The following is a 60,948-nucleotide window of genomic DNA, read 5'->3' on the forward strand; positions in this document are numbered from 1 at the left end:
ACAAACCCAGCAGTGCTATGGCTGGATCAAAGGGTAGACATTCTTTTATCGCCCTTTGTGCATAGTTCCAAATTGCCCTCCAGAATGGCTGGATCAGTTCACAACTCCACCAGCAATGAATTAATGTCCCTACTTTGCCACATCCCCTCCAGCATTCATTATTTTCCATAACTGTCATGTTAGCCAATCTGCTAGGTGTGAGGTGATACCTCAGAGTTGTTTTGATTTGCATCTCTCTGATTATAAGAGATGTGGAGCACTTCTTCATGTGCTTGGCTTGATTTTTTGTACAATTGATTTAGCTCTTTATAAATTTGAGTAATTAAACCTTTGTCAGAGGTTTCTATGAAGATTTTTTCCCAATTTGTTGTTTCCCTTCTGATTTTAGTTATATTGGTTTTGTTTGTACAAAAGCTTTTTAATTTGATGTAGTCAAAATTATTTATTTTACATTTTGTGATTCTTTCTATGTCTTGCTTAGTTTTAAAGTCTTTGCCCTCCCAAAGGTCTGACATGTATACTATTCTGTGTTTACCCAATTTACTTATGGTTTCCTTCTTTATGTTTAAGTCATTCACCCATTTTGAATTTATCTTGGTGTAGGGTGTGAGGTGTTGATCTATTCCTAGTCTCTCCCACACTGTCTTCCAATTTTCCCAGCAGTTTTTATCGAATAGTGGATTTTTGTCCCCAAAGCTGGGATCTTTGGGTTTATCGTATACTGTCTTGCTGAGGTCACTTTCCCCCAGTCTATTCCACTGATCTTCCTTTCTGTCTCTTAGCCAGTACCAAATTGTTTTGATGACTGCTGCTTTGTAATATAGTTTAAGGTCTGGGACTGCAAGGCCCCCATCATATGTGTTTTTTTTTTTTCATTATTTCCCTGGATATCCTTGATTTTTTGTTATTCCAGATGAATCTTGTTATGGTTTTTTCTAAATCAGTAAAGAAATATTTTGGGAGTTCAATGGGTATGGCACTAAATAGATAAATAAGTTTGGGTAGGATGGTCATTTTTATTATATTAGCTCATCCTATCCATGAGCAGTTAATGTTTTTCCAATTGCTCAAGTCTAGTTTTAGTTGTGTGGCGAGTGTTTTGTAGTTGTGTTCATATAGTTCCTGTGTTTGTCTCGGGAGGTAGATTCCTAGGTATTTTATTTTGTCTAAGGTGATTTTGAATGGGATTTCTCTTTCTAGTTCTTGCTGCTGAGCTGTGTTGGAGATATATGGAAAAGCTGATGATTTATGTGGGTTTATTTTGTATCCTGCAACTTTGCTAAAGTTTTTGATTATTTCAATTAGCTTTTTGGTTGAATCTCTAGGATTCTTTAAGTAGACCATCATGTCATCTGCAAAGAGCAATAACTTGGCCTCCTCCTTGCCTATTTTGATGCCTTCAATTTCTTTTTCTTCTCTAATTGCTACTGCTAGTGTTTCTAGTACAATGTCAAATAGTAGAGGTGATAATGAGCATCCTTGTTTCACTCCTGATCTTATTGGGAATGCATCTAGTTTATCCCCATTGCAGATGATATTAGCTGATGGTTTTAGATATATACTGTTTATTATTTTTAGGAACGACCCCTCTATTCCTTTGCTTTCTAGTGTTTTTAGTAGGAATGGGTGTTGTATTTTATCAAAGGCTTTTTCTGCGTCTATTGAGATAATCATGTGGTTCTTGTTGGTTTGCTTGTTGATGTGGTCAATTATGTGGATGGTTTTCCTAATGTTGAACCAGCCCTGCATCCCTGGTATAAATCCTACTTGATCATGGTGGATGACCCTTCTGATCACTTGCTGGAGTCTTTTTGCTAGTATCCTATTTAAGATTTTTGCATCTATATTCATTAGGGAGATTGGCCTATAGTTTTCTTTCTCTGTTTTTGACCTGCCTGGTTTTGGAATCAGTGCCATGTTTGTGTCATAAAAGGAGTTTGGTAGAACTCCCTCTTTGCTTATTATGTCAAATAGTTTGTATAGTATTGGGATTAACTGTTCTCTGAATATTTGATATAATTCACTGGTGAATCCATCAGGCCCTGGGGATTTTTTCTTAGGAAGTTATTTGATGGCTTGTTGGATTTCATTTTCTGATATGGGATTATTTAAGAATTCTATTTCTTCTTCTGTTAGTCTAGGCAGTTTGTATTTTTGTATATATTCATCCATATCACTTAAATTGGTGTATTTATTGCCATATAATTGGGCAAATAAATTTTTAATGATTGCCTTAATTTCCTCTTCATCAGAGGTGATGTTCCCCTTTTCATCTTTGATGCTGTTAATTTGCTTTTCTTCCTTCCTTTTTTAAATTAGATTGACCAGTACTTTGTCTATTTTGTTTGTTTTTTCAAAGTACTAGCTTCTTGTCTTATTTATTAAATCAATAGTTCTATCACTTTCAATTTTATTAATTTCTCCCTTAATTTTTAGGATTTCAATAGTCTTCTTAATAGTAAACCTAGCCTGTGTTCCTGGTATAATCTCACCTGGACATAGTGTATAATCTTTTTTTTGGGGGGGGGTTGTCAAATGTTTTATTGAGTGTAGACATCTGGAGTACTGTAAAATGTGCATTATCTGTAGATTCAAAAAGGAGCAAGCCACATTGTCCTCACTGTCAAATGTGCCAGGCTTGGCATACGTGATGGAGATTAATTAAGTATCACGAGAGTAATATGGTTCCTGAAAAGAACCTACAATTTGGAAGATGGTTTTAATCATTTGAAAAGCAAAGCTGTTCACATTTAGTGAACTTGCACATTCACTGGAGGTATCATATTTTAATTTTAAACAAATGAGAGTGATTTCATTTGCTGAAAGATTTTTTTTTCCTCCCTGGTGAATTTGTCTTTTTACAGTTATTTTTACCAAAATAAAAATTCATATGACTCTTTGAAATAGCATTGTTTATTTCTGAGCAATGAGCAATATTTAAAATGCATTTCTTCTTAGGTTGCTGAGGTATATTAAATTTAAAGAAGATAATATTTCCATCTTCAATTTTGTAATTTCTACCTTGTTGTCTGTATTTCCCAGCAGCCTTGACAGCATTTTCTGAACCTTCCTCTTTAAAATCTTCATATTTCATTACTTAAGCCATAATGAATCCCTTTTCAAAACTGGTGTGAATCTTTCCTGCTGCCTGAGGAGCCTTCGTCACTTTGCTGATGGGTTATGCACGTTCTTCATCTGGGTCTGCAGTGAAAAAGTATTCTAGTTGGAGTGCTGCATAGCCAGCCTTGATGATCTTTGGTAAAGCACTTTGTGCCATGTTCTCTTCCAGATACTTCTGTTTCTCCTCAGCACTCATTTCTTGCAACTTGAGTTCCAAGGCCCCACTAAAAGGAATGGCCAAGGCCCCTGGGTCATGCTTGTCTACCTACTCTTTAATTTTTATCAACCATTTCTTTTTCTTTCTAATGTAGTCCTTTTCTGAAAGGATAAATGAGTAGATCATTGGTTTTGAAGTCAAAAGCAAGTGTTTATTCAACATTTCAATCTCTTTGTCATTGCAGTCGTGATAGAAGTGTACAGGTTTCTTTTCATCTATAACCCAAGTTTTAATTTTGCACATTATGTCATATTCAGGTTTTAATTTCTTGTCTCCTCCTCTCATAGCCACCTTTTCTAGTTTATCTAGTATGGGCATGATCATTTCCTCATCTTTAAGTAGAAGCTCTTCAGGTATTATTTCAATGTCTCGAACAGGATCTACACTTCCTTCAATGTGAGTGATATCATCATCTTCACATGATTGCTTTAAATGAAAGAGGCATTTCCTAGTCCCTGTGCAGCATGAGCTCCTTTCACAAGGCCAGCAATATCAACTACATTCAAAAAGGCTGGAATTTGGCTTGGAGGTTTATGATATTGGCACAAAAAGTCAAATCTGTCATCAGGAACAGGACTTTCATTAGGATTAATAGTGCAGAATGGGAAGTTTTCTGCTGCCACCTGGCTCTTTGTTAGGACATTGAAGAATGTAGACCAACACTTGGTAATCAAACAATTCCAATTTTCAGCCAAGTCCCAAATCTTCCAATGATTGGATGTGGTTTAATTCCATCAACTCCCTTTTTTGGGGGCATCTTGCTGAGGGGGTGGCTATGACACAGAGATTCCCAGTGGGCAGGGAGACCAAGGCTGATGGCAGCAGGAATAGGGGAGAAAGCTGTATGATCTTTATGATATATTGCTGTCATCTCCTTGCTTGTAGTTTACTTAAGGTTTTGGCATTAACATTCATTAAGGAAATTAGTATATAATTTTTTCTTTGTTTTTGCTCCCCCTGGTTTAGGTATCAACATTATATTTATGTCATAAAAGGAAATTGTTAGGAATCCTTCTTTACCTATTTTTTCAAATAGATATATAGTATTGGTATTAAGTGTTCTTTAAATGTTTGGTAGGATTTGCTGGTAAATCCATCTGGTCCTGGAGATTTTTTTCTTAGAAAGCTCATTGATAGCATTTTCTTTTTCTTTTTTTAAGATAGGGTTGTTTAAATATTCTATTTCCTTGTCTGTTTTTCTGGGAAGTTGTAAATATTTATCCACTTTGCTTAGATTGTCAGAATTATTGGCATATAATTGGGCAAAACAATTCCTAGTAAGTGTTTTAATTTAATCTTCATTAGTGGTGCCCTCACTTCATTTTTGATACTGGTAATTTTTTTTAATTAAATTCAACTAACCAATTATTTAGCTTTTTTTCCCCATAAAAGCAGACCCTAGTTTTATTTATTATTTTATGTTTTCTTTCAACTTCATGAGTCTCTCCTTTGTTTTTAAGGATTTCAATTTTGGTGTTTAATTGGAGATTTTTTATTTGTTCTTTTTCTACTATTTTAAGTTGCACACCCAATCTATCTAATTGTTCTTTCTCCCTTTTAATAATGTACACATTTACATATATAAATTTTCCTCTAAATATTGCTTTGGCTGCATCCCACAAATTTTGGTATGTTGTTTCATTACTATCATTCTTTCTAATGAAATTATTGACTGTTTCTATGATCTGTTCTTTGACCCACTGATTCTTTAGAATTACATTATTTACTTTCCAATTAATTTTTAAAATTGCTTCCATGCCCCTTTATTAAATGTAATTTTATTGTATTATGATCTGAAAGAGGCATTTAATATTTCTGCATTTGACTGTAAAAGTTTTATGCCCTAATATGTGTTCCATTTTTGTGAAGGTGACATTTACACCTGAGAAAAAGGCAGACTCATTTCCATTCCATTCAGTTTTCGCTAGAGGGCTGCCATACCTAACTTTTCTATGAGTCTTTTCATCTCCTTAACTTCTTTTTTATTTATTTTTAATTAGGCTTATCTAACTCTGAGAGAGGAAAGTTGGGGTTCCCCACTAGTATAGTTTTACAGTCTATTTCCTCCTATAATTCAGTTACATTTTCCTTTAGGAATTTAGATGCTATGTCATTTGGTTCGTCTATGTTTACTATTGCTATGACTTCATAGTTTATGATGACTTTGATTAATTAATTAATTTTTAAAACCCTTAACTTCTGTCTTGGAGTCACTACTGTGTATTGGCTCCAAGGCAGAAGAATGGTAAGGGCTAGGCAATGGGAGTTAAGTGACTTGCCCAAGGTCACACAGCTGGGAAGTGTCTGAGGTCAGATTTGAACCTAGGACCTTCCATCTCTAGGCCTGACTCTCAATCCACTGAGCTACCCAGCTGCCTCCTATGATGCCTTTTAGCAAGATGTGGTTTCCCCAGTTATCTCTTTTAATTATGTCTACTTTTGCTTTTGCTTCATCTGAGATCATGATTGCTTTTCGTTGTTGTTCAGTTGTTCAGTCATGTCCAATACTCTGTGATTCCATAGACCATAGCATTCCAGGCCCATCGATTCTCCACTATCTCCTAAAATCTGCCAAACTCATGTTCATTGTCTCTATGACACTATTTATCTAGCTCATCTTCTGCTGCCCTCTCTTCTCTTTTTGCCTTCAATCTTTTTGAACGTTAGGATCTTTTCCAATGAGTCCTGTCTTCTCATTGTGTGGCCAAACTATTTAAGCTTCAGTTTCAGGATTTGACCTTCCAATGTACAGTCTGAATTAATTTTTTAAAATATTTTTTGATTGGACTTCCTTGCACTGCAATTTGGAAACTCCTTTTATATGACATTTAGCTTTCCTTATAGTTCAATTTCCACAGCCATACATTGGTACTGGAAAAAAAAAACAGGTTTTGACAATATGGATCTTTGTAGGCAAAGTGCTGTCTTGGGTTTTTAGTATGCTGTCTAGATTTGCCATAGCTTTTCTTTCTAGGAGCAAGCATCTTTTAATTTCATGACTACAGTCACCATCTGCATTGCTTTGTGAGCCAAAGAATATAAAATGTGACACTGGTTCAATTTCTTTTCCCTCTATTTTCTAGGAAATGACAAGAACAGTTACCACAATTTTTTTTAATGTTGTGCTTCAAGTCAACTTTTATACACTCCTCTTTCACTCTCATCAAGAGGCTTTTTAATTCTTCCACTCTTTCTGCCATCAGAGTGGTATTGTCTGCATATCAGAGATCAATGATATTTTTCCCAGTCACCTAAATTCTGGCTTTTTCAGGTTGGCATTTCACATGATGTACTCTGTATATAAGTTAAATAAAAAAAGGTGACTATATAGTTTTATCACCCACATTTTATGGTCTTAAAACTGGCCAGTTATTTCATTCTCAGTTCTAACTGTTGCTTCTGGACCCATATCCAAATTCCTTGGAGATAAGCAATCTGATCTGGTAGTCCCATCCCTTTGAGGACTTGCCACATGTTGTTGTGATCCATACTGTCAAAGGCTTTTGTGTAGTCAGTGAAGCAGAATAGATATTTTTTTTTCTTCTGGAACTCTCTTGATTTCTCTATAATCTAGCAAATGTTGGCAGTTTTGTCTCTAGTTCCTCTGCCTCTATGAAAACTAGCCTTCTGGGATGGAGCCAAGATGGTGGAGAAGGTATAGGGAGGAACTCATCTGATTTTTTATCAAATTATCCTCCAAAAAGCAATGATGTAATGACTCAAACTGAATTCTGGAGCATCATAATCCACAAAAAGACAAGGTGAAGTAATATTCCAGCCTAAACAAATTAGAAGGTCAGCATGAGGGATCTAATATACCAGGATGGAGGAGGAGGGCAGCAGGCCAAGGAAGGCCCCACTAAGGCAACAGAATTTCAATGCACCAACCAAGGCTTCTTGAACTCAGAGTCACTGATGGTAAGGGAAGTTGGATGACTATTCAAGAGGAGATTATAGGGGTCCTTTTGCTGGCTCTGGATGTAAAACTCTTGTTGTATTGTCCTTACACAGAGTCAAGTTGCCATCCTGGGTTGCAGTCACAGGGTGAGGAGGAGCACCAGGATACATCAGTACATGCAGCCACAGGGGATCCTGATTACTGTTCTAAGGGGTAAAAGAGAGTTTGCATTTACTTACAAACTAGAGCACAGACCCAGAGAGTATTCAACACTCCTCTTCTTGCCTCATATAACCTTGGAAGAACTGAAAGCCGATAGATGCCCAGTGCTAACTCTGAAGGCAGCTGCATAAAGAAATTGAAGCTTGGAAGCTCTCTTCACCAGAGTCATTGAACCCTACTTTAACAGTTTTTAAAACTAAAATAAAAGAAGAAGGCAGGAAGAGAACAGACAATAACAACAAGAAAAAGAAATTCATCATAGAAAGTTATTTTGGTGACAGAATAGACTCAAACTCAGAAGAAGACAACAAAGTCAATACTGCTGTATCCAAAGCCTCTTCAAAAAATATAAATTGACCTCAAGGCCAAAAAGAATTAATGGAGGAATAAAAAAAGGATTTTAAAAACCAAGTAAGAGAGGTAGAAGAAAAAGCAAGAAAAGAAATGAGAATGATACAGGATAATATGGGGGGGTGGGGAGGAAGAGTCAACAACTTGGTAAAGGAGGCACAAAAAAGTACTGAAGAAATTAATATCTGAAAAAATAGAATAGGCCAATTGGTAAAAGAGGAACAAAAATCCAAAGAGAAGAACTTCTTTAAAAAGCAGAATTGGCCAAATGGAAAAAGGCATACAAAAATGCACTAAAGAGAAAAATTTCTTGAAAGACAGAATTGGCCCTTTGGAAAAAGAGGTACAAAATTCACTGAGGAAAAGAACTCTCTACAAAGTACAATTGGCCAAATGGAAATGGAGGTTCAAAAGGTCATTCAAGAAAATCATGCCTAAAAAATTAGAATTATGCAAGAGGAAGCTGACTCCATGAGACATCAAGAAACAATTAAAGAAAGTCAAAAGAATGAAGAAAATAAAAGAAACTGAAATATATCTTAGGAAAAATCACTAACCTGGAAAATTAATTCATCAGAATTATTGGACTAACTGAAAGCCATGATAAAAAAATGAGTTTAGACATGCTTTTTCTTTCTTTTTAAAAATTCAGACATATTATTTTCACAATTACATGTAATAATAATTTTCAATATATATTTCCCAAAATTATAAGATCCAAACTGACTTCTTCCCATGCTGGGAGATGACATTCAATTTGATCTGGCCCATACATGTATTATTATGCAAAACACACTTCCATATTAGTCATTGTTGTAAAAGTGCACATACAAACCAAAACCTTCAACTAAAACCATAAATATACTGATGTGAAGGATAGTATGCTTTGATCCAAATCTATCTGATTCCAACACTTCTTTCTCTGGAAGTGGATAGCATTCACCATCATAAGTCCTTCAGAATTGTCCCAGATCATTGGATTACTGAGAATAGTCAAGTTTTCACAGTTTATCATTATAAAATATTGCTGTTAATATGTACAATGTTCTCCCAGTTCTGCTTATTTCACTCTTTATCAATCCATGTAAATCTTTCCAGCTTTTTTTCTGAAATTATCCTGCTCATCATTTCCTCTAGTACAATTATATTCCATCACTAATATATTCCACAATTTGTTCAGCCATTCTCCAATTGATGGACATCTCTTCAATTCCAATCCTTTGCCACACAAAAAGAGCTACTATAAATATTTTTGTACAAGTAGTAGACATTATCTTTCAAGAATTCACCAAGGAAAACTGTCATGATGTTGTAGAAGCAGAGGATAAAATAGAAATGAAAAGAATCCATAAACCATCTTCTGAAAGAGATCCCAAAGGATAACTCCCAGGTATTCAATATTATAGCCAAATTCCCAAACTCCCAGATCAAGAAGAAACTACTGCAAGCAGCCAAAAGAAAACAATTCAAATACCATGGAGCCACAGTCAGGATAACAAAAGTCTTAGCAGTTTCTACATTAAAGGATTGGAGGGCCTGAAATATAATTTTTCAGAGGGCAAAAAAGCTAAGACTTCAACTAAGAATTAATCATAATCCTTCAAGGGAAAAATGGGCATTCAATGAAATAGAGGACTTTCAAACACTCCTGATGAGAAAACCAGAACTGAATGGAAAATTTGACTCTAGTACAAGACTAAAGAAAATCATGTAAAGGTAAACAGAAAGGAGAAGCAAAAAGCATTTAATAAGATTAAATAGTGTATATCTCTGTATGGAGAAATTATTCTTGTAACACCAAAGAACTTTTTCATTATTAGGGCACCGACAGGGGATAAGGATGTGAGTTGAATATGATAAGCTCATATAAAAATTAAATTAAATTAAGGTATGAGAAAGATGAATGCATTGGGATGGGGGAAAGGGAAAACAGAATGGGATAAATTATTACACATAAAAGAGGCATGTAAGAGCATTTATAGTGGAAAGGAAGATGGAAGAGGTGGGGAGGAGAGCATGTGAACCTTAGTCTTATCAGAACTGGCTCAACAAGGGAAGAACATACACAATCAATTGAGTATAGAAAATTATCTTACCCTATTGGAAAATAGGGAGAGAGAGGGAATAAGAGAAGAGGTTAAATTGGGGGAAGTGGAAGTCAGACACAAAATAGAAGTAAATAGGATGAAAAGTAATACACAGTAGACATAATGGTACAATTTTGGGGGCAGCTGGGTGGCTTAGTGGATTGAGAGTCAGGCCTAGAGATGGGAGGTCCTAGGTTCAAATCAGTCCTCAGACACTTCTCAGTGTGTGACCCTGGGCAAGTCACTTAACCCCCATTGCCTAGCCCTTACCACTCTTCTGCCTTGGAGCCAATACCCAGTATTGACTCCAAGATGGAAGGTAAGGGTTTAAAATTAAAAAAAAAAATAATGGTGCAATTTTTTTACAAGTCTCTCTAATAAAGACCTCATTTCTCATATACATAAAGAAATGAGTTGAATATATAAGAACATAAGGTCCATTTGATAAATGGTCAAAGGATATGAAGAGGCAGTTCTCAGACAAAATAAAACTCTATAGTCATGCAAAAAAATGCTCTGATCACTATTAATTAAAGAAGTGCAAATTAAAACAATTCTGAGGTATGACCCCACACCTCTCAGATTGTCTATTGTGACAGAAAAGGAAAATGACAAAACTGGAGGTGACATGGGAAATCTGGGACATGAATGCATTATTGGAAGAGTGGAAATTCAATCATTCAAGAGAGCAACTTGGACCTATGCCCAAAGGACTATAAAACAGTGTATACCTTTGAACCAGTAATGCCATTGCTAGGTTTGTGTCCCAAAAAGATAAAAGAAAAAAGAGAAGGCAGAGGACCTATTTGTACAAAAATATTTAAAGCTCCTCTTTTTTGGGGGGAGGGGGAAGAGATTTGGAAAGTGAAGGGATACCCATCAATTGGGGAATGGCTTAGTAAGGGATAGCATATGATTGTAATGGAACACTATGATGTTATAAAAAATGACAGGCAGGAGGAACTCAGAAAAATCTGGAAAGACTTGCATGAATTGAAGCAGAGTGAAATAAGTAGAACCAGGAGAATATTGTATAGTGATAGGAATACTTTACAATGAACAACTGCAAATAATGGCTATTATCATCAACATAATTATCCAAAACTATCCCAAAGGATAAAATGAGAAAAACAATTTAATCTACTTAACAGAAAAAAGAACTATCTGAATCCAAACTAAAGCAAACTTTTTTCACTTTCTTAATTTTTTCTATTTGAGTTTTCTTGCACAAAAAGATGAATATGGGAAAATGTTTTACATGATTGCACATGTAAAATCTATGTGAGATTGTTTAACATTTCAAGGAGGATAGGGGGTTGAAGGGTAGGGAGGGAGAGAATTAGAGACTCAATATTCTTTGAAAAATGTCGAAAACTTTTTTATATATACTGTAATTGAGGGGAGGGAATAAAAGAAAATGAAAATGAAAATAGTCTATTCTGATAATTCTTGGTTTGCATATTATTGAAGCCCTGCTTGTAAAATCATAATAATCTTGCTGGCATATTAAATAAATGCACTTGTTTGGTAATTTGAATATTCTTCCAAGTTGACCTTTTTAAAATAATTAATTAATTATGAATATTTTCCCATAGTTACATGAATCATGTTTCTTCCCTCCCCTCTCCAGGAGCTGACAAGCAATACCACTGGGTTTTACATGTATAATTGTTCAAAACTTGTTTCCATATTATTACTATTTGCAATAGAGTGATCATTTAAAGTCAGCATCCCCAATCCTATCACCACCTAACTATGTGATCAATCATATTTTTCTTCTGCGTTTCTACTCCCACAGTTCTCTTTCTGGATGTGGGTAGCATTCTTCTTCTTAAGTCTTTCAGAATTGTCCTGCTTCTAGTAGAGAAACAAATTACATTCAATTGTGTCACAGTGTATTGGTCTCTGTGTACAATGTTCTCCTGGTTCTGTTCCTTTTGCTCTGTATCTTGAAGATATTTATTGTCTTTCCCATTTCCCCCTTCTATTCCTTTGTAATGCTCATTTAAGAAAACCTTCTTATGTCTCTTTGCTATTCTCTGGAATTTGGCATTCTTTGGGGTTTGAGTTTCCCTTCTTTTCCTTTCTTTTCCCTTCTTTCCTCAGTTTCCTCAGACATATATGGATTGGTGGTCTTCCCTACTTTTTTCAGTTTAAGTCTGGATTTTACAATAAGAAGTTCATGATCTGAGCCATATTCAGCTCCACAGCTTATTTTAATTGACTGTATATAGCTTCTCTACATTTGCCTACAAAGTATAGCATCAACTTGGTTTTAATATTGACCATCTGGTGGGTCACATTTTGGATTGTTGAGAAAAATGAGTTTGCTATGCCAGTGAGTTATTTTGATAAAAGCTTATTAGTCCTGTTTTGATTTGTTTTGTATTCCAAGGTCAAACTTGCCTGGTATTCCAATTATCTTTTAATTTTATTACTTTAGTATTCCTAACCCCAGGATGAATGTGATGTCTTAAAAAAGACATCAATAAACAGTATTATTTCTAGAAGATATTATAGGTCTTTATAGAACTGATCAACTTTGGCCTATTTGGCATCAGTGGTTGAGGAATAGACTCGGGTCCCATGATAATAAATGGTTTGCATTGAATTCAAACAGATATAATTCTGTAATTTTTTGAAATAATGCCCTGGAACAACTTTTTCTCACCCTTTATTGACAGAGGGTTATTCTACTTCTTCCAAGGGATTATTGTCCACATTAGTATATATAGTGATCACCTGATTTAAATTCACCCATTTACTGCTACCCAAGATGCCAATGTTTAATCTTTCCATCTTTTGTTTGATTCCATCCAACTTACTTTGGTTCATAAATCTTACAATCTAGGTTCCTGTATAATATTGATCTTTGCAGCCTTGGATTTTCCTTTCATCCCCAGACACATTCACAAATGAGTTTCTTTTTGATTTCGACCCAGTCACTTCATTCTTCTGGAGCCAATTGCAGTTTTCTTTTGGTCTTCCCTAATAACGTGTTGGATACTCCCCAACTTGAAGGGCTCGTCTTTTGGGGCCATATATTTTAACATGTTAATACTCTCTGTGGGTTTTGGGGCAATGATAATGGAGTAGTTTACCATTTTCTTCTTCAGTGGATCATCTTTTGTCTGAACTCTCCACTATGACCCGTCCATCTTGGGTAACCCTGCACAGCATAGTTCATTGTTTCATTGCACTATACAAGCCCCTCCCCCTTGACAAGGCAGTGATCCAGGAAGGATAATGGTTACTACCCCTGCCTTTTTAAAAAACATCACCTGAAGTATAACTCTGCTCCAGCCCTTTATTTTAACTCTCCATGTGTCTCTCTGTTTCAAGTATGTTTCTTGTAAATATCATATTATTAGATTCTGGTCTCTAATCCATTTGGTATCTCCTGTTTTATGGATGAGTTAATTCCATTTACATTCACAGTTATGACTACACACTGTGCATTTACCTTCATCCTGTTTTCTTCTGTTTATCCTTCTCTCTCTTTTCATCCTGTCCCTCCTCTAAAGTCCATTTTGCTTCTGTCCACTGACTTCTTTTACTTGCCATCCCTTTTATTACCCCCTGCTTTCCCTCACTCTCCTCACCTCCTACTTCCCTGTTGGGTAATATAGATTTCTATTATTAATTGATTATATATGTATATATGTATATGTATATATATATATATATATATATATTTCTCCCTTTTGAACCAACTTAGAGGTGAGTGAGATTCAAATTACTTGACCCACTCTCAATTTTCCCTCTCAGGAGAAGAGCTTTTCTCTATGCTCCTCTTTTATATGAGATAATTTTTCCCATTCTTCCTCTCCCTTCCCCGTTCTCCCAGGGCATCTCTCTTTTTTTACTTATTAATTTATTTTACATAATTCCATCACAATCAACCCATTTCCTCTCTCTCTTTCTTTGTAGAATCATTCTAACTGCCTTAATAATGATAGTTCTTAGAAGTTACATGTATCATCCTCCAGTACAGAAAGGTAAACAGTTTTACCTTGTTGGGTCCCTTATAATTTCTCTTTCATGTTTACCATTTGGTTTCTTTTGCATCTTGCATTTGAAAGTCAAATTTTCTATTCAGCAATGATGTTTTCATCAGGAATGCTTGCAAAGTTTTCTAGTTCATTATATATATATGTGTGTGTGTGTGTGTGTATGTGAGTGTGTGTGTGTGTGTGTGTGTATTATTGAAGGATTATATTCAGTTTGTTTGGATAGGTTACTCTTGGTTGTAGTCCCAGTTTGTCTTCTGGAATATCATGTTCCAGATCCTCCAAACCTTTAATGTAGAAACTGCTAAACCTTGTGTTATCCTAACTGTGAATCCATAATATTAAAATTGTTTCTTTCTGTCTGCTTAAATTATTTTCTCTTTGATCTGGGAGCTTTGAAATTTGGGTATAATATTTCCTGGGGATTTTCATTTTGGGATCTCTTTCAAGAGGTGATTGGTGAATTCTTGCATTTCTATTTTACTCTCTTGTTCTAGAAGAGTTGCCACAGGTGCTACTGCCTTTGTCACCCCCACCCAGTCCCACCACTGGTATTTCATACACATGGGCTCCAGTTCAGTCTTAAAGTTTTCCTTGATAATTCATGAAATATGATGTCATGGCTCTTTCTTTGATCATTGCTCAAGGATCAAGGTTCAATAATTTTTAAATTCTTTCTATTGGATCTATTTTCCAGATTGTTTTTCCAATGAGATATTTCACATTTTCTTTTCTTCCCCCCCCCCTCCAACTTTGTTTGATTGTTCTTAATATTTCATAGAATCGTTAGTTTCCACTTAGCCAATTTGAATTTTTGTGGAATTATTTTATTCATTGGGTTTTTGTATTTCTTTTTCTATTTGGTCAAGTTTGCCTTTTAATAATTTATTTTATCAGTAATTTTTATTCTTCTTTTTTCATTTGGCCACTTTTGTTTTTTAAATTGTTATTTTATTCAGTATTTCCTCTTTTATGAAGTTGTTAATTATATTTTCATAACTTTAATCCTTTGCTCTCATTCCTTTCCCTAATTTTTCTTTTACCACTCATTTGATTTTTGAAATAATTTTTAGTTCTTCCAGAAATTCTCATTGGCCTTGTGTCCAATTTTATTTTCATTTTTCTTTTGAAGCTTTGCTTGTAGCTATTTTGACTCCAGAATCTTCTTTTGAGTTTATACTTGTGGTCCTTTAGTGTGGAAGCTGCCATATCCTGTGTAGAGTTCTTAGGAGTTGTCTTTTGGGGACTTAATGAACCAGGGGGTAATCTATGGATTCTTTCATTGTCTATTTTTCCTTCTTGTTCAAGAATATCAGGGCAGTTTTCTTGGATAATTTCTTATAATATGATGTCTAGGATTTTTTTTTTGTTCTAGGCAGTCCAATAATTCTCAATCGTCTCTCCTAGATCTGATTTCCCAGTCAGTTGTCTTTTCAATGAGATATTTCATTTTTTCCTTCTATCATTTCATTCTTTTGATTTTGCTTTATTATTTCTTGCTCTCTCATGAGATCATTAGCTTCTACTTGCAAAATTCTAGTCTTTAAAGACTGATTTTCAGCTATGATCTTTTGATTTCCCTTTTTGGTTTGATCTATTCTGCTTTTCAAAACTTCCAGCAGGTCAAATATGGTCTCTAATTTGTTTATTACTTCATTTGATTTATGTGCCTCTTTTTCAATTTGGGCAATTCTGTCTTTTAAGTTATTTTCTATTTGTATTACTTTCATTTCTTTTTCTCACTTTTCTTCCCATTTTTTCCTATCTTTCTTACTTGGTTCATGAACTCCATTTTGAGTTACTCTAGAGCTTGTGACCAATTTCTATTTTGAGGGGGAGGAGTTTGCATGTGTTTGTTTGTTTCTCACTCTCTTCCATTGCTTCTATATTTTGCTCTTTTTCTCCACAGAAATTTTCTAGGGTCAAGAGCTTTTCTTGGTATTGTTTACTCCTTTTCCCACTTGAGGATTGGGATTCCTGCATGTTGGTGGTCATTGTTATCTTGGTTTCTGTCTCATAGGACTATGCCTAGGGACTATCTTCCCTTCCCTTTCAGAGGTCTGAGTAAAGGAAGGTAGATCTAGGTGTCTTTTTGTGTAGTGTAGTGTTTTGTCCTAAGCCTATCTTCCTCAACTGCTGCTGCTGCTACAGTTCTGAGCCCCATTTCCTCTGGCTGGTATTTTCAAAGGTGGGTCTGTAGTATAGCACACTACACTTCTGTGTTTTGCCCTGAGGCTATCTCCCTCAGCTATTGCTGACTGCTGCTGTTGTGTGGGAGCAAACTTCCTGCTATTCCCCTCAGTGCCCAGGTTTGGCACAGGTGAGTTTGTGGTGCTTTCAGCCAGCCCCCAAGAATTTGGAGACTTCCCTAGCCCTGGTTCTAACCCACATGGTGAGTGGGGGGAGGAGTGGCCCTTGTACAGTTTTGCCCCCTTATAGTGTGGGAATTCCCTCTATCTGTCTATCTTACACATTGTGTCCAGTGGAAGAGACCCTTTACTCATCCTGTTTTGACCTCTGTCCTTTTGAGATGCTTTGTAATGATCGGGTTGGAAGAAATTTCTGAGCAGCTCCAAGTTTTTCCTGCTATTGAGCTGCCATCTTTGACAATACAGATTTCTATTCTATTCTGTATGAAATGATGAGGACAAAGTATTTCATGATGTCTGAAAGGAAAGACAATTAACTAATTCCTGAAGAACAGCATTTGAATTGGATTTTAAAGAATTGATTGAAATTTAACCAAAGAAAACGGTAAGGGGAAACTTCAAATATTACATTTGGTTTCAATGCAATAAAAGTAATAATTAGTAAGGGTACATGGAGAGATGAATCAAAAATTAATTGGAAATTAAACAATATGATTCTCCAAAACCAGCTAGTTAAAGAACAAATCATAGAAACAAATAATAACTTCATTGAAGAAAATGACAATGGTGAGACATCCTTTCAAAACATATGGGATGCAGCAAAAGCAGTACTCAGGGGGAAATTTATATCCTTGAGTTCATATATAAACAAATTAAGAAGGGCAGCGGTCAATGAATTGGGCATGCAAATTAAAAAAACTAGAAAGTGAACAAACTAAAAACCCTCAGATGAAGACTAAATTAGAGATCCTAAAAATCAAAGGAGAAATTAATAAAATTGAAAGTCAAAGAACTATTGATTTAATAAATAAGACTAGAAGCTGGTACTTTGAAAAAACAAATAAAATTGACAAAGTACTAGTCAGTCTAATTAAAAAAAGGAAAGAAAAAAACCAAATTGACAGTATCCAAGATGAAAAGGGAGACCTCACCTCTAATGAAGAGGAAATCAAGGCAATCATTAAAAACTACTATGCCCAATTATATGGCAATAAATATGGCAATCTAAGTGATATGGATGAATACTTACAAAAATATAAATTGCCTAGACTAAAAGAAGAAGAAATAAATGACCGAAACAACCCCATATCAGAAAAAGAAATTGAACAAGCCATCAAAGAACTCCCTAAGAAAAAATCCCCAGGTCCAGATGGATTCATAAATGAATTCTATCAAACATTCAAAGAACAGCTAATCCCAATACTATACAAACTATTTGACAGAATAAGCCAAGAAAGGGTTCTACCAAATTCTTTTTATGACACAAACATGGTACTGATCCCAAAGCCAGGCAGGTTAAAAACAGAGAAAGAAAACTATAGGCCAATCTCCCTAATGAATATAGATGCAAAAATCTTAAATAGGATACTGGCAAAAAGACTCCAGCAAGTCATTACAAGGGTTATCCACTAGGATCAGGTAGGATTCATACCAGGAATGCAAGAATGGTTCAATAGTAGGAAAAGCATCCACATAATTGACTATATAAACAAGCAAACCAACAAAAATCACATGATTATATCAATAGATGCAGAAAAAGCCTTTGATAAAATACAACACCCATTCCTATTGAAAACACTAGAAAGTATAAGAATAGAAGGGCCTTTCCTAAAAATAATAAACAGTATATACTTAAAACCATCAGCAAACATCATCTGCAATGGGGAAAAACTCAAAGCCTTCCCAATAAGATCAGGAGTAAAACAAGGATGCCCATTATCACCTTTATTATTTAATATTGTACTAGAAACACTAGCAGTAGCAATTAGAGAAGAAAAAGAAATTGAAGGTATTAAAATAGGCAATGAGGAGACCAAGCTGTCACTCTTTGCGGATGATATGATGATTTACTTAAAGAATCCTAGGGGATCAACCAAAAAGCTAATCGAAATAATCAACAACTTTAGCAAAGTTGCAGGATACAAAATAAACCCACATAAGTCATCAACATTTCTATATATCCCCAACCCAGTTCAGCAGCAAGAATTAGAAAGAGAAATTCCATTTAAAGTCACCCTAGACAATATAAAATACTTAGGAATCTATCTGCCGAGACAAACACAGGAACTATATGAACACAACTACAAAATACTCTCCACAAAATTAAAACTAGATCTAAACAATTGGAAAAACATTGATTGCTCATGGGTGGGACAAGCTACCATAATAAAAATGACCATCCTACCCAAACTTATATATCTATTTAGTGCCATACCCATTGAACTACCAAAAAACTATTTTGCTGAATTAGAGAAAACCATAACAAAGTTAATTTGGAAGAATAAAGGATCAAGGATATCCAGGGAAATAATGAAAAAAATACAAAGGAAGGTGGCCTTGCAGTCCCAGATCTCAAACTATATTACAAAGCAGCGGTCATCAAAACAATTTGGTACTGGCTAAGAGACAGAAAGGAGGATCAGTGGAATAGACTTGGGGTAAATGACCTCAGTAAGACAGTCTTTGACAAACCCAAAGACCCCAGCTTTTGGGACAAAAATCCAGTATTTGATAAAAACTGCTGGGAAAATTGGAAGACAGTGTGGTAGAGATTAGGTTTGGATCAACACCTCACACCCTACACCAAGATAAACTCAGAATGGGCGAATGACTTGAATATAAAGAAGGAAACTATAAATTAGGTGAACACAGAATAGTATACATGTCAGACCTTTGGGAAGTGAAAGATTTTAAAACCAAGCAAGACTTAGAAAGAGTCACAAAATGTAAAATAAATAATTTTAACTACATCAAATTAAAAAGTTTTTGTACAAACAAAACCAATGTAACTAAAATTAGAAGGAAAGCAACAAATTGGGAAACAATCTTCATAACAAAAACCTCTGACAAAGGTCTAATTACTCAAATCTATAAAGAGCTAAAGCAGTTGTATAAAAAATCAAGCCATTCTCCAATTGAAAAATGGGCAAGGGACATGAATAGGCAATTTTCAGTTAAAGAAATCAAGACTATTAATAAGCACATGAAAAAGTGTTCTAAATCTCTTATAATCAGAGAGATGCAAATCAAAACAACTCTGAGGTATTATCTCACACCTAGAAGATTGTTCAACATGACAGCAAAGGAAAGTAATAAATGCTGGAGGGGATGTGGCAAAGTCCGGACATTAATGCATTGCTGGTGGAGTTGTAAATTGATCCAACCATTCAGGAGGGCAATTTGGAACTATGCCCAAAGGGCGATAAAAGACTGTCTGCCCTTTGATCCAGCCATAGCACTGCTGGGTTTGTACCCCAAAGAGATAATAAGGAAAAAGACTTGTACAAGAATATTCATAGCTGCACTCTTTGTGGTGGCCAAAAATTGGAAAATGAGGGGATGCCCATCAATTGGGGAATGGCTGAACAATTTGTAGTATCTGTTGGTGATGGAATACTATTGTGCTCAAAGGAATAATAAAGTGGAGGAATTCCATGGAGACTGGAACAACCTCCAGGAACTGATGCAGAGTGAGAGGAGCAGAACCAGGAGAACATTGTACAGAGAGACTGACACATTGTGGTACAAGAGAAAAAATGGACTTCTCCAGTCATGGCTTTACAATGTCCCTGAACAAGCTGTAGCAATCTACAAGTAAAAAAAAAAAAAACATCCTCAATCAGAGGACAAACTGAAGGAGTAAAAACACCGATGAAAAGCAACTGCTTGACTACAGAGGTTGAGGGGACATGATCGAGGAGAGACGCTAAATGAGCACCCTAATGCAAATACCAACAATAAGGAAATGGGTTCAGAGCAAAGACACATGTGATACCCAGACTAATCACGCCTCGGCTAGGGAAGGGGTGGTGGGGGGTGGGGGGAGGGAGGAAAAGAAAATTATCTGTTTCCAATGAACAATGTATGAAAATGATCAAATAAAATAATGTTTTAAAAACTAAATTATATATATATATATATATATATATATTACATTTGGGGAAGATGTGGAGGCAGCAGGGTAAATGGCACAGATACAGAATGGAGAAAAGCCTAGTTTGGTTAGAGTATAAATTACATGGAAGAAAATAATTTGAGATAACACTGGAAAGATAGAAAGTTTAAAATAAAAAGAAAAAAGAAAACTAAGCTGCTCTCTGATTCTGAAAGGCCCTGAGCTCTCCCCTATTTACTGCTTGTCTTCCTAGACCATTTAGGCACTTTTCTATGGGAAGAAAGAAGGATGATAGACTCTGGATGGTACAGATGAATTTACTTGTCTTGGCTGTGGCTTTTCATTTGAGGAAAAATTTGTGGTTCCCCAAATTGACTTCACTTTTTATTAAATCGCCTCCTTTTTTCTTTCCATTGACTAGTTTGCTGGGGTTAAGTAATGGTGTCTGATCCTTTGTTGACAGGAAGAGGCCTGAGTTTTGACTTCCTAATACCATACAGCTGTGGATAATTCAGGATGTATGACTCCTGCACTTATTTTGCCATCCAATATGGAAGATCACATTTCTTCCTGTTTGAGGTCAAGATTTTTTTTTAAGTTGATGGAATGAGATAAAGGAGTTTTAAAAAGAAACAATATGCTTCAACAAATTGTCCTTTGTTAAACTTTATATGTTCTCCATTGGTGGATGAAACACTTGCATTTCTATAATGATGTTAAGATTTATAAAATATTTTCCTCACAATATCCATGTGAGGTAGAGAGCTTGGAAACTCATTTTACAGAAGAGGAAATTCAGAGAGGCAAGGGGACCAACTCAGGGTGACACAATAAGCATTTGAGCTATGATTCCAATCATAATTTCCCAACTTTAAGTCCTCGTCATTTCCCACTAGGATTTAAAATTTGACAAATTTGATGAATGTTTCTTTCAATGTGCTTTGACATTTCTTTCAACTATGTGGATATGTTGGTATTATGGGAAAACTAGAGTTACTTATGTGAAAATTCATACATTAATTACACAAATTTCTATATCAACTTTATGTATGATGGTTTAGTTTCTATGCCACATGAAGAAGATTCATTTGAGTTTTGTAAAAATGTCTCAAAATGGCAACAGGATCCAGATGAGATGCAGTGACCAGCCTTGGTTTCAGATGACTGATGAAAAAACTCACTTCCATTTTGGTTACAGAGAGGGGATGGGGGTGGTTCTAGGTAAGGAATGTTCCATCTGCTTTCAGTCATCATCTCTGGACCAGAGATAGCTTAATTTTTTTGTTACTGATGTAAGAGAGGATGATATAGTGTATATTGTGCTTATTCTGGGAAGTGATTATGGTTAATATTAAATGTTAAAATGTTAAAAGTAGAAAATAAAATTGAATTAAACTTTTTTTTAATGCAGCAATAATAAATTTAAAAACTTTGGCTAGGACCTTCAAATGAATTTTAAAAACTGTCATAATGAGTTCTTTTCACAAAATACTGTTCTCCAAGTTGAAAGTGCATTTTTTTGAAATGTGTTAATTTTCATGTGAGTCATACTATATCTATGGAAAAATACATGCCCATTTTAAAGGGTATCCTATCTAAAATACTTCTTTTTTTCTTCTGATAATGTGCTCTTTATTATTAAAATTACAAAGGATCTCTGGTTTTAAATATATATGTACTTTCCAATACCCCCCCCCCAAAAGAACCCTAATGGGGTAAGGTCCTTAAATTTGAGCCTGGCTCTGAATAAACACCTTTAGTGCTAAAATATTTCTATATATCTCAAAATGTTTAATGCTGAGATCTTTTGGCCATTTAAAAATAAAGTAAAAACATACAAGTTAATTTGACTAGGTTAAAAGACAATAGAATAATATGACATGACTGGAGCATAGCGCCCCCTTGTGGGTACCTCTTGGGTGACCCTCATTCAGCATTCCAGTGGTTCCTTGGAACCCCATCCCTACCCCAGTTTCAGAGCATGCACCAATGTCCTCTGATGGCTTTCCATTGGCCATGATGGCTCAGGAGTTGGTACTGTGTTATGATGACAAGGCTTTGGATTGGCTACTGAGCTAGAACCCCATGGCTATTTGGAACACAAGGAAGGATAGAATGGGTCTAGACTGTCTAGTGGGGAGGGTGGCCCCTTTCTGATTCCCCACCATGCCCCAAGGCGCAAGCACCCCTATTGCGTTGGCAAATTGATGCATGGAGTTATGGGGCTCTCTCCCTTCTGTGTCTTTTTTTTCCATTGAAGAGAACCTCAAAAGTCAACTGACATCTTTCCCACATGCAAAGCACCCCAAAGCCAGTAGGAGAGAGGGAGCCCTAAAGGCTGAGCAGGAGTAGGTCAGCATCTTCTATTATGGGGAAGCCTTTCCATGTAGTTGTGGTGTCCAGAGCAGAGGAACCAAAAGGGCCACAGAGGGAGTCACCAACAAGGGGTGACATTATTTGACTGAACAAAGCTAGAGCAAAGGCAAAATGTCAGACAGCTAATTAGCAACCTTGCAAAGATGGCCCGTGTTCCAAGGAGGCTTAACTATTAGTCTTTTAGCTGACTCTCCAAGAAGGGATAAGTTAGGTTGCTAAATCAGATAGCAGTGGGGTACTTATCTGGTGTGAGGGCTCCCAAAAAATGCTGCTTGGAGAGAATTACTTCAAGCTTTATCTTTGCCTCTTTTCTACCTCTGCCCGACTCACACTTGTGCCCACTATAAGGTCCAATGGGAGGCTCTGGGGATACACAGACAACTAAAAAAAAGGCAGAGCCCTCAAAAAGCTTATATACTGGTGGGGAATGAGATGCGGCCAAACTTTTCCAACCATGAAGAGATGTCACAAAAATGGAATGGGTAAAAAAGTGGGTTGGGGCACCTGCTTTCCCCTCTTTGGAGATCTGTTGACAGAGGCTGGATGAGTCCTTGTTGGGTCTGTTTACTGGTGACTCCTGATCCCAAAGGGGCTGAACTAGCTAACCTCTGAGGTCAATTTTCATGACTGAGATTCTGGAAGAGATGATGAATATATTTGATGTTTCAGGCCTCTCACGTTGTCCACATTTATCAGATCCTAAATGAATCTGAGTGGAAGATCCCTCCTTAGATTTTCCTCCTCCCACACACATTCTGGAACATTGGCCTCCAAGCTACATTATCAGGGCATTACATAAGCTGGGAAGAATGCACCTCGCTGGGCCCCAGCTTCATCATCTATGAAATGAAAACCAGTCTCAACGATTTAGTTTTAAATTCTATTTGACTCCCAGTTTTTAGTCATTTGGGGGGACTTGTGTCACTGATGTGTAGACCAGGTTGATCAGTTCAATTTAAAATATTTACTGGAGGCTTTTATTTTTTTTTTTTACCAAGATCTGAGCCCAAGCCAAACTCCTTGGCTCCCCTGGATCCCTTGGGTGTCCCTCATCTTGTTTAGGGATTTTCTGACCCTTTCCTTAACCTCTCAGTGGTTCTCTACCCCCATCATCTCTCTTTGTGATCATATCCCCTCTCCCTTCTCTGGCTTCATACTAGCTTTCCAAATCTCAGTGCCTTTGTATCAGAAAGGTCTTAGAAATGCAGGGGGGCATATGGCCCTCTGAGTTGATGATTTCTCTGCCTTCAATGCTTCCTTCATAGAGATAGCCAAAAAGTAAAGATGCGGTAATTAGAATAATTCAATTATTCGAGTTAATATGGTGCTGAAGCTAAACCTCAATCACTGTATGAAGGAGTAACAGTTAGATTTCATAAGTGGTGAAGACCAGTCACCCTGACAGCCCTGCAGTTTGCTTCCTTGCTCTGGCTCTAAGAGGTCACACTATTATTGCTAGAGGCAGAAGCAATCTAGCTGTAGTTCACCCTGAAGGCTTGCTTGGCACCTGATTACCTCCAGGACAGTGGGCAATAATAATAAGACCTCTCGTTTATTAGGTGCCTTCTATGTACCAGGCACGTAGAAGCTAAGCTAAGCTCTTTAACAATTATTATCTCATTTCATCCTCAAAACAATGACACGAACATGGGATGTTTAAGAGGTAATACTATGAAGTGAGTCTGGAAAGGTGGGCAGGAGCCAAATCCTAAACTTGTAAGTAAACTTTGGAGTTGTCCTCAGGGAGTCTTCAAAGCTTCTTGAGCATAGCAGTGGCCATGGGTGGACCTGAGTAAAGGAAGATTATTTTGGCAACTGCAGAGACTTTGCTGGGTTCTTCTGCCTGTTCTAGTAGTAGTGGTAGTCTCTCGGTGATCGAGAATGACTATTGTCTTTGTGCAGTTTCATCTACGGTGTACCCTCATGTGGCTTTGGAGTCCAAAGGCTGAGGCGCACAGTTTGAGGCACATGGGGCCTGGGACGCCAGTTGTTACGGGAGGTGTGGTTGTGGCCTGGCGTCGGCGTTCACGCACAGCGGCAAGACGTCGACGTCGTTCATCTTCAAAGGTGGCAGCTGCATGGTGAATGTGGGTTCGCCAGCTGCTTCTGTCAGAGGCAGCGAGTTCTAGTTGCTTTGGTGTGATGCCAGCCCACTCTAAGTTGGACTTTAGCTGATCCTTGAATCTTTTCTTTGGTCAGCCTTGTTTCCTGAGCTGACAGTTCGCCATAGAATACCTGTCTTGGTATTCGCTGTGGGTCCATGCGGATGACGTGTCCAGACCATCGTAGCTGGGTTTTGAGGACCAGGACTTCGATGCTGGTGGAGTTGGCTCTGTCGAGGACTTCCTGGTTGGTGATTCGGTCCTGCCATCGGATCCTCATGATTGACCTGAGGGAGCGTTGGTGGAATTGCTCCAGCTGCTTCATGTGCTTCCAGTACAGTGTCCATGTCTCACAACCGTACAGGAGCGAGCTGAGGACCCTGCGTTGTACACTTTGAGCTTCGTCGCAGTGCTTACACCGCTGTGTTGGAGGACTTTGCAGCGTAGCCGCCCGAGTGCCTGGCTGGCCTTTTGGATCCTGGCATTGATCTCGTGGTCTAGGGACCCATTGTTGGCGATGGTGCTGCCCAGGTACTTGAAAGTGTTGACGTTAGAAAGCTGCATGCCATCGATTGTAATGCACGGCTGGTTCGTTGGTCTGCCTGGTGCAGGTTGGTACAGCACCTCTGTTTTGCTGAGGCTGATAGTCAGACCAAACAGTTTTGTTGCGGTGGAGAACCTGTCCACAATGGTTTGGAGGTGATTTTCTTGGTGGGCCATGAGAGCACAGTCATCTGCGAAGAGAGCTTCCAGGATGAGTCTCTCTGTTGTCTTTGCTTTTGCAGTCAGGCGGGGAAGGTCGAATAGTGAGCCATCCAGTCGGTATTTGATGTAGACACCCAGGTCTAGATCCATCACAGCATGTCCTAATACTTGGGTGAAAATAGGTTGAATAGTACCGGAGTGAGGACATAGTCTTGTTTCATGCCATTGGAGATGTTGAAGTGATCGGAAGTCTCTCCACCAGATAGGACTTCCCCTGTCATGTCGACATGAAAGAGCTGGATTAGTTTGATGAATTTTGCTGGGCAACCGAGCTTGCTGAGGATCACCCACAATGCATCCCTGTTCACTGTGTCAAACGCCTTTGTCAGGTCTATGAAGACAATGTAGAGACTCAGGTTCTGCTCAAGGCATTTTTCCTGCATTTGCCTCACCGTGAAGACCATGTTGATGGTGCTGCGATCTGGTCGGAAGCCACATAGTGATTCAGGCAGGTTCTGCTCTGAAACAGATGACAGGAGTCTGTTGAGTATAACACGGGTGAGGATCTTTCCAGCAGTGGAGAGTAGTGAGATGCCTCTGTAGTTGTCACAGGCTGCTTGTGAGCCTTTGTTCTTGTATAGGGCTACGATGGAGGCATCTCTGAGTTCTGGGGGCATGTCTTCCTCTTCCCATATGCTGGTCACCACTATGTGGAATGCCTGGAGCGCCTTTCCATTTAAGGCCTTGTACACCTCGGTTGGGATCCCATCTTTACCAGTGCTTGTTCTAACTACAGTCATTTCCATCCTTCTTTTTCTTGAAAATAAAAGATGCTTTTGAGTTGCCGATCAGTCATTTCAGAATCTCCCTTTCCCACAACTCTTCTAATAAATATTTAGAAGAAAGATGAAAGAAAAACAATTCAATAAAGCCAAGCATTTGACAGTGCATACAATACCTCCCATCCAGGGTTTCTCACTTCTATAAAACAAGGAGAAGTACATTTTATCAATTCCTCATCTTGTTCCTTTTAGTTTCTTTAAATTGTTTCATGTTATTGTTCCTTTTGTTAACGTTGTTGTAGTCATTGTGTATATGGTTTCTCTGGTTGTGCTTCTTTTATACCTATGTTGACTCCAATTATTTACACCCAAAAGAAGAGTTGCCAAGGATATTTTGGTATATAAATGGGACCTTTCCATCTGTCTCCTAGGGCAGTATGGGATGAATATAGTTCTATCCCTGAATCAAAAGGTATGGGTATTTTAGTCCCTTTTCAAAAAAGCAAAATTCCAGACTTCATTCCAGAAAGTTTGGACAAAATCCTAGAATGTATTAGTCGTGTATTAGCATGCCAGCTTTCCTATAATGTCTCCAGCCGTAACTTTTCTGTCTTTTCTTATCTTTGCCAATTTGATGAAACTTTCACTTGTGTTCACTTGCATTTATTATTGTGAGGAATTTGAAATAATCTTTAATATGGCTTTCAGTTCTTTTGTATTCATTTATATCCTTTCTTCAATTAGAAGTTGAAGGATGACTATCTTCATTATTTCTATTAATTTCCTGTGGGTCTCAGATATCAGAATATTTGATGCAAGGTTTATTTTCCCTCAATGGATAGTTTCTCTTATAATCCCATTTATATTAATTTTTGTCTAAGTTTTATAATTTCATGTAACCAAAATAATCTCCTTTGTCTCTTGGGATCTCCTCTAGCCCTAGTCTGCTTAAGAATTTTCCTTCAGCTATGCTTGTGAAAGGTCCATATGCAATGGAAAAACTAACCAGTGAGGTCCTAGACCTTAGTGATGCTCAGACTTTCCCTTCCTGGTTATGCGTACATTGCATGTGCAAGCTTCCTTGCTTGGTTCCTACTAGCATAAGGAATTTGAGTAGCTAGTTTCCATCCATGAATGACTGAGGTACTATGTTATTATGAGGAATTTTCTAATGAATTTGAGAGCTGGGAAGACTAATGATGCAGTTGAGCTGAACCCACAAAGAAGCCATTATGTTTCTTTTCCAATCCTTTTCTGGGGGTGGGTGTTATCATGCTTCTTGATGATCATTGACAAGGAATGAGCAAAGGACAGGAGTCCCATGTCCCACTTGACTACCATGTGACCATTAATTCATGGCACTTTTTTTCCTTTTGTCTCTAGTATTTCTTCTTTTTAATCTTAAGATAATAAATATTTTGAAATGGGAGTGCCCCAGTGAACATTAAGCCTGGGAAATCCATTAAAGTCATCCCTTGTTCCACTGAGAACTGGAGTTCCAGAACTAGAGGCAGTAGTAGCTAAGGCCAATGAGGAGCCAGGCCCAAGGACTATCTGACACATCCAAGCATTAAATTGTAAGTAAGTAGCTGAGCCCCGAAAGTTCTGTAAAGAGCTAGCCCAGCTGAGAAAGAGAACAACTCATTCATTGACTATGCCACATTCAGAAATAAACTTTGTGAAGCTTTCACAAGGGAGAAAAGCAGTCCCAAGTCTAGGAGGAATCCCTTGGCCACTTATGTTCTCTATATGAGTTTTGTGCTTCCCATTGGAGGCAATGAGTATGTGAATTGAAGAGTGTTCATCCCCAGTTTTGCAGGTTTTTGAAAAAAAAAACACCTTTTCCCCATGTTATATCTTCTTAGTAATTATTCCTCAGCAAAAGTCAATTAATATCAGCTAGTTAATCAATATTAGGGGAGCAAACTAGAAGGAAGTTTATAAACAATAATTCCAGGAATCCCAGTCACTCCAGGTTACCCTATACCTCAGCAGTGAGGAATATCTGGCTCTGAGGGTGCAATCTTCTAGTCCAATGGGAATTGATAACATGAGTCCTCAATTATGAAATGAGGTGAAGGAATAAATGGCAAAGTATTCCAGTATCTTTACCAAGGAAATTGCAAATGGGATCATCAGACTTGACAGAAATCAATGAACACCAACAGCAGCATGAGCCCAGAGGCAAATTGGCACATATATCCATTTTCTTCCATTAAAAACCTCTTTTAGGGGGCAGAGTCATGATGGCAGCATAGAAATAGTGAATGTTCAGACCTCTGAAAACCTTCCTTACCAATTAAAAACCAAATGCTCCTAGGGAACTGAAAACCAAACCTAACAACAGGATAGAGCCAAGGAACCCTCCTGTCGGACTCAACTTAAAAGGTATGCCCCCAAAAATCCTTAATTTGAGAACACTCGGGTTCAAGGGGGAGGAAGAAGGAAGGTCCCAGGACTCCTCCCTCACTTACAATACTGAGCCTCCAGCAGTGGCTGGAATCTCTGGGCGGGCAAAGGTACTATCCTGGAGGGAGTACATTGCAGGCAAAGCTGTGCCAGGCTCAGGGCTCCAAACACAGGTGGCTGGGAGGCAGCTCAAGGAGAAGCACAGAGGAGGCAGCTTAGTCACAGCAGTGGAGACACTTCATATTGCACCCCCCTCCCAAGATTTTGCCCTCAGGGCATATCCAGATCTGCAAGTTCAACTCAGCTGGGCTTAATCTCATCAAGTCTTCAGAGGGAAGGGAAGCTCAAGCTCCAACAACCCTCCCCCACAGGCTGCTCCGAGTGCCTCGCAGTAAGTTCCAAGGGTGAAGGCTGACAGAAAAGTCCAAACCCACAGATCCAGCACACAACGAGTGCAGGCAACTTCAGGGAGAATAGAAGGGGGGAAATGTGAACAAACAATATAAAAAGAAAAAAGAAATTACAGTTGACGGCTTCTATCCAGGCAATGAACAAAGAGGAAATGTAACAGAGGAAGATCAAGGAACAGCAAGCAAAAACACAGAAACTCCAGCAAATTGGATACAGGCTATGGAAGAACTCAAAATACAATTCAAAAGAGAGACTGAAGAAAACTGGGAAAAGAACTTAAAAAGCAAGATAAGTCATCTGGAAACAGAAAATAGTGTCTTGAAAGCCAAAATAAATCAGCTTGAAAATGAGGCAAAGTGCAAGGCTCATCAAAAAGGTGGCCAACCTTTTCGTGACCTTCCCTGGGGTAACGAACATACAGAGTGACGAATGGACGCTATATGAAAAAGCATAATGACCCTTTATTGAGTTCAAACAAAGCAATATATAGGTTAAGACACACAGGAAGATATGATGTTACCGCCCAGCAACAGCAGGAACTAATAATTGGGCAGATTCATAGGAATTCATGACGTTACCTGCCAGGCACAGGGAAGAACCGAGAGGATTCCAAACAAAGACAGAGAAGCAATTTTCCCACAGTCTCTCACAATTTCTCACAACCCTTATCAGTCCTCTTCTGGCTACTCCAACCTTACAGTTTCTTTCTCACAAACCTTATCAGTCCTCCCTCTGATGCTACTCCAACCTTGAGCACACAGCTGGGCAGGTCGTACACAGTTCAACCCACAACCCTGACTATGCAGCCCAAGCAGAGAGAAGAGGAGGCTTAACCCTTACGGTTCCGCCTTTACGGCAATGCCTCGACTACAGCAAAGGAGATGAAAGATAACCTCCAAAGAAAATTAGACCAGAAGGAGAAGGATGACCAAAAAGCTAGGGATTAAATCCTGTCTTTAAAAACCATAATACAACAATTAAAAGCAAATGACTTCACATGGCATCAGGAAACTATAAAACAAAATCAAAAGAATGAAAAAACTGAGGAAAATATGAAACACCTCATTCACAAAACAGAAGATTTAGAAAATCGTTCCAGGAGAGACAACTTAAGAATCATTGGCCTACCAGAATACCACGACAAAAGAAAAAGCCTGGACATCATCCTACAGGAAATTATCCAAGAAAACTGCCCTGATATTCTAGAACAAGAGGGAAAAGTGGAGATTGAAAGAATCCAGATTACCTCCTGTACTTAATCCCCAACTGACAACACAGGAATGTTATGGCCAAATTCAAGAACTATCAGACCAAGGAAAAAATATTATAAGCTGCTAAGAAGTAATTCAGATACCATGGAACTACAGTGAGGATAACACAGGATCTGGCTGCATCTACACTGAAGGACTGAAAGGCATGGAATATGACATTCTGGGAAAACAAGGGAACTAGGTCTACAGCCAAAAATCAACTATCCAGCAAAACTGACTATATTCTTACAGGGGAAAGTATGGTCATTTAATAAAAAAGAAGAATTCCAAGCATTTGTAAAGAAAAGACAAGACTTGAACAGAAAATTTGATGCCCAAACACAGAACCCAAGAGAATCATCAAAAGGTAATTAAGAAAGGGGGAAAAAAGAAAAACAAACAAAAAAAACCAACTTATTTTTAAGGGATCCAGCGAGTTAAAATGATATGTATCCTTATAAGAAAGGAGGATATTGGTAACACTTAAAAACTGTTATTATCAACTGGGTAGCTAGAAGAATTATACTTAGAGGGAATAGTCACAAAGTGTATACAATGAAATGCCAAGACATAAATATGTATATAGATATACATATGCATAAATATATATATGTGTGTGTGTATGTATATACACACATACACACACAACTAGAGTTTAAAAAAGGAGGTTAATACTAAGATAAATGGGAAAAGAAAAAAATGGAGTAAATTTATATGTCACAAAGAAGCACATGGCTGGAAGGGGGGAGAACATCAATACACTCGAAGTGTAAAGAGGTTGGAGATAGGAAATACTCAATTCCTATATGCATTGAAATGGACTCAAAGAGGGAAGAACAATCAAATACATTGGGGAAGAGAATTGATTTGCACCCTATAAGGAAATAGAAGGGTAACAAACAGACTGGTGGGGAGGGAAGCAATACAAGGGAGGGAGAGGGTGGGGGTACTTTAAAAATATTGTACAAAAATAAGAGGGGAATAAGAAGGGAGAGGGGTTAGAAAGGGAAGAAAATAAGGGTGGGAATTAGGGCGACCAATTAAAAACAAAACACTGGTATAGAAGGAAATAGTGAAAGAAGAATGGGCAGGACTAGAAGTGGAAATCTAAATGCTGGGAAATATGCTGCTGGTAATCATAACTCTGAACTCACCCATAAAAAGCAAGCGAATAGCAGAGTGGATTAGAAATCAAAACTCTGCCATATGCTGTCTACAAGAAACACACATGAGGAAGGTAGACACACATAGGGTAAAAGTAAGAGGATGGAGCCAAATCTATTGGGCATCAACTGATAAAAAGAAGGCAGGAGTCACAATCATGATATCTGACAAAATCAAAGTAAAAATAGCTCTATTCAAAAGAGACAGGGAAGGTAATTACATCCTGATAAAAGGCAGTATAGAAGATGAGGAAATATCAGTACTCAACATGTATGCATAGCATCCAAATTTCCAAAGGAGAAACTAGTGGAGCTCAAGGATGAAATGGATAGAAAAACTATACTAGTGGGGGACATAAACCTTCCTCTATCAGAACTAGATAAATCAAACCAAAAAATAAATAAGAAAGAGGTAAGAGAAGTGAATGAAATCTTAGAAAAATTAGTTAGTAGATAAGTGGAGAAAAATAAATAGAGACAAAAAGGAATACACCTTCTTTTCAGCAGCACATGGTACATTCACAAAGATTGACCATGTACTAGGCCATAAAAACATTGCAAACAAGTGCAAAAGAGCAGAAATAATAAATGAAATCTTCTCAAACCACAATGCAATGAAAATAATAGTTAGTAAGGGTACATGGAGAGGCAAATCAAAAATTAATTGGAAACTAAACAATATGATTCTCCAAAATCAATTAAAGAACAAATCAGAGAAACAATTAATAATTTCATTGAAGCAAATTACAATGATGAGACATCCTTTAAAAATCTATGGGATGCAGCCAAAGCAGTACGCAGGGGGAAGTTTATATCCTTGAGTTCATATATTAACATATTAGGGAGGGCAGAGGTCAGTGAATTTGGCATGCAATTGAACAAAACTAGAAAGTGAACGAATTAAAAATCATCAGATGAAGACTAAATTAGAGATTCTAAAAATCAAAGGAGAAATTAATAAAATTGAAAGTCAAAGAACTATTGATTTAATAAATAAGACTAGAAGCTGGTACTTTGACAAAACAAATAAAATAGACAAAATACTGGTCAATCTAATTTAAAAAAGGAAAGAAGAAAACCAAATTAATAGTATCCAAGATGAAAAGGGAGACCTCACCTCTAATGAAGAGGAAATTAAGGAAATCATTAAAAATTATAATAAATATATGGCAATCTAAGTGATATGGATGAATTTTTACAAAAATATAAATTGCCTAGACTAACAGAGGAAGAAACAGAATAACTAAACAACCCCATATCAGAAAAAGAAATTGAGCAAGCCATCAAAGAACTCCCTAAGAAAAATTCCCCAGGACCAGATAGATTCATAAATGAATTCTATCAACATTCAAAGAACAACTAATCCCAATATTATACAAACTATTTGACAGAATAAGCCAAGAAGGAGTTCTACCAAATTCATTTTACTACATAAATATGGTACTGATTCCAAAGCCAGGCAGGTCAAAAACAGAGAAAGAAAACTACAGACCAATCTCCTTAATGAAGATAGATGCAAAAATCTTAAATACAATATTAGCAAAAAGACTCCAGGAAGTGATCACAAGGGTTAATCATTATGACAAAGTAGGATTTATACCAGGAATGCAAGGATGGTTCAATATTAAGAAAATGATCCAAATAATTGACCATATTAACAAACAAACCAAAAAAATCATATCATTATCTCAATAGATGCAGAAAAAGCCTTTGACAGAATGCAACACTCATTCCTTTTGAAAACACTAGAAAGCATAGGAATAGAAGGGCCTTTCCTAAAAATAATAAACAGAATATATATAAAACCATTAGCAAACATCATCTGCAATGGGGATAAACTAGAAACCTTCCCAATAAGGTCAGGAGTGAAACAAGGATGCCCATTTATCACCTCTATTATTTAACATTGTACTATAAACACTAGCAGTAGCAATTAGAGAAGAAAAAAGAAATTAAAGTATTAAAATAGGCAATCAGGAGACCAAGCTATCACTCTTTGTGGATGATACGATGGTATACTTAAACAACCTAAGAATCAACTAAAAAGCTAGTGTAAATAATCAACGACTTTAGCAAAGTTGCAGGATACAAAATAAACCCACATAAATCATCAGCATTTCTATATATCTCCAACACATCTCAGTAGCAAGAGTTAGAAAGAGAAATTCCATTTAAAATCACCCTAGACAATATAAAATACTTAGGAATCTATCTGCCAAGACAAACACAGGAAGTATATGAACCAACTACAAAACCCTTTCCACACAATTAAAACTAGATCTCAACAATTGGAAAAGCATTAACTTCTCATAGGTAGGATGAGTTAACATATTAAAAATGACCATCCTACCCAAATTAATTTACTTATTTAGTGCCATATCCATTGAACTACCAAAAAAGTTTTTTTACTGAATTAGAAAAAAACATAACAAAGTTCATTTGGAAGAACAAAAGATCAAGGATATCCAGGGAAATAATGAAAAAAAAAATACAAAGGAAGGTGGCCTTGCAGTCCCAGATCTCAAACTATATTATAAAGTAGTGGTCATTAAAACAATTTGGTACTGGCTAAGAGACAGAAAGGAGGATCAGTGGAATAGACAGGGTAAATGACCTCAGCAATATAGTCTATGAAAAGCCGAAAGAGCCCAGTTTTTGTGACCAAAATCCACTATTTGATAAAAAAAAAAAAAACTGCTGGGAAAATTGAAAGACAGTATGGGAGAGATTAGGTTTGGATCAACATCTCACACCCTACAACAAGATAAACTCAGAATGGGTGAATGACTTGAATATAAAGATGGAAACTATAAGTAAATTAGGTGAACACAGAATAGTATACATGTCAGATCTTTGGGAAATGAAAGATTTTATTTTTTTTCATTGTAAGTTTTTTCTTTAGTCAATTTAGAACATTATTCATTGCTTGCCAGAGTCATATTCTTTCCCTCCCTCCTCCCTATCCCCATTCCTGTAGCCGACACGCAATTCCACTGGATATTACATGTGTCCCTGATCAAAACCCATTTCTATGTTATTGGTGTTTGCATTAGGATGTTCATTTAGAGCCTTCATCCCCAACCATATCCCCTCGAACCCATGTAATCAAGTAGTTGTTTTTCTTCTGTGTTTCTACTCCCACAGTTTTTCCTCTGAATGTGGATAGTGTTATTTCTTATAGATCCCTCCAAGTTGTTCATGATCACTGCATTGCCACTAATGGAGAAGTCCATTACATTTGATTGTACCACAGTGTATCAGTCTCTATGTACAATGTTCTCCTGGTTCTGCTCCTTTCACTCTGCATCAATTCCTGGAGGTCATTCCAGTTCCCATGGAATTCCTCCACTTTATTATTCCTTTGAGCACAATTGTATTCCATCACGAACATACCACAATTTGTTCAGCCATTTCCCAATTGAAGGGCATCCATCCCCTCATTTTCCATTTTTTCCCACCACAAAGAGGACAGCTATGAATATTCTTGTACAAGTCTTTTTGAAAGGAAAGATTTTAAAACCAAGAAAGAGAGAAAAATCACAAAAACTAAGATAGAGTTTAATTGATTTGACCAGGGTCACATGAGTAATGTCTGAGATTGGATTTGAACTCAGGTCTTCCAGATTCCAGGTCCAGAGCTCTACCCATTATTCCACCTGGCTGACTTTCTTAGCCACTATTTCTTACAAGTTTGTTTGAATTTCATTTTACCATTATTATAACCCCAGGAAAATAATCTTCAAGGAACCCGCTATGGTCATCCAACTAGTGTGTTCTTGAGCCCAGACATTTCTGAAAAATTTCAAAGCTTTTCCTCCATCCATTATGTTCCCCTGCCCTTTGCCATGTGGGTCACCTTTTTATCAGTTCTAAAGGCAAGTGTGGATGGAGAATGTCAAGACAGGAGCTGCTGTCCCATTCATTCAAACTGAGTCCTTTTCCTGAACATGAAATAGAATAGAAGAGGATGGCAAATCCTGTAGGTCTTGTGGACCAAAGTGCTCAGACAAGGACTTTTGGCATATGGAGGAATGTGTGCCAGTTCTCTAGCCCCATCATTTGTTTGCCAATAACTGAGGATCTTAAAGTAACAGCTCGGGTTAGCTACTTATCTACAAATTCCCTAAATGCAACAGAAAATGATAGACGGAATCTCTGTGTTGTAAAATAGCTGCTGCAGAGATAGACTCTGTGCACTTTCTGCCATTGGAATGTCCTTACACGGAATGGTCTTGCCCAAAGCTTCTCAAGCTCTATGTGTGCCGTGTGCAGGTTCAGTTTTTTCAAAATCAGACTCAAATTCTGGAGCCTTGCACACTGCCATGTTTTATCGGGAAATCTTGTCGAGCTGAAACTTCAGAGTGCGGCGTCACGGAATGAAAACAATCCATTTATTCTGAACTGGAAATAATTATCGATAAACAGGAGTGGTCACCACCAGGTGGCGCTGGCGAACAGGGTAGGCTGGATTGTCAATTACACCGGCGCCAGGGGGGTCCCCGCTGTGGTGGGGGTGGGGAAGAACAGATACTCCCTCCTTCTTCCCCTCATGGGAATGTGGCTTTCTTTTCAAGCGCAGAAGGGGCTGCTCTGCTCTTTCCTTGGAAAAGGGAAAATCAAGGGCACCTAGCTTGCTTAGTCATTTCTCCAGCTGAATTGGCTCATTCCCAGTTTTCTCCTCCATGCAAAGCCAATGAGAAATAGGTGTGTGCGTGTGTGTGTGTGTGTGCGTGTGTGTGCGTGTGTGTGTGTGTGTGTGTGTGTGAGAGCGCGCGCGCGCGCCCGCGTCTGTGTCTGTGTTAGAGTGGGGTGGGGACTAGACCTGCCATTTTACTGGCAGAGGAAATTCCTGATGAGAAAGTACCCTCTGCTCATACAGGTCAGCATCTTCTCTGCCATTTATAGTCTTAGAAAATGGTCTGGAGCATAGACAGGTTATGACAAAGCCCATATTTGTCAGAGGTAGGACAGGTTCTGAGGCTGACTTCCTAGACGTTAGACCCTGATGTGTGCTGGTAATGTTTAATGACCAGCTTTTTTTGGGGGGGAAGATTATGACACATCTTTAAGTTGAATCTGAATTTTTAATGCTTTCTTCGTTGCTTTTTAAGTCTAGACAATCAATAAAGCAACAAATCAAGCCCTGATTTGTATCTGTCGATTTCCGAGGTATAAGTATTCACTTTGAAAAATTTAACAATAGGCTCTCAAAAAAACTGACTCCAGCATAACTCTTACATCATATTACCATTTATCAAACTAATTATTTCCTTTTGTCCAGTTTCTTTGTCTTCTTTATTATCTTAACTTCTCTTTCTTACCAAATTATTATAGCTCACATTTCTTAAGCAATAGTTATGTTGAGAATAGGCTAATCTTGTTGCTATTTGTACTGGAAAAATCTCTTATTTTTTTCTATTACATATGATGTCAACTGTTGGCTTTGAATAAATATTTTTAAAAGAATAATTCTGCTTTTGAATATTATATTGCATAATCAGTCTTTTATGTATCCATTAATGTAATCATATGCTTTTATTTGTTCTTACTAATATCACATATTGAATTGATTTTTTATAAACATTTTTTTGTATTCTTGGTTACTCTGAGCTCTAAATGTGATCCAACTGGATCATAATGAATAATTTAAAGTATATTGCTATGTTCTGTTAGCCAGCATTTCATTTACTATTTTTGCATTCATATTGGTTAAACATATTTGTCTACAATTTTCTTTTACTTTGCCAAGCTTAAAGGTCAGAACCATATTTGCCTCATAGAAAGAATTGGATAGAATGCCATAATTGTCTATTTTTGAAAATACTTTGTTATTCTATATTGCCTGATAAAATTTATTTTGGGTTAGCTTTTTATAGGATAGTTCAGTAATGACCTATTTATTTTTCTCCTTTATTGACTTATTTAGGTTATCTATTTCCTATTTTGATAATTTAGATAATTTCTGTTTTTTCAAAATATGTATCCATTTCTTTTCCATTCTAAACTTGGTGACCATGTAGTAATATGTAAAGTTTCTGATGGATTTTGTTTATTTCTTCTACTTTTGTGGAAAATAGTTGGCATGGTGTCAGTCTGCAGATACCTACTAGCCATGTGACCCTAAACAAGTCATTTAATCCCACTGGCTTCAGTTGCCTCATGTGTAAAATAATTTGAAGAAGGAAATGGAAAACCACTCCAGTATCTTTGTCAAGAAAACTCCAATGAGGGGGAAGCTGGGCGGCTCAGTGGATTGAGAGCTAGGCCTAGAGATGGAAGGTCCTAGGTTCAAATCTGGCCTCAAATACCTCTTAGCTGTGTGATCCTGGGCAAGTCACTTAACCCCCATTGCCTAGCCCTTACTGCTCTTCTGCCTTGGAACCAATACACAGTATTGACTCCAAGAAGGAAGGTAAGGGTTAAAAAAAAATGAAAACCCCAATGGGATTATAAAGAGTTGGTCATGACATATTGACTTAATAACAATCCCTTCTTATTTCTTAATTGGATTATTTGAGGTTCAGAGGGTATCTAGTCCAATTCATCAATTTAAGCAGGCTTTTAAATAATCCAGCTTTTTGCTTTATTTGGCATTTATTTGTCATTTTGTTTTCTATTTTGTTGATTTCTTCTTTGGCTTTAGCACATGGCTTTTTGGTTTTTGCTTTTAGTGCATTAATATATTCATTTTCTAATTTCTCTAACTTTGACCAAAACCCATTTCCCCCTTCTTTTTATCTCTTAGGGATATACATTATAGAGTTATAGATTTATATGTTTCATGGACCTGGAGAATCACCTAAACCAACTCCCTCACTTTATAAATGAGAAGACAAGGTGTAGAGATAATCGATTTGCCCATGGTCACATTTGAACCCAAGTCTCAAACTCCACATGCAGCATTCTTTCTACCATTACGTGATGCCTCCAGAATTATCAAAAACATAAATCTGCCTTTGAATATTGTTCTGCCTTTTTTTTACCACAAATTCATATATGTTGATTTTGTTGAGTGTAATCTTTAATTGGTAAGACTTCACATGGGGGTAGCTAAGTGTGGCTCGGGGGATTGAGAGCCAGACCTGGAGATGGACTGCCCTGGGTTCAAATCTAGCTTATAAATCACATTTCTAGCTGTGTGACTCTGGGCAAGTCACTTAACCCCCATTACCTAGCCTTTATTACTTTCTGCTTTAGAACCAATACCTAAGGTAAAGCCCCACCCCAAAGACTTCATTGAAACTTGCAGAGCAAATCTTTAAAAATAACCATTTTTTTTTTGCCGCAGCATCCTCACCGGCAAAATAAGGAGGTTGAATTGGAAGGGATCTAGAATCCTTCCATCTCTAAAACTGTTTCCTCTGAAAATCGCTTCTTAAATGCATTGTGTATATTTACTCATGCCCCCTTTGAGCTTGCTACCTCTTCTTCCAGCCTCCATCTTTCCTTTCTTTGTTTCAGCAACTCTTGCATAGTATTTTGTACATAGGAGGCACTTTGGTATTTGCTGAGTCCAACAGAGAAGCAACACGAGCCCAGCAGAAGATTTACTGACTTCCAAGGCTTCTTCCAAGTCCCTAAATGCAGCTAAAATAATGCCCCCCATTTCCACGTTGTAGATAATAATAGCTAGCTAGTATTTATATAGGGCTTTAAGGTTTAGACGGCAGGTTTATATGTGTTATCTCATTTAGTCTTCATAATAACTCTGGGAATAATTATCATTACTCTCACTTTATATAGAAGAAGAAACTGAGGCTGGGAGAGGCAATGACTTGCCCAGGGTCATACAGCTAGTAAACCCTGAGACTAAATTTGAACTCATGCCTTCTTGACTTCAGGTCCAGTGCTCTCTAGTAAAATTTTGCTTATTGAATTGTTTTCTGGCACACCGAAAAGAGACTGTATAGCTGTAAAGTTGGATGGGTTCACATCAAATACTAGGTGAGAACGAATCAGCTGGAGAGGGGGAGGTGCTCAGACTAGAAGTAACTGTGTCCCATTTGTTTCCAATTGACCTCAGACATTTTTCCACCCTGCTGAGTTTCTGCATTCTTCAGAAGGAACTGCGAGGAGGCCAAGATTCCAACTGATAATAGGACAAATGCTGAAGCAGGCCGGTGGCTGGGAGAACTGTAACTTCGAGGCCACTGGATTCCAGAACCTGAGATTACGGGTGGGGGTAGCAGCTGACTGATCTGAATCCTCTCGTGACTGAAGGGACTGATTCTCTCTTCCAGACACAACAACCCAAGGCCAAACACGCTGACCATAGCCGATGTGGCCCCGACACATGCCCCCATGGTAATGTTGGGGAGACCCATGAAAGTGAAATACACCAGGAAAATGAAATTGACCGTGGAAGAGCCCCAGCTCTGATCAAGTTCCGTTAAAAGGGAGGAACCAAGGAGAAGAGGAGAAGAGGGCTAGCCTTTGGCATTTTCTGTCTTAATTTTTCTGTTGGTTTTTAAAAAGAACTTCCCATTTTCAGATCAGCAAAAGTAGCAGGCAGGGGCAATGTGAGGCAAACGCTCTGGAAACCTTGAAGGCATAAACAATGAGCCCTGATCAGAGATCTGGGGGAGAGTATCAGATAAAGAATGAGAATGTGGCAAGGATAAAGAAGAAATCGTGCTCCAAGATCTTAAGAATTAGGATCAGAAAAGACTTTAGTGATTACTTAATTCAACCCCTCATTTTACAGATGGGGTCACTGAGGCACAGAGAGGGGGAGGGACTTTGATCAGGGTCTTCTGACTCCAAATTCAAGATCATTTTCAGTAGACTTTAACTCCTCCCTTCTAGGAAAGGAAAAGGTGGGGAGGTAGGAGAAGAAAGGAAGTAGCTGCATTCTGGAATAACTGAGACCCTTGCTTCAGGTTATGCTTTGGGGTTTCTGGGAGAAGAGTAGAAAGAGGGGGAAAATTAGAATAAGAATACTTGGTATTTCTTTTTCTTTTCTTTTCTTTTTTAAATTTTAATCACTTTATTTTTTTAAACAATATTTTATTTAGTCATTTCAAAACATTATTCATTGGAGACAAAGATCATTTTCTTTTCTCCCCCCCTCCCCCCCCCCCATAGATGCCTTGCGATTCCACTGGGTTTCACATGTGTTCTTGGTTCGAACCCATTTCCGTGTTGTTGGTACTTGCATTAGTGTTCATTTAGAGTCTCTCCTCAGTCATTTCCTCTCAGCCCCTGTAGTCAAGCAGTTGCTTTTCTTTGGTGTTTTTACTCCCTCGGTTTGTCCTCTGTTTGTGGATAGTGTTTATTTCTCCTAGATCCCTGCAGATTGTTCAGGAACACTGCATTGACACTAATGGAGAAGTCCATTACATTCTATTGTACCACAGTGTTTAAGTCTCTATGTACAATGTTCTGACTCTGCTCCTTTTGCTCTGCATCACTTCCTGGAGGTGGTTCCAGTTCCCATGGAATTCCTCCACTTTATTGTTCCTTTTAGCACAATAGTATTCCATCACCAACATATACCACAGTTTGTTCAGCCATTCCCCAATTGAAGAGCATCCCCTCATTTTACAAATTTTTGGCCACCACAAAGAGTGCAGCTATGAATATTCTTATACATGTCTTTTTCCTTATTATCTCTTTGGGGTACAAACCCAGCAGTGCTATGGCTGGATCAAAGGGCAGACATTCTCTTATCGCCCTTTGGGCATAGTTCCAAATTGCCCTCCAGAATGGTTGGATCAATTCACAACTCCACCAGCAATCTATTAATGTCCCAACTTTGCCACATCCCCTCCAGCATTCATTACTTTGCATAGCTGTCATGTTAGTCAATCTACCAGGTGTGAGGTGATACCTCAGAGTTGTTTTGATTTGCATCTCTCTGATTATAAGAGATTTAGAATATTTTTTCTTGTGCTTATCAATAGTTTTGATTTCTTTGGCTGAGAACTGCCTGTTCATGTCCCTTGCCCATTTATCAATTGGAGAATGGCTTGATTTTTTGTACAAGTGATTTAGCTTTTTGTAAATTTGAGTAATTAAATCTTTGTCAGAGGTTTTTATGAACATCATTTCCCAATTTGTTGCTTCCCTTCTGATTTTAGTTACATTGGTTTTGTTTGTACAAAACCTTTTTAATTTGATATAGTCAAAATTATTTATTTTACATTTTGTGACTCTTTCTAAGTCTTGCTTGGTTTAATACTTGGTATTTCTGTACACTCATTTAATCCTTCCTACAACCTTGGGAGTTTGATCCTGCTGGCACAATGATCCTTTCTCTAAAGAAGAAAAATGAATTGACTTGCCAAAGACATATGGCTAGGGAATGTCTGATGCAAGATTTGAAACCATATATCCTCAATTTGAGGTGGCTGGTTGGCTCTGTGGATAGATCTCCAGATCTGGAGTGAGGAAGACTCATCTCTATGAGTTCAAATCCAGTCTCAGACACTTACTATGTGACACTGGGCAAGTTAATTAATCCTGTGGTCCTCAGTTTCCTCATATGTAAAATGAGCAGGAAAAGGAAATGGCAAACCACTCTATTATCTTTGGCAAGAAAACCCCAAATGGGGTCATGAAGAATTGGAAACAATGGAAAAATGACTGGTTCCTGACTCTGAATCCAGTGGTTCTTTCTACCACAAATAGTGTTGACACTTAAAGATTGCTTTTAGGTTTGCAAAATATTTCATAGAGCTTTTCCTTGCAGATATTATTTAATTTCAAAAGAGGAGGGTTGAAATCATCCCTTTCCATTTGACCCTTGACACTATTATATTAGTTGTATGTATATCTCAAAGAAGGGTGTATGGGGTGTTCAGGGAGGGGTAGTATCTCTGGTATGGAGGGTTTGTCTTGCCCTTCTAGGGCAGCTCTCCAGCCTCTGACCCCCACCTAACACCCAGCTCTCACTTGTGGCTCCTAGTATGTAACAGTTAAAATTACCACAAAGAGTGCAGCTATGAATATTTTTGTACAAGTCTTTGTGTCCATTATCTCTTTGGGGTACAGACCCAGCAGTGCTATGGCTGGATCAAAGAGTAATATTTTTATGAGGTTTATTAAAGATTAAGGATTAAAGAAAATACAGGATAAGAAAACACATGTTTATGAAAAGAGCCACATCTGCTCCAAAACGGAAGTCCAAAAGACCCCTCAGTAGGTGGAGAACTCCTTTAAATAATCATTTGTGTTCTCACCCAGGCTAGAATTCAGTGTGATTACAAAGCATTCTGGGGAAGTAGAGCAAAGGATTCTGGGGATTGGAGTCCTGGATTTGAGTCTATTTTTACAAGTAGCTGCTAGCATGTGGCAGCGGCCATAGCCCCGGCAACGGCTTCGACAGGCCGGCTAAACCTTGTGAGAGTAGCCATCAGGTCATAGACCCCTGGTGAACCAGGGCTTTGCTCACCCAGCATGTGAAGTCTGCTTTGGCTGAACAGATGGAAGAAATCAATAAGAAGGTTCAACGGCTGAGATGGCCACGCAGCAAAGCACTGTGGAGTGCTCAGGGCATGTTGGAGCACAAAAGACAACACAGCCATCCAATGCAGCTGAGGAAGTCTCCAGGTGTAATGACTTTTCATGCCACTGGACCCAGGCTTCCAACGCCGAGAGAGTGGGACTGTCTCTGTGCATCGACTTTTCCACTTAAATCTCCTTCACGCACAAGTGTTTTTGTGCACACTCATCTATCATAGATGAAAATGCACAAAAACGATCGTCATCCTCGGTTACTGAGAGACTACTACTACTATATCTCAAAGAACTATAGTTAGAGTAAGAATTCTTAACTCAGCAATATGTTTAGTACATGCTAGTTGATTAATCTGTCTCACAAGAATTAGGTAGATCAAGGGCCATAAACTTGTAAACATTTTCAACCCTCCTCAAACCTCTCTTAGCTTCCTCTCCTCCACTGGGTCAGCTGAGTTCCTTGTCTACATTTTTTTATTTTAAAAAATTCTTCCTCTTGTATTTTCAAATATTTGTTTATTTATTTATAAGTATTTTTCTGTGTTTCTATGGTTCATTTTCTTTCCTTCCCTTCTTCCCTCCCCCTTCCCAGTGCTGACAAGCAATTCTACTGGGTTGTACAAATGTTGTCACTTGATACCTATTTCCATATTATTCATTTTTGCTATAGAGTGATTTTTTTAAAGCCTAAACCCCAAATCACATCCCCATATATACATATGATAAGTGATGTCCTATGTTTTGCTTTTGCATTTCTACTCCCATAGTCCTTTCTCTTAATGTGGATAGCGTTCTTTCCCATAAGTCCTTCAGGAGTGTCCTGGCTTGTTGCATTGCTCCTAGTAGTAAAGTCCAGTATATTATTGGATGGTTCCCCAATGTTTTACTTTATGTGTTCAATGTTCTTCTTGTTCTGCTCATTTCACTCTGTTCATTGAGGTTCTCCCAGTTCATATGGAAAACCTTCCTTATAATATAATAGTATTCCATCACCAACAGATACCACAATATGTTCAGCCATTCCCCAATTGAAGGGCATCCCCTCATTTTCCAATTTTTGGCCACCACAAAGAGCACAGCTATGAATATTCTTGTACAAGTCTTTTTCCTTATTATCTCTTTGGGGTACAAACCCAGCAGTGCTATGGCTGGATCAAAGGGCAGACAGTCTTTTAAAGCCCTTTGGGCATAGTTCCAACTTGCCTTCCAGAGTGGCTTGATTAATTTACAACTTGCCTTACATTTAAAAAAATTTGGACTATTTTCCATGAGATCTCTTTTCTTCCCTTTTTCTTATCTACTGTTTAGGACATATTAGAAGATGCCTTCTGCCACTAACTCTTCCTTCACCCCTGTCTCACAATTTAAAGTGACCTTACTCTGTCAAGGCTAACCCTTCTGCCTGTTCAAGTGATCCCATTCCAACCTGTCTCCTCCAACAGATCACTCCCTTTGTCATTCCCACTCTGTCATTTATTTTTAATCTCTCTCTGTCAATTGGCTGCTTCTTTGCTGCTTTCAAACATGCCAATGCCTCTCTCATCCTAAAAGAATCCTCATTTGATTCTACTGTTATCCTGTGTTTTTTTTTTCTCTCTGTAGCTCTCTGTTTTCTCCTCTGTCCTCTGTTGCTAAACTCCTTGAGAAGTTGTTGTGCCTCTGTTTTCTCTCCTTTCACTTTCATTTTAATATCTTACCATCTGGCTTCTAACCTTATCATTTCATCAAAATTGCTCTCTCCACAGTTAACAAAAATCTTTGTTTCCCTTTCTCAATACTCATTTTTCTCGACTTCTCTATAACTTTTGACACTGTTGATTCTTCTCTCTTCTCCTAGGTTTTCTAGACACCCAACCTTCTCCTGGTTCTCCTCCTACCTATCTTGGACCCTCCTTCAAGTTATGCCTTCTAACTTCTCCCTCTGTAGTACTTCACTTAGTAATCCCACTAACTTCCATGGATTTAATTACTATCTCCATATTGATTGTCAAATCTACCTATCCCATTCCAAATTTTCTATTGACTTCTAATCCCATGTCTCTGCCATTCATATATCTCAAACAGAGATATCAAGTAACCATCTTAAACTTGAAATGTCAAAAGCAAAATGTATTCTCTTCCCCTAAATCCTCTACCCACAAAATCAAACTTAGAATAGGTCACAACCCTAAAATATCCTTACACTTTGCAGTATCTCTTGTGTATGTCCCCTCTTTTCTTTTAGACTTCCACAACTCTGGTGCAGTCCCTCATCACCTCAAGTTTTGACCATTAGCTTCCTAATGGGTCTACCTGCCTCAGGTTTCTTATTACTCCAGTCCATTCTCCATTCAACTGCAAAAGGGATTTTTCTGAAATGAAATACTGCACAATGGTAAAAACTCCAAAGGTTCTCTCTTATGTGTAGGATCAAATGCAAGATGTTCTGTTTGCCATATAAATCCCATTGAAACTTGTCTACCTCCTACTTTTTTGATCTTATCACACTTTACTTCCTACTACTTGCCTACTCTTCAGTCCATTGACACTGGCTTCTTGGATTTTCCAGATATTCCAACTCTTGACTTTAAGCATTTTCTCTGGTAGTTTCCCCCATGCCTGGAATACTCTACCTTCTCATTTCTACCTCCCGACTTCCCTTGCTTCCTTTAAATCCCAACTAAAATTCTATCTTTTACATGAAGTTTTTCCCAATCCCTCTTAAATCTAGTGCATTTCTCTTTCTTAATTATTTTGCATTTACCCTAACTATAGCTTGCTTTGTATACATTTGTTTCCATGTTGTCTCACTCATTAGACTGTAAGTTCCTTGAGTTTAGGGAATGTCTTAGTCCTCCTTGTATCCCTAGCATTTGGTATAGTGACTGGTATAGTGATTTGGTATAGTGACTTCTTGGGGAAGAAGAGCACCAACTACTGGGAAGAAGAAAGGACTAAAGAGCCTAGGTCAGAAGATCATGATTTATGGGTCGTTTGGATATTCTTTTGTATTTCTTTTTTAGTGGAGAAAATAAGCAACTGTCTTCTACCTAATATATGGCTCACTATGAGTGTGCATGTAAGGTAGTGGTGGTAGAGAGAGGAAATTAACATAATCTTGGGCTACACTAAGATGGGTGTAGCTTCCAGGGAAAATGGAAGTGAATTTTCATGTTGGAACACATTTAAAATATTGTCTTCAGTTTTGAGGTCCACAATTTAAGAAAGTCATTAAAAAAATGGGAAAGCAACCAGATTAAAGGTGTTTGAGTCTATGACATAAGAACATTGATTAAATGGCCTGGAGATATTTGGTCTGGAAAAAAAGGAAGCTGCAATGGGAGTGTAATAGCTGTGTTTAAGTATTTGGAAGGTGGTTTTGTGGGGAAGGTACTAGACTTATTCTACTTGGTTCTAAATAGCAGAACCAAGAGCAATGGAGAGAAGATATAAGAAGACAATTTAGGCTTGCTGTCAGGACAAAAATCTCTAATAATTAAAGTTGCCCAGAAATTGAATAGGCTGTTTTTTCCCTATATTTTTTGGTCTTCCTGGCTTAGGTATCAGCACCATATTTGTGTCATAAAAAGAATATAGGAGGACTTTGCTTAAATGGTTTATATAGTATTGGGATTAATTGTTCTTTAAATGTTTAATAGAATTCACTTGTGATTCCATCTGACCAAGGGGATTTTTTCTTAGGGAGTTCATTGATGACTCCTTCAATTTATTTTTCTGAAATGGTATTATTTAAGAATTCTATTTCCTCTTGTTAGTCTGAGCAATTTACATTTTGGTAAATATTCATCCATCTCACCTAGATTGTCCAATTTATTGTAGTATTACTGGTCAAAATAACTCCTTATGATTGCTTTAATTTCCTCTTCATTGGAGATGAATTCACTTTTCTCATTTTTGATGCTGGCAAGTTGATTTTCTTTTTCCTTTTTTTAATGAAATCAATAAATGCTCTATTTTTTCATAAAACCAACTCCTAGTCTTATTTATTAATTCAATAGTTTTCTTACTTTCAATTTTGTTAATTTCCCTTTTGAATTTTAGTATTTCCAATTTAGTCTTTAAATTGGGGATTTTTAATTTGTTCTTTTTTATTTTTTTGTTTTTGTTTTTGCTTCATGCCCAATTCATTGATCTGTTTTCCCCCTCTATTTTATTGATATAAGCATTCAGGGAATATAAATTTTTGGAAAATGAGGAGATGTCCTTCGATTGGGGAATGGCTGAACATATTGTGGTATCTGTTGGTGATAGCATACTATTGTGCTAAAAGAAATAAGAACTGGAGGAATTCCATGTAAACTGGAATGACCTCCAGGAATTGATGCAGAGTGAAAGGAGCAGAACCAGGAGAACATTGTACACAGAGACTGACACACTGTGGTACAATCAAATGTAATGGACTTCTCTACTAGCAGCAATGCAATGATCCAGGACAATTCTGAGGGACTTATGAGAAAAAACACTATCCACATTCAGAGAATGTAGGAGTAGAAACATAGAAGAAAAACAACATGGGTTGATGGGCATATGATTGGGGACATAGACTCTAACCAATCACCCTAGTGCAAATATCAATAATATGGAAATGGATCTTGATCAATGACTCATGTGAAACCCAGTGGAATTGCATTCCAGATATGGGAGGGGCTTAGTGGATGGGAGGCAAGAACATGAATCATGTAACCATGGAAAAATATTCTAAATTAATTAATTAAATAAAAATTTCAAAAATAAATTTAAAAAGGAATATAACATTTCCTACAGATTTGGCTGTATCCCATAAATTTTGATATGCTGTCTCCTCATTGTCATTCTCCTTAATGAAATCACTGATTTTTTCTATAATTTGTTCTTTGACCCACCCCTTTTGAAGAATTATTTTATCTAGTTTCCAATTATTTTTTCCATGAGCCTTTATTGATTATAATATTTATTGCATTATGATTTGAAAAGGTTATATTTATTATATCTGCTTTTCTGCATTTGGTTGTGAAGTTTTTATGCCCTAGTACATGGCCAAGTTTTGTGTATGTACCATGTGCTACTGAAAAGAAGATATATTCCTTTTAATCCCCATTCAATTTTCTCCAGACATCTATTGAATCTAACTTTTAAAAACTTTCATTCACTCTCTTTATTTTTCTTGTTTATTTTTTGGTTAGATTTATCTAGTTCTGAGAGGAAAAAGTTAAGATATCCCACTAGTATAGTTTTACTGTCTATTTCCTCCTTAAGCTCATTTAATTTCTTTTTTAAGAATTTGGAGATTAACTACTGAGTTTGTACCCCAAAGAGATAAAAAAAAGTTTGTACAAAATATTTATAGCTGTGCTTTTTGTGGTGGCAAAAAATAGGAAAATGAGGGGATGTCCCTGTATTGGGGAATGGCTGAACAAATTATGGTATATGATGGTGATGGAATACTATTGTGCTATAAGGATTGATGAACTAACTGCTTGATTTCTATATGAACTGAAAAGACCTACATGAACTGATGCAGAGTGAAATGAGCAGACAAGGAGAACATTGTACACAGTAACTGAAACATTGTGGAACAATCAAATCTAATGGACTGTGCTATTAATTGCAATGCAATGACCAAGAACAATCCTATGGAACTTATGAAAAAGAATGCTATCCACATCTAGAGGAAGAACTATGGGAGTAGAAATGCAGAAGAAAAACATATGGTTTATCACTTGGTTATATGGTTACATGATTTGGGGCTGTGATTTAAAAAATATTATTCTATTACAAATATGAATGATAAGGAGATAGGTTTTGAATAATAAGGCATGTATAAACCAGTGGAATTTTTTGTCAGCTCCAGGGAAGAGGGGAGGAAGAGGGAAGAGGGGAGGAAGAGAAAATGAATCATGTAAACATGAAAAAAATATTCTAAAAAAATAATGTGGGAAAAAAGAAAAAATTTGGATGCTATACAATTTAGTGCATATATGTTAAGTATTAATATTACTTCATTGTATATACTACCTTTTATCAATATGTAATTCCTTATTCCTTTTAATCAGATCTATTTTTGCTTTAGTTTTGTCTGAGATCATGAGAGCTACTCCTGCTTTTTTAAAATCTCAATTGAAGCCCAATAGATTCTGCTCCATTCCCTTACCTTTAACCTGTGTGTGTGTCTACATGATTCAAATGTGTTTCTTGTAAACAACATATGATAGGATTCTGGTTTTTAACCCAATCTCCTATCTGCTTCCATTTTATATGTGAGTTCATCCCATTTAAATTCAGTTATGATTACCATCTGTGATTTCCCCTCCATCTTGTTTCCCCTTTTTGAACCTGCACTTTCTCCTTTTACTCTGTTCCTCAAAAAGTTTGTTTTCAATCACCTCCCCAAATTCCCCTCCCTTTTATTATTCCCTTTCCCACCATCATCCTTCTTATTCCCCTCCTACTTGTCTATAGGGTCTTTTAATCAACCCCCTCCCAGATTCTCTTCCCTTATATTACTCCCTTCCCCACCACCACCTTTCTTATTCACTTTCTACTTTTCTATAGGATAAGATAATATTCTATACCCCAATGATTCTGGTTGTTATTCCTCTGAGCCAATTCTAATGAGAGTAAGTTTTAAGTATTGCCTGTCATCACCCTCATCCTCCCCTCCACTGTAACAGTTTTTTCCAATGCCTCTTTACATGACATACTTTACCCCATTTAAACCCCCTCTTCCCTTTCCTCTCAATGCAATTCTCTGTTTCATTCCTTGATTTTTTTTGCATGCCATCCTAAACAGCTTATTCTCATACTCTCTGCCTATTTACACTTCTTCCAACTCCTATGATAATAAAAATTTTAAGAGTTGAAAATATCTTTTCATGTAAGAATATAAACAATTTGACCTTAACGAGTTTCTTAAATTTTCTCTTTCTTATTTACTTTTTGGTGCTTCTCTTGATTCTTGTATTTGGACATCAGATTTTCTGTTTAGGTCTGGTCTTTTCATCAGGGATGCTTGGAAATCTATTTTATTAAATGCCCATTTCCCCTAACCAAAAGAATATAGTTTTTATGTTTAGGAGTAAACCCTTTTCCCTTTCCTTCTGGAATATCATATTTCAAGTCTTCTGATCCTTTAATGTGGAAGCTTCCGTGTAATCCTAACTATGGTTCCATTATATCTCAATTGTTTCTGGCTGCTTGCAATATTTCCTCCTTGGTCTAGGAGCACTTGAATTTGGCTATAATATTCCTGGGAGTTGTCATTTGGGGATTTGTTGCAAGAAGTGATCTGTGGATTCTTTTAATTTTTATTTTACCCTCATATTTAAGAATATCAGAGCAGTTTTCTTTGATAATTTCTTGTAATAAGATGTCCAGACTTTTTTTTTAATCATGACTTTCAAGTAGTCCAATAATTCTTAGTTTATCTCTCCTGGAGCTATTTTCCAGGCCATTTGTTTTTTCAATGAGATAATTTATATTTTCTTATATTTTAAAAATTCTTTTTATTTATTGTTTCTTGATGGCTCAAGAAGGCATTGCCTTCTACTTGCTCAATTTTAATTTTCAAAGAATTATTTTCTTCCTTGACCTTTTGAACCTCCTTTTCCATTTGATCAATTCTACTTTTCATGGAACATTTTTCTTCATTGTATTTTTGTAATTTTCACCCAATTGCCCAATTCTGCTTTTCAAGGTGTTATTATCTTTTTGTATTACTTGCCTTTTCCCCTTATTTTTCTTCTACTTCTCCTTTTTGATTTTTAAATTCCTTTTTGAGCTCTTCTAGTGCTTAAGACCAATTCCCATTTTTCTTTGAAGTTTTGGATTTGGCTGCTTTGTGAGATTTGATCTCACTGTCCCTTATTGAGTCTCTGTCTTGCTCTTCTTTGTCTCCATATAAATTTTCTATGTTTCACTGTTTCTTTTTCTATCTGCTCATTTCCCCAGCCTTTTTTTAAACTTAGTTTTATCTTAAAAGTGACCTCTGTTCTCAAGATAGAGTACACTCTCTTAAACTTTAGATTTTCCTTGCTGTTGCTCTCAGATCTAATTCTGGTTTTCTGCAACTTTCAATTCTTTCAAGGTGGTGTGATGATGGCCTGTGGGCTGAGAGCTCTGGAAGCTGCTGATTCAATTGCCTCAAGGGATTGCTGATGGCTTGCAGAGGTCAACTGTGAGCTACTTTACCCTGGGCAAGCAACATGGACTTTGGACTTCACTTAAGGCTTTTGCCAGGGCTTGGGACTTCAAGGGGAGGGAATGGGGTATTCTGCTCTTAATTTAGGTAGAGTACCAAGGTCTTAAAAGTGGCTTATGCCCAGGTTCAGAATCCAGTGTACTAGGTGGGATGGGATGGGGCAGCTTGCACTCTTCTGTGTGCAGTTTTATTTCTGGTTCTCTGTGAACTTATTTCAAGTTGCATTCTGCAGGAGAGTTACTTTATTCCATCCCCTTGTTGGTTCTGTATGCCAGTATTCATTTTTATGCACTATTTTATGGTGGGTTTGAGAGGATTCTCAGAGAGGTTCTAGCTTTCTGTGCTACTAAGCCTCCATCTTTGCTCTCCCCCCCCCCCAAAAGGGTTATTTTGAGAGGTGGTGGGATTCTTCTTCTTGACAGTTTTCAAGCAGAAGCATGAGGATGCCTCGGTAGGTATTTGATAATGAAGATTCCTTTGGTGGATGGGTTGGACTCAGGGGTGCTAAAGTTTATTTTGGCTCATAAGAACCAATTGTTAAATGTTCAGTGGTAGTCATTATGGATCAGAGCTTGTTTCATTGATAGTCTAGACTTAAGAAAGTAAGGGATCTAGGTGGCATAATGGATAGAGTGTCAGGCCTGCAGTCAGGAAGACTTATCCTCATGAGTTCAAATCTGGCCTCAGGCACTTTTTAGCTGTGTAACCCTGGACAAGTTACTTAAGCCTGTTTGCCACCATTCCTCATGTGTAAAAATGAGATAGACAAGGAAATTGTGAACCACCTTTGCCAAGAAAACCCCAAGTGGGATCTCAAAGAGTTGGACACAAATGAAAGGACTAAACATGAAGAAGAAAGCAATGGAGAAAATGTTAATGTCAGATTGATCTTAAATATATGTCTGTTCCTGTGCACACTTTTTCTCTCTTTTTTTTTAACATTGTTTTATTTGGTCATTTCTAAACATTATTCATTGGAGACAAAGATCATTTTCTTTTCTTCCCTTCCCCCCAACCCCCCATAGCCAATGTGCGATTTCACTGGGAATCACATGTGTTCTTGATTCGCACCCATGTCCATGTTGTTGGTATCTGCATTAGTGTTCATTTAGAGTCTCTCCTCAGTCATATCCCTTCCACCCCTGCAGTCAAGCAGTTGCTTTTCATCGGTGTTTTTACTCCCACAGTTTTTCCTCTGCTTGTGGATAGTGTTTTTTAGATCCCTGCAGATTGTTCAGGGACATTGCATTGACACTAATGGAGAAGTCCATTACCTTCGATTGTACCACAGTGTGTCAGTCTCTTTGTACAGTGTTTTCCTGGTTCTGCTCCTTTTGCTCTGCATAACTTCCTGGAGGTTGTTCCAGTCTCCATGGAATTCTTGCACTTTATTATTCCTTTTAGCACAATAGTATTCCATCACCAACATACCACAATTTGTTCAGCCATTTCCCAATTGAAGGGCATCCCCTCATTTTCCAATTTTTGGCCACCACAAAGAGCGCAGCTATGAATATTCTTGTACATGTCTTTTTCCTTATTATCTCTTTGGGGTACAAAGCCAGCAGTGCTATGGCTGGATCAAAGGGCAGACAGTCTTTTATCACCCTTTGGGCATAGTTCCAAATTGCCCTCCAGAATGGTTGGATCAATTCACAACTCAACCAGCAATGCATTAATGTCCCTACTTTGCCACATCCCCTCCAGCATTCATTACTTTCCATAGCTGTCATGTTAGCCAATCTGCTAGGTGTGAGGTGATACCTCAGAGTTGTTTTGATTTGCATCTTTCTGATTATAAGAGATGTAGAACACTTTTTCATGTGCTTATTAATAGTTTTGATTTCTTTGGCTGAGAACTGCCTGTTCATGACCCTTGCCCATTTATCAATTGGAGAATGGCTTGGTTTTTTGTACAATTGATTTAGCTCTTTGTAAATTTGAGTAATTAAATCTTTGTCAGAGGTTTTTATGAACATCATTTCCCAATTTGTTGCTTCCCTTCTGATTTTAGGTACATTGGTTTTGTTTGTACAAAAACTTTTTAATTTGATGTAGTTAAAATTATTTATTTTACATTTTGTGACTCTAAGTCTTGCTTGGTTTTAAAATCTTTCACTTCCCAAAGGTCTGACATATATATTATTCTGTGTTCACCTAATTTACTTAGTGTTTCTTCTTTATGTTCAAGTCATTCGCCCATTCTGAGTTTATCTTGGTGTAGGGTGTGAGGTGTTGATCCAAACCTAATCTCTCCCACACTGTCTTCCAATTTTCCCAGCAGTTTTTATCAAATAATGGATTTTTGTCCCAAAAGTAGGGGTCTTTGGGTTTGTCATAAACTGTCTTGCTAAGATCATTTACCCCAAGTCTGTTCCACTGATCCTCCTTTCTGTCTCTTAGCCAGTACCAAATTGTTTTGATAACTACTGCTTTATAGTATAGTTTGAAATCTGGGACCGCAAGTCCTCCTTCCTTTGCATTTTTTTCATGATTTCCCTGGATATCCTTGATCTTTTGTTCTTCCAAATGAACTTAGTTATGGTTTTTTTCTAATTCAGTAAAGAAGTTTTTTTGGTAGTTCAATGGGTATGGCACTAAATAGATATATAAGTTTGGGTAGGATAGTCATTTTTATTATGTTAGCTCGTCCCACCCATGAGCAATCAATGTTTTTCCAATTGTTTAGATCTAGTTTTAACTATGTGGTAAGTGTTTTGTAGTTGTATTCATATAGTTCCTGTGTTTGTCTCGGCAGATAGATTCCTAGATATTTTATATTGTCTAGGGTGATTTTAAGTGGTATTTCTCTTTCTAATTCTTGCTGCTGAAATGGGTTAGAGATATATAGAAATGCTGATGACTTATGCGGGTTTATTTTGTATCCTGCAACTTTGCTAAAGTTGTTGATTATTTTGGGTAACTTTTTGGTTGATTCTCTAGGATTCCTTAAGTAAACCATCATATCATCTGCAAAGAGTGATAGCTTGGTCTCCTCATTGCCAATTTTAATACCTTCAATTTCCTTTTCTTTTCTAATTGCTACTGCTAGTGTTTCTAGTACAATGTTAAATAATAGAGGTGATAATGGGCATCCTTCCTTTATTCCTGATCGTATTGGGAAGGCTTCCAGTTTATCCCCATTGCAGATGATGTTTGCTGATGGTTTTAGATATATACTGTTTATTATTTTTAGGAAAGGCCCTTCTATTACTATGATTTCTAGTGTTTTAAATAGGAATGGCTGTTGTATTTTATCAAAGGCTTTTTCTGCATCTATTGAGATAATCATGTGATTTTTGTCAGTTTGCTTGTTAATATGGTCAATTATGTGAATGGTTTTCCTAATATTGAACCATCCTTGCATTCCTGGTATGAATCCTGCCTGGTCATAGTGGATGACCCTTGTGATGACTTGCTGGAGTCTTTTTGCTAGTATCCTATTTAAGATTTTTGCGTCTATATTCATTAGGGAGATTGGTCTATAGTTTTCTTTCTCTGTTTTTGACCTGCCTGGCTTTGGGATCAGTACCATGTTTGTGTCATAAAATGAATTTGGTAGAACCCCTTCTTGGCTTATTTTGTCAAATAGTTTGTTTAATATTGGGATTAGTTGTTCTTTGAATGTTTGATAGAATTCATTTGTGAATCCATCTGGACCTGGGGATTTTTTCTTAGGGAGTTCTTTGATGGCTTGTTCAATTTCTTTTTCTGATATTGGGTTGTTAAGGTAATTTATTTCTTCCTCTTTTAGCCTAGGCAATTTATATTTTTGTAAGTGTTCATCCATATTACCTAGATTGCCATATTTGTTGCCATATAATTGGGCATAGTAGTTTTTAATGATTGCCTTGATTTCCTCTTCATTAGAGGTGAGGTCTCCTTTTTCATCTTGGATACTGTCAATTTGGTTTATTTCTTTTCTTTTTTTAAATTAGATTGACTAGTACTTTGTCAATTTTCTTTGTTTTTTCAAAGTACCAGCTTCTAGTTTTATTTATTAAATTAATAGTTCTTTGACTTTCAATTTTATTAATTTCTCCTTTGAGTTTTAGGATCTCTAATTTAGTCTTCATCTGAGGATTTTTAATTTGTTCGCTTTCTAATTTTTTAATTTGCATTCCCAATTCATTGACCTCTGCCCTTCTTAATTTGTTAATATATAAACTCAAGCATATAAATTTCCCCCTGAGTACTGCTTTGGCTGCATCCCATAGGTTTTTAAAGGATGTCTCACCATTGTCATTTTCTTCAATGAAGTTATTAACTGTTTCTATGATTTTTTCTTTAACTAACTGGTTTTGGAGAATCATATTGTTTAATTTCCAATTAATTTTTGATTTACCTCTCCATGTTCCCTTACTAATTATTATTTTCATTGCATTGTGATCTGAGAAAGTTGCATTTATTATTTCTGCTCTTTTGCACTTGTTTGCAATATTTTTATGCCCTAATACATGGTCAATTTTTGTGAATGTACCATGTGCTGCAGAAAAGAAGGTATATTCCTTTTTGTCCCTATTTCTTTTTCTCCACATGTCTACTAACTTTAATTTTTCTAAAATTTCATTCACTTCTCTTACCTTTTTCTTATTTATTTTTTTATTTGATTTATCTAGTTCAGATAGAGAAAGGTTCAGGTCTCCTACTAGTATCGTTTTTCTATCTATTTCATCCTTAAGTTCCTCTAGTTTCTCCTTTTGAAATTTGGATGCTATGCCATTTGGTGCATACATGTTGAGTACAGATATTTCCTCACTGTCTATACTGCCTTTTATCAGGATGTAATTACCTTCCCTATCTCTTTTAACTAGATTTATTTTTACTTTGGTTTTGTCGGATATCATGATTGCAACTTCTGCCTTCTTTTTGTCAGTTGATGCCCAATAGATTTGACTCCACCCTCTTACTTTCACCGTATGTGTATCTTCCCTCCTCATGTGTGTTTCTTGTAGACAGCATATGGTAGGGTTTTGCATTCTAATCCACTCTGCTATTCGCTTGCGTTTTATGGGTGAGTTCATTCCATTCACATTCAGAGTTATGATTTCTAGCTGTGTATTTCCCAGCATATTGATTTCTGCTCCTGTTCCTGGCTTTTCTTCTTTCACTATTTCCTTCTACACCAATGTTTGCTTTTAAACAGTCCCCTTTGTTTCCACCCTTATTTTACTTCCCTTTCTATCCCCCTCCCTTCTTATTCTCCCCTCTTATTTTCTGTGTAGTCTTTCTAAAATTAACTCCCCACCCCCTCTTTCTCTTGTACTGCTTCCCTCCCCACCAGACCATTTGTCACCCTTCTACTCCCCTATTGGGCGCAAATCTATTCTCTGCCCCCAATGGATTGGATTGTTTTTCCCTCTTTGAGTCAATTTCAAAGCACGTAAAACTTGAGTATTTCCTGTCTCTGGTCTCTTTACCTTTCCAGTATATTGATGTTCTCCTCCCTCCCACCATGAGCTTCTTTATGATGTATAAATTTACCCCCATTTGTTTCTTTTCCCATTTCTTTTAATATTAACCTATTTTAAGCTCTAGTTATATATATATATATATATATGTATGTATATATATATATGTATATATATGCATACTGATGTGTACGTATTTTTGCATGCATATATCTATATACCCATTTATGTACTTACATCCTATACAGTTTGTCACTGTTCCCTCTAAGTGTACTTCTTTTTTCTGCCCAGGTAATAACAACAGTTTTTAAGAGTTACCAATGATCTCTTTTCTTATAGGGATACATATCATTTTAATTTATTGAGTCTTTTAAAAATTTTTTGTTTTGTTTTGTTTTTCTTTTTTCCCCTCTTTTTTAATTACCTTTTGATGATTCTCTTGAGTTCTGTGCTTGTACATCAGATTTTCTGTTCAGGTCTGGTCTTTTCTTTACGAATTCTTGAAATTTTTCTATTTTGTTGAATGACCATACTTTCCCCGTAAGAATCTAGTCAGTTTTGCTGGATAGTTGATTCTTGGTTGTAGACCTAGTTCCCTTGCTTTCTGGAATATCATATTCCATGCCCTTTTTTTTTTCAATGTGGATGCAGCCAGATCCCGAGTTATCCTCACTGTGGTTCCTTGGTATCTGAATGACTTCTTCTTGGCAGCTTGTAATATCTTTTCTTTGGTCTGATAGTTCTTGAATTTGGCTATAACATTCCTGGGTATTGTCAGTTGGGGAGTAAGTACAGGAGGTGATCTGTGGATTCTATCAATCTCCACTTTTCCCTCTTGTTCTAGGATATCAGGGCAGTTTTCTTTAATAATTTCCTGAAAAATAATGTCCAGGCTTTTTCTTTTGTCATGGTCTTCTGGTAGGCCAATGATTCTTAAATTGTCTCTCCTTGAATGATTTTCTAAGTCCTCTGTTTTGTGAATGAGATGCTTCATATTTTCCTCAATTTTTTCATTCTTTTGGTTTTGTTTTATAGTGTCCTGCTGCCTTGTGAGGTCACTTGATTCTAGTTGTTGTATTCTGGTTCTTAAAGAATTGATTTCATCCTTAGTTTTTTGGTCGCCCTTTTCCTTTTGGTCTGATTTTCTTTGGAGGTCATCTTTCATCCTCTTTACCTCGTCTTTCATCTCCTTTTTCTCATCTTTCATCTTCTTCACCTCATCTTTCATCTCTTTTGCCTCATTTTCCATCTGGTTGATTTTGGCTTTCAAGACACCATTTTCTTGTTTTAGTTCAAGTGCCTCTGTTTCCAGATGACTTATCTTAGTTTTTAATTTCTTTCCCAATTGTCTTCAGCCTCTCTTAATTGTGTTTTGAATTGCATTTTTGAGTTCTTCCAAAGCCTGTATCCAATTCGCTGGGATTTCTGATTTTTCCTTTGCTGATTCCTCCCCCTCTGTTTCATTCACTCTTTGCTCATCACCTGTGCAAAAGCTGTCTATTGTAATTTCTTTCTTCTTTTTCTGTTGTTTGCTCGGGTTTACCCCTTCTTTGCTCCCCATATTTGTCTGTGCTCTTGCTCCTCTCATTTTTTTTTTGGTTTTGGGTCTGTCAGTCTCCCCTCTTGGAGCTTTGTCAGATCTCTTGGTACAGTCTCTAGGGGAGGAATGTTAGCTTCCCCATCCTCTGGAGGCTTTTGATTGGATTAAGTTCAACTGGGTTGGGCTGTATGTGCTCTGAGGCCAAAGACTCCTGGAAGGCTGGGCCACCCAGGCTCTCTCCAATTCTCTCCAGCAGCTTCTCCGCTGTTGGCAAGGTTCCCCAGTGCCTTTGCCTGCCTCCCTGAGCTCTGAGGATTCCTGATGGGGTTAAGTTCAACTGGATTGGTCTGGATGTGCCCTGAGGCAATGGTGAGACTGGAGCCTGATGGAGGGACCCAGTCATGCCCTGGTCTCTCCCTGGCTTCCTCCCTGCTGTCCATACTGGACGCTTGGTGCCTGGCGCCCTGCTGCTCACAAGGTAGACCCTCCTAACCAGCACCTTTGCCTGCTCAGAGGTTCCCGCTGCCGCTGGGGGCTCAGCCCTCTGGGTTGGGGGAGAGGGGTCCTGGCAACTTCCCTCTGCCTTCCCCTTAGACCTGAGTATTCTCGGGTTCCAGCTTTTGGGGGGCATACCTTTTGATTTGAGTCCAGAAGGAGGGTTCCCCACCTCTGTCCTGTTGCTCAGCTTGAATTTTGGTGCCCTAGGAGCATTCAGTCTGTAATTGGTAAGGAAGGGTCTTCCACGAGGTCTGAACTTTTGCAGCTTGCTAAGCAGCTATCTTAACTCTGCCTCCACACTTTTTCTCTTTACCTCTTTTTTGTATAAGAAAGCTGCTTAATCTTCTTCTACTCAAATTCTATGATTCTACGATATTAACTACTTCATATATTGGGTTTCTTTCCAGAAGTGCTCTGTAAATTCCTTTTGGGGGAACCTATAGACATGTATCTGGTTTAAGAGATTTTCCCCAATTCAAGCTACAGTAGGCTGAGGTGTGGGGAAGGGGTGCAAATAAGCCAAGAGTAAAAGGAAAAAGCCTTTTTGAGACATAATCTCCTATGACCCCACAGAACCCACTTTACATGAGTCTAAGTCTAGTGGAGCCCTTTTGTGGAAAGGGGAACTCCTGAACTGCAAGTGACACTTCATTTATTAAATTTACTCATTTGTGGAGGATTTTCTGTGTATTCTTTCAGGATAGGAACTATTATTGTCCATGAATCTCTACTAGCATAGGGTTTAGCACATAGGGGGCACTTAACTTTCTATTGAATCAAAAAGTAGAAGAATCACTAGCTCTGGAATCAAAAGACCTGGGTTCGAATCCATTTCAGATTCTTACTGTCTCTGTGACCAAAGAGAAGTCCCTCATATCCATGAACCTCAGTTTCCTGTTCTTTAAAGTAAGATGGTTTAACTAACTGGCCTTTGAGGTCCTTTCTAGCTCTGGAACTATGTTCCAGAAAATATGCACAATTCACTCTATGTATCAACTCTTATCATTATTATGAACTTTTCCCACCATAGCCAAAAGCCTACCAAGCTTATACTTGAAAGAGATACACATGGGTATTTAAGCAGCATTTTTCATCGATGCCATTGCAGAGTCTGAGTAATTTAATACAGCAAAAAGAACCAAAGACTAGAAGGGGGGAGGGTGGCTGTTGCAAGCCAAAGAACCGTTTCAAGTGTCATTAGTGCAGTAGAGAGACAGGTTAGAGATGAATATATACACCAGTCGCCCCGGAACTCCTCCCTTCTCAGGAAACTGCTGGAAATGGTAACCAGATGGAAATGTCGGGTAGATAAGTGGTGGTCCCTGGGAATAAAGCACAATAAACAAATAAATGGTAATCCAAGATGCATGCTGGGGCAAAGTGCCCTTATTTCTTCTAAGTAACCAGGGGGAATTGGTCTGTATTCATTTACCCACCAGAAAGGAGTCCTTCCTGGAAACTACTAAACTGGCTTTTGTGGAACTCTATCAAGCATTTGGCCCACTAAAACAGAATGAAGTTAAAAAAATAGAATTCCATTTAAATCATCTGAGAGAATTTCAGATACAGAAATTTCTTGATGGAACAATGCAAAATGGAGGTCAGTGACCAAACTGAGTTTGGAAGTGATGTAAGACTTTATTTCTCTGTGAAGTCAAAAGGCTACAGACCACCAGGACCACCCAGGTTTTCATAGAAAAATTGACTCTTTCTGAAGTGTTTCTCATTAAATTACAATTAAATAACATCTTAAGGATGTTTTCATGAAGAAAAAAGAATGTACAAAAGCTACCTGGTTTGATAAATACTGTTTCTTAGAGATCAACCACTGGGCTATAAGAGTCTTGGATTTCAAAGTACTTATGTACTAATTTGGGAGTGGGAAAAATCACTTCTAGGCCTCAATTTTCTTATCTGTAAATTGAAGAGATTGGACTTGATATCCCATACTCTCCCTTCCAGCTTGAAGTCTATGATCCTATTATTGAGGGAGAGATACAATGATATATTATGCAATTGTGCATTTTAGGTGTCAGGAACAAGCAGTAATTTCTCAGATAACTTGTATATCTTTTGACTTAATTTAACATTAACTTTGTGTGGTTTTGCTAGGTCCATTGGCAGCCAGCAGAGATCACAATTCCGACAGTTCCCCATTATGTCAGGAAAAAGCCAAGATCAAGACTGGTATTATTCCTCTCCCCAAGAAGAAAACAGAAAAACAAGACAACAACAACAACAACCCAGAGCTTTCAGTAGATTGATTGGTTCTTAAGTTGTCTCTTCCTTTTATTCTGGCCAATCACATGCATATAATTATTTTCCTTCTTGTTAAGATCTAGTTATATAGTATCTTTACTTTTATATAGTTAGATAGTAGATATATGCTTAGTTATATAGTATCTCTACTTTTAAGGCTTGGCCAGATCTGATGTTCAATGGAAGTTTCCGTTTTCCCAGGGATAAATTAATATAATCAGTGGGGATCTTCTTTGTTAA

At 37.4% G+C, this 60,948-nt stretch overlaps 1 long non-coding RNA gene and 1 pseudogene across 1 annotated transcript; one reads left to right on the forward strand and one right to left on the reverse strand.

Moving 5' to 3' along the window:
- Nucleotides 1-2,486: 2,486 nt before the first annotated feature.
- LOC100018657 (obg-like ATPase 1) lies at nt 2,487-4,378 on the reverse strand (annotated as a pseudogene).
- Nucleotides 4,379-50,785: 46,407 nt separating this feature from the next.
- LOC130455136 (uncharacterized) lies at nt 50,786-60,724 on the forward strand. The gene is made up of 2 exons (XR_008913060.1): nt 50,786-50,976; nt 60,562-60,724. It is a non-coding gene; the product is annotated as an uncharacterized LOC130455136 (long non-coding RNA).
- Nucleotides 60,725-60,948: the final 224 nt, after the last annotated feature.

The sequence above is a fragment of the Monodelphis domestica genome, chromosome 6 (genome assembly GCF_027887165.1).
Source record: "Monodelphis domestica isolate mMonDom1 chromosome 6, mMonDom1.pri, whole genome shotgun sequence".
NCBI lineage: Eukaryota > Metazoa > Chordata > Mammalia > Didelphimorphia > Didelphidae > Monodelphis > Monodelphis domestica.